The sequence below is a fragment of the Synchiropus splendidus genome, chromosome 1 (assembly GCF_027744825.2).
Source record: "Synchiropus splendidus isolate RoL2022-P1 chromosome 1, RoL_Sspl_1.0, whole genome shotgun sequence".
Classification (NCBI taxonomy): Eukaryota; Metazoa; Chordata; class Actinopteri; order Syngnathiformes; family Callionymidae; genus Synchiropus; species Synchiropus splendidus.
This window is the reverse complement of record NC_071334.1, coordinates 62,096,932-62,162,459: the sequence shown is the minus strand read 5'-3', so window position 1 is coordinate 62,162,459 and position 65,528 is coordinate 62,096,932. Positions and strand designations below refer to the sequence as shown.

General features: G+C 43.1%; 6 protein-coding genes across 6 annotated transcripts in view; 3 read left to right on the top strand and 3 right to left on the bottom strand.

The window, feature by feature from the left end:
* The first annotated feature begins 7,316 nt into the window (after positions 1-7,316).
* Positions 7,317-30,740, top strand: onecut2 (one cut homeobox 2). Its single transcript, XM_053887978.1, has 2 exons — positions 7,317-8,886; positions 23,027-30,740. The coding sequence occupies exons 1-2, from the start codon at positions 7,698-7,700 to the stop codon at positions 23,314-23,316; spliced, it is 1,479 nt and encodes a 492-aa protein (XP_053743953.1). The 5' UTR covers positions 7,317-7,697; the 3' UTR covers positions 23,317-30,740.
* A 5,638-nt stretch (positions 30,741-36,378) lies between these two features.
* fech (ferrochelatase) lies at positions 36,379-45,534 on the bottom strand. Its single transcript, XM_053877365.1, has 11 exons — positions 45,353-45,534; positions 44,106-44,196; positions 43,668-43,787; positions 42,792-42,940; positions 40,560-40,694; positions 40,352-40,458; positions 40,157-40,255; positions 39,530-39,637; positions 38,824-38,988; positions 38,690-38,749; positions 36,379-37,891 (listed from the first exon to the last, which is right to left on the bottom strand). Exons 1-11 carry the CDS (start codon positions 45,387-45,389, stop codon positions 37,757-37,759), a joined length of 1,206 nt encoding a protein of 401 aa, XP_053733340.1. The 5' UTR covers positions 45,390-45,534; the 3' UTR covers positions 36,379-37,756.
* Positions 45,535-46,259: 725 nt separating this feature from the next.
* Positions 46,260-54,708, bottom strand: nars1 (asparaginyl-tRNA synthetase 1). Its single transcript, XM_053874761.1, has 15 exons — positions 54,535-54,708; positions 53,621-53,703; positions 53,421-53,486; positions 52,467-52,559; positions 51,903-51,992; positions 51,168-51,246; positions 51,021-51,091; positions 50,827-50,913; positions 50,327-50,548; positions 50,038-50,237; positions 49,421-49,556; positions 49,127-49,240; positions 48,772-48,903; positions 48,480-48,611; positions 46,260-46,576 (listed from the first exon to the last, which is right to left on the bottom strand). Exons 1-15 carry the CDS (start codon positions 54,575-54,577, stop codon positions 46,445-46,447), a joined length of 1,680 nt encoding a protein of 559 aa, XP_053730736.1. The 5' UTR covers positions 54,578-54,708; the 3' UTR covers positions 46,260-46,444.
* An 814-nt stretch (positions 54,709-55,522) lies between these two features.
* Positions 55,523-57,854, top strand: LOC128766861 (dynein axonemal light chain 1-like). The gene is made up of 7 exons (XM_053878412.1): positions 55,523-55,547; positions 56,267-56,376; positions 56,463-56,518; positions 56,590-56,645; positions 56,717-56,843; positions 57,101-57,241; positions 57,820-57,854. The coding sequence occupies exons 2-7, from the start codon at positions 56,342-56,344 to the stop codon at positions 57,852-57,854; spliced, it is 450 nt and encodes a 149-aa protein (XP_053734387.1). The 5' UTR covers positions 55,523-55,547; positions 56,267-56,341.
* Positions 57,855-61,001: 3,147 nt separating this feature from the next.
* Positions 61,002-63,613, bottom strand: txnl1 (thioredoxin-like 1). The gene is made up of 8 exons (XM_053886848.1): positions 63,356-63,613; positions 62,669-62,765; positions 62,282-62,455; positions 62,009-62,131; positions 61,712-61,781; positions 61,449-61,621; positions 61,273-61,377; positions 61,002-61,207 (listed from the first exon to the last, which is right to left on the bottom strand). Exons 1-8 carry the CDS (start codon positions 63,451-63,453, stop codon positions 61,178-61,180), a joined length of 870 nt encoding a protein of 289 aa, XP_053742823.1. The 5' UTR covers positions 63,454-63,613; the 3' UTR covers positions 61,002-61,177.
* A 1,104-nt stretch (positions 63,614-64,717) lies between these two features.
* The window catches only part of atp8b1 (ATPase phospholipid transporting 8B1), an 18,613-nt gene continuing 17,802 nt past the window's right edge, over positions 64,718-65,528 (top strand). Inside the window, exon 1 of the mRNA XM_053874162.1 lies at positions 64,718-64,881. The gene's annotated coding sequence lies outside the window, so the exon portion shown is untranslated. The remainder of the gene's footprint in view (positions 64,882-65,528) is intronic.

Here is a 65,528-nt window from a genome sequence, read left to right as displayed (position 1 = left end):
TTTGGGTATTCTAGGTGTAGTTTAAAAAATAATCATCATCTTCATCTTTATTAAACGTAATTTTAATCTCTCTTATCCTGCTGTGTGTGTGCATGTGTGTGTGTTCATGTCTATTTAATATGAGCTGTTTTAGAAAAGACAAAGCAGATTTAAAAAAATACACACACATTTCTCTTGATAATAATAATCCTGATATATGACATTGACAGATGCCCAGAGTAATATTGGTCAGACTGAGAACAAGGAGGAGCAGCCATGTTTGAGGCCCAAGAGTCAATGAAGGTCTCTCATCTCTGATGTGAGACTGAAATATTCATGCTGCGCTCTTTGATCACTGACAGCTCAGCAGAGCTTCCACACACACACATGAAATGTTATCAAAAGAGAAACACATCTGACTGGATGAAACAGTCATGATGATGAGAGCAAGACCCCAATTAGTAAAGGTGTATTATTGCATTTTCTAATCAATCAAAACTCTCTCTCTCTCTCTCTCTCTCTCTCTCTCTCTCTCACACACACACACACACACACACACACACCTTTAGGCTCTAGGCCTTTGCACGCAAAGTCTGCCTCCTGAAATATTTGTTGTGCTGATTCTTAAAAACAAAAATAAATGAATACATAAATAATCAACTTTTTTTTTTGGTAAATATCCATTATGTCGTCATTTTTTTCTCAAAAAACTACTTCACAAAATGCCAAAAATGTTTAGATGAGGTTTGCTGACTAAATAAAACATTGGTAAAATGGAACAAAATGCAGGTGCTCTAGCATGATAATACAATTATTACCTTTGTGTGACGGCGGGGCACATGAGTGGCAAAGAGGAGGCAGCAAAGGAGGAGGAAGAAGAGGAGGAGGAGGAGCAGGGGGAGGAGGGGGGGAGGGAGTGCGGCGTGTGCTGCCATTTGAATACAGCAGCTCGACTCTGCACGTGTGTGTGTCGCTTTTGTGTTCACATTCACAGATGATTTCACGGCCAACAGAACCGCAACAATGGAGGCAGCAGGTCCATAAGTTTGAAAAGACCCGCAGAGAATAGAGAAGGAGGAGAGGGAGGTGGAGGAGCTGAAGAAGGAATGTGATTTAAACTTAAATCTATCCATCTATCTATCCTTCTATAGAATAGATAGATAGAGCAGCCTCCCCTGTTCAGGTGTGAAGACAAGTCCTCTTGCTCCCTCTGGGGAAGTTGTCTTCCATGTCAAAAAATAGTAGTAATGCAAAACACAAAATTCAGTCTGATAAAATTTCATTTTCTTAAGTATCATTGGTGTATATTGCAAGACACAAGAAGTGGAGTTTGTCAATATTATAAAAGCTGGGAGTCCTGCACCAGTTTAGCCCATGATTCAGAGCACCGTCAAAGAATGTAGTACAAGTGTACAAGTGTACAAGTGTACAGCGACACCCCCAACCACTTCCTCTATTTTCCCTCTCATTATATTTTTGGTTTATAATGTTGAGTTTTAAAATATTTTACAACCAACCACTCAGCTCTTCAACAGAAACGGGCAGAGGCCAATTTGATGCAGATGGTCGGATGACTGTTCCAGTTAATGTACATTTAAAAAAGGTTGTATTTGGTGTTATTCTCACACATTGTATTGCTATGTTCACTCATTGGCACCATTGGCAACAGTTGATTAGAAAGAAAGTTAACTGACTATCTATAATCTATTGATCTCCGTTAATATTTAATAATGATCATATTTATGTTTAATCTGAAGCTGAAATTTTCCTTCCATCAGAACATTCTCATTCATGGATGTTTTCTTTGTAGAAGAAGTTTATATGCTTTATATGAAAAGACAATAAATGTTGCATATTAGCATCTCAATCAGATATGCAGCTCTCTTGAGAATCATATTTATTTTCCTTCAGTTCTTCATAAGTCAACTGCATTTGCATTGCTATGATCATCACACCGGGGCAGGAAACCCAATATGTCTGCCACCAAACACCAAAGAACACGAAGCTGAGCTGACCAGTGCGGAGCGGAGAGACAGATGGACCCTCGGCCAAAAAACTGCTGGCTCATTCAGCAGGAGGAGGAGGCAGAAAATAAAAAGAGGATGACACTGGAATATGGAGGGAGAGACGGGTGGGGGACTGGAGAGGGAGACAGGGAGAGAGAGAGAGAGTCAGTGGGACAGATGCCAGTGTGTTTGTCTCTAACACTAAAGATTAGCATGTGGTCTCCTGCACAAAGCTGCAGATCAATACTGCTGCTCAGTGCACAGCAGATGGCCCAGGACACAGGAGACAGAGGACCTAGAGGACACTTGGGACCGGGGACCGAGAGGACATGTGAAGAGGGGGCCAAAAGTGCTGTGGGACATGAAGGACACAGGAAGACAAAAAAGATGAGCTGATAAATATCAAGGCGTCAGAGAGAGACATTTGTTTGAAACTGGTGGAAGACAAGTGAACAGAAAATCAGAAGGGCACACGGATGCCTTGCACGGGTGGCTGAGGGGGGTCTTTGATGGAGTTTAGGAACTTCTGCCGGCGCCAGATGCAGCTTTTCCCCGAGAGACAGTCAGGCTGCTCCCAGTGAGATCCATTCAGTGGCAGCATTTGTTTGTTTGGGCACATACATGCTCTGTCCTCAAGTCCCGAAGGGGTTCCAGACCTTTGGTTGGATTTCAATTACAGAAAATCTCAACCATTCCATTTGAAAATAAATCCTCCTCATGCATTCCTCTGAAAGTTTCTGAAATAAAGTACCATCATGATACTTTCTGTTCACTTTGAGCTCTGTTCATTTCCGCTTGTGTTCAACAACATTTTCATCGTGCAAAGGCGCATTGACACCATTGAACAATCATCGTCCACAAGGTATTTCCTCATGATAAGTGCATGGTATTCCAATAAAGCCTTTGCCTTTCACTCAGTATTGACTATTGGACACGTTTTAGGCCCCACCTGGCAAAAAAATTTTTCGTGTCCTTGTCCACTCTGGCCCATCTATAGAGAAAGATCAATATTCCAGCAGTGGACACTGTTCACTCCCTGAATGGGTGGGTCCTGGAGTGGGCTAACCCAGCACACCTGCACCTCAATGCAAAGTGATGGCAACGTTTAACTCTATAGTCCACTTCATTGATCCGACTGAAGTGTGAGCGGCATCCACATGTTCCGTCATTCTTCTCAAATCCCACCAAAGCACTCCACCAGCATGCCACCATGGTCACCTGATCTCTGTCGAGGCACTTTACTGAGCGGAGCCAGTCATCTTCTGCTCCTGGCGTCAGCATTTCTGTTTACGTGGCCACATTGACTCTAAACTCGAGCACTTCCTCCTGCACCTCTTCTTCCGCCCCCTCCAACTGCTCCAGCTGCTCCTTTACAGTCTCCCTCCCCCTGCTCCTGGATGTCCACCCCATCCTCCCCTTTTTTTTCCCCTTTATTGCCCAGATTTTAGCTCCCCTCCACCCCCACCCCGTCTTCTTTGTCCTCATCTGTCACTGCACCTTTACACCTTCTTGTCTTCCTTCTACCCTTCTGATTCGGTCATCATTAACCCTCTTCTCTGCCTCCTATCGCTGTGATATTGAGGGATTGGAGCTTCTCTCCAATCGGCTTCATCCTCAGCGAGACAGCTGAAAGTTTGGGAGATGGACAGACAGACAGGTCTTCCCTCACTGGACCCCCTGCTGCCCCTATGACAGCTGATCAAAAGAAGAAAATGGGTCAGGCTTCTGTTCCTCTCTTCTTAATTACACAACAGTCTTTAGACAAAGCAACATCTGTCCAACTAGCTGCCCTGCTCCTCCTCCATCCTCCTCATCCTCCTGCTTATGGCTCAGGCTTGGTGGACTTAGCAACACTTAATTACAGGAGCAGTTTCAGGGCAACTTTTTATCTGCTAGACTGAAAGACATCTATTATGGGATCAACGGATCAGTGGGAACTCAAACAATCAAAACATGACTTTTACTCTTTAAAAAAATCCAAATAAATAATAAAAACGTAATTAAAAAAAAGCAGAATTACGGTGCTGTGTTGTAGTTTGCATGACTGAATATCTTTTATTTAACTTGTGTGTGAAACACAGGTTAGGACCAGCCGAACGCTCGCCTGTTGTCAGCCCTCGGGCAGAGTCTTTGGATGGTACAGGAAGGCAGAAATGCCAGCTTATTGCCATCTGTTGGTGAGCTGGCACAGCAATGTGTGACGCGAGGTTTCAACGAGTCAAATGGACTCCGACCCAGCTGCTGCTGAGGCCCAGTGAATGGATGCCGGGAGAGCTTTTCTGAAACCATTGATGTTTGACAAAGCACAGTTTCTGTTGCGTCAGCTCCAAGTAGCAACTGAAGCCAGTTTGTAGCAGAAAAATCATCATCACATAATCTGGCTTCTTGTTTAGTCAAAAGGCTCGCAACATGCTCAATGTGTATCATACTGCGTGTCTGTTTTTAAATCTAGGCGGCAGGTGGAGAAATCAGATAACAACAAGCGATGAATTCATTTAACTGAAGTGATTTTGGATTTCTTCTTCCTGAAGTGTTTAGGCATTTAAAATTGCATATTTAAATGTGAGGAGATAATAACAAGTTTAGGTTCACCTTAGATTAGGGATCATATTTTACCATAAAAAGCTACTTATTCATGTGTTTATCTGCAGTATTTTAGTCAGTTATTAGTTATTAAAAATCACTAATAAGCATCTTGTTTAGCCTGGTATTATTACAACTAGAAATGATCACCAAACCCTCTGTCTAAACAACAACAAAATCACTGACAGTAAAATGAGTAAGTGTTCCCCAATAACAAGTCAATTTTTGAACATAAAATGTAATGTGAGGAAATGTTTGAGAACAATTTCATACTCTCACTTCCATAGCCACGTTGTATGTAGTCAATTTATTCTATTTAGAAGCTATATTTTTATATAGATCATTTATGAAGCTACTTAACAGGTCAAACTAATGACAGCAGCTACCATTGGGTTGACCTCAAAGCATATTTGAATTGCACACAATCCAATCATATTCAGTAAACATAGTACGGCTGAGCTCCAATGATATTCACGTAACCTTACTTCACAAACCTTGACATTGTCTCCATGTGTTTCTTTCACGTTTTGGGAGGATCATATTCACAGGGTAAACACGTGACCCATCCCTGGATGATGAAGCAGATTCAACTCTGCCACAACTTGCTCAGAATTGTTTCATGAATTCAACGTGCTGCACAGTAGCTGTCCAGGCACATATGGCTGTGTTTACGAGTGTTTGCCGGTCTGGGGGCGATGGTGAGGCGGAGGGTCATTTGCCCTTGGAAGTGTAATCAGTTGAAAAGTGAACAGGCTACAGGCCATGTTACCATTACAAAACACTCATCACTCCAGCCAGAGACTGTCAATAACATCCCAACAGGCTCGCACACACACACACACACACATATGCAGAGCCCATCCTGTTGACTACATCACGGCCGGCTGTAGTGATACACAAAAATGGAATGTGTCTTGCCACATTACATCATATCTCAGCGTGCTCAAGGGTCATAAAATCCTAATCAAACACTCTTGGTCCGACGCACAATGCAGCACGTGACGTATTTTATTTCCTCATGTTTAGTGAACACAGAGGTGCTTTATTTTCAACACTGAAACGGTTTCCCTCTTTGGAGGTTAAGCACCAGATAGAGTACGCGTCTTTATGTCATTATATTTTATGGCTACGGTAGAATTAATGACTGTTTGACGACTGCCACAACAGGAACACCAGTCTGCTGATGGCTATATATATATATATATACATACATATATGTGTGTATATATATAGATAGATAGATAGATAAATTCTCAATGTCGTTGTGCTGTTTTAAAAAAATAATATAATTATATATTTATAAATAAATAAATATATAAAAATATATTTATGAGATAAATTCTCACTGTTGTTGTGCTGGGGGAAAAATAATAAAATTATATATTTATAAATATATAAATAGATATATAAATAATAACATTATATATATAAATAGATATATACATATATAGACTGAAAGACATCTATCTATCTATCTATCTATCTATATATATATATATATATATATATATATATATATATATATATATATATATATATATATATATATATATATATATATATATATATATATATATATATATACAGATGACTCAAGAAAATGACACTACAGGTTGATATTCTAACAGTAAAACGTAATGTAGAAGGTGTTTGTACGGTTTTGGTGTTTGATTCTCTATTGCTGTTTATGAATTCAGTATCTGAATCATTAAATTCTTATCTGCACCCTTTATGTGTGCTAAAGTTATAACTTATATCCACATAAACATAGATTCCAATGTGGTCTAAATAATTCCCAGTAGTCTGAAGATGTTTTTTTTTTTTAATATTAATAGAATTCCAGTCACACATAGCAAATTGTTTGAGTAAAATAACAAAGTAGTTTGTGCAGTGATTTGTCATTGGAGGCGAATCGTGGCCCCTGTTTGCTCTGATTTATCCTGAGGTATTTCCTGTCACGTGACTTTATCTCAACAATCAGAGGCAGAAGGTGATGAGCTGGGATGACATCAAACTTTAATGACTCCTGAAGGCAAATAGCTCCGACGTCAGGCAGCTTCAGCATGTGCCAGTGTGCAAACCTTTGGTCATGAGAGGATTTCACCAACAGGCGAGAAGCGTGTGGTCGCAGCTTGATATTAATACTTTCACATGTGTATGTGCAGAGGTCAGGATGAGCACATCTTTTTCACCAATCACTGGTCTTTGTTTACACTTATTCGCCTCTTATTGATTCAGGTTTAAATAGTTGTCGGTGAAAGCAAAGTCTAACATGAACTGATTAACATGGGGATTTGCATATTATCCCAGTAGTATGTTTTCTTACAGAGCTCTTTGGAAAAGTTTGGTGTTTGTGTGTTGTCTCTAAAATAAATAAAAGCAGCAAATTCAGTAAATCGTTTCAGTTGATGCTACAGATGTGTAACACAAATCTTCATGAGTCAGAAACAGACTTAATTTCATATTTGCAGGTTGATCGGATTTATGCTCTTTTATGTTTTTACAGAACACTCAAGACGGTGGTGGAGGAACTGCAGGGCTACAGAGGAGATTGGTCAGAATTTGCATGCAGGAACGACTCGATCTTTGCGCCGGTTATATACAGCCACACGCTCTCTCGCAGCTCAAGAGTCAGTAGCGAGACACAATTGAACCAGGACAGCTCCGTGGACACAGACCCGTCTGCGCTGCGGACGTCGATTGGTCGTCAATGTTGCCGTCGTGGCCCGCCCTAGTCCTTTCCTACACTCTGACTGGACAAACGGATCGTCAGTCTGCAAGAGAAGGCCGGTGCGCGCGCCCTCTCCGCCCCGCCCTCCCCTCCAGCAGCAGGTTGGGTTGAGAGGTCGCGTAGGGGACCGCGGACAGCTCCAGTGTGGAGAGCAGAGCAGCAACAGAGGAGGAGAGGCTGGACATGGGGGCCCGCAGCATCACCATAAGAACACGCCGGGGACATTAAACACAAAGACGCCGCGCTGGAGAGGCCTGCGGAGGACCGGGAAACGACGGGAAAGTGAGGAAAAAAAGGGGGGGGAAGGCGGCTACTGACCCATCCCGGAGCATCCGAGGAAGGAGGAGGAGAGAGGAGATAGAATTCCGCGCACCTGATGGACTGAGACGGACAGATGAATGAAGACTGCCTACACTAACGCCTATCGATGCCTGGCCAAGGACCTGGACGCATACGCCATGAACACGGACATGACAATGGAGGGCATTGGCAGCCTGCATGGCGGGGTGGCGGTGAGCTCCATGGCCCCTGACGCGGAGCTGATGAGCGTCCACAGCCCGCACCCCGGCCGCGGGGGCTCCTCAGGGGCCATGGGGGGACACGGGGCGGCGGCGGCTCTGCGGATACACCAGGACCTGGCCGCCGCCGCCGCCGCCTCCTCCCGCTCGGCCATGGTGTCCGGCATCCTGGAGGGCAGCGGGGAGTACCGTCCAGAGCTGTCGCTGCCGCTGCACCACGCCATGAGCGTGCCGTGTGACACCTCCTCTCCCGGGATGGGCATGAGCGGCACCTACACCACCTTAACCCCGCTGCAGCCGCTCCCCCCCATCTCCACCGTGTCGGACAAGTTCCATCACCACCACCACCACCACCACCAGCGGCTGCCCGGCAACGTCAGCGGGAGCTTCACCCTGATGCGGGACGAGCGCGGGCTGCCGGGCATGAACAACCTGTACAGCCCGTATCACAAGGAGCACATGTCCGGGATGGGTCAGAGCTTGTCCCCGGTGCTGGGCTCCATCCACAACACCCAGCAAGCTCTCCACAACTACGGCGCCGCCGCGCACGGGGGCCACGAGAAGATGCTCAACTTCGACTCGAACCACGCCGCCTCCATGTTGGCCCGAGGGGAGCACCACCAGCACCGAGGCCTCGGCGGCCCGGCGGGCGGGATGATGCCGCACTTGAACGGGATGCATCATCCCGGACACCCCGCGTCCTCGGCGGGCCACCACCCCCACTCGCACCTCCAGTCTCCATCTCACGGCGGGCCGGTGTTAGCTTCCACCAGGGAAAGACCGCCCTCCTCCTCCTCGGGGTCGCAGGGGGGAAACGGTTCGGGGCAGCTGGAAGAGATCAACACCAAAGAGGTGGCGCAAAGAATCACGGCCGAGCTGAAGAGGTACAGCATCCCGCAGGCCATCTTCGCTCAGAGGGTGCTGTGCCGCTCTCAGGGGACCCTGTCGGACCTGCTGAGGAACCCCAAGCCCTGGAGTAAACTAAAGTCCGGCAGGGAGACCTTCAGGAGGATGTGGAAGTGGCTGCAGGAGCCCGAGTTTCAGAGGATGTCGACCCTCAGGCTGGCAGGTACAGGCTCCCTCTGTGTGTGTGTGAGTGTTTGTGTGAGTGAGGACAAAAGGATGATACGCTTTGATTCGAATTAAAAAAACACCACAAGGTTTTTCTTAATACATTATTCTTATTTTTACTCACGCTTATTTCCGATCACTCTTGTTATGATGACCGTGATCGATCCATAACAACAAGGGATCGATGAGGAATGATAAGGTCATGGGATTTCCCTGGCACTGAGTAGCAAACACAACTTTTAGAGGATTTTCTTCTCCGGCAAAAAGAAGGCGTGAAACATGAATAAATAGACAACAGTGCTTTACAAACGACAGACTCATAGATCGCGAAAATACTTCACAGAAATCCAAAGTGAGGAGAGTCAGTTGAGTTAATTCCAAGTGTTATTAAGTAGGTATTATGTCCGTATGTAGGGATTTTGAGGGTCATTAGAGGCGCAGATTAGCCCGGAGAGTGGGCTCAAGGCTGAGAGGGTCTGGCGGGACAGACATCGGTGGGTCTGCTGCCCCCTCTAGTGAGGACCCTCCTCATTTCCCAGCACAGTCTATTGTCTGCAGGGACAGCAGCAGCACAGGAGAAGAAGCCATCAAACATTGTTTGGATGGGTGATGTTGAAGTCTGCAGGTGGTGGGGAACAGAAATGTGATTTTTTTTTATATTTGTTGAGATGATCCCAATCTGGATGAGGCTTTTGTTGTGCCTGAGACCATGTCATGACTTAGATGACAGGGCTGTGGCTCGCTTCATATGTTCTGATACCAACATTATTTTGACTTAAAAAGAACAAATCCCATATAAATGTATCAGCATTCACACTCTAGTGCTTAGAATATGGCCTTTGTGTTTTGGGTTTTTATTGGGAGTGAAATTACAATTCAAAGTTGGAGTTTTACTTCTCACACACCGTCTTTAAAAGGGTGACTTTCATTTTTTTTTTTTTTTTTCACGAAACTGACTACACAAACTCCAGAGATAGATGTGTAAACTAGGAAAACATTCTTTAAGTCGTGGCTCAGTGGAGAAGGGACAGGAACAGGCCCAATGCTTATAACGTTTTTTATAAACGTGTCTTTCAGAAAAAGGGCCACAGATGGAAAGATATAAATATTAAAATAACAACCTAGCTGGACGTATGTATCAAATAAACAACTGGCGTATTATAAAACTGGCTATATTTCTTTCTAATTCTCATTAGATGATATATAATAATGTAATTGATCTTATTTACATTACAATGAACACTAGTTCCTTACACTTTTACAACTTCTAAAAAACATTTACATCAAATTGCAAAAACAAATGTGGAAAATAAAAATTCATCAATTTATTTTAGATAATGGAATTTGTTAAAACTGATTTTAAAATATTGGAATCAAAGTACTCCCAAAGTAAATAAAACAAAAGAATGTTTGCATGCAGACAGTCAATGTTTAAATGAAAACCTTTTAAAAGGAGGACTAAACATGTGAGAATAAATTAACAACAAAACAAAAATACTGTTAGATTTTTATATACTTGCTGATGCATTGATTAGTCAATTAAAACAAGGGAGTTAAAACACATTCCGATAATGAACTGTCAGGTAAAAAAAAAAAATGTAGACCAACTAATAATCTGGAGAAACGTATTAACTTTTTTAAAAAAAGGAATCTTCCATTGTTTTCAGTTGAATGGTTATGAAATCCATTTTTGTTTCACAGCAGGCAAAACAGACTTTTCTAAGTTAAGTAGCCTTATTTAAACACACCACTTGTATTTCCTTGACTTCAAGTGGATTTTGGGGCCTTTCTCCTGTGGCCTTCACATTACCTCGGCAACTGTGTGATTTACTCCTGGTACTTCAGCTTGTAGCAGCATTTATAAATGGGCTTTCATGCTGATGAGTTACAGAGCTGGCTGCTAAAATCATGTTTGTATTTGCTGTTCAACAATTGCGAGTTCCCATTTTCCTGTCGCTCACGTTGCCTTCAGGGCCTCTGGAGTAGTGATTCTGCTTTTCACCTGAGTGACACATGCTTGTTTTTAATACTGTTTGCTAGTTGGAGATATATTTTTATATTTATCATACATATTAAATAGAAGCTGCTTTAATATGCTGTTGGAATAAGTGACACCTTTAGCGTCCACTAAACTGCCACTGTGAAATTGTTCAGGAGACATTTCTGGAGTTTTAACAGAGTCAAAATGATCGAGTGGTTTTGTGTGTCCTCACCCCCATGTGTGTTGTGAAATGTCAGCATGTTGAAACTCACTATAAAACCGGCCTGATGGAACATACTCAGTGGCATTTCTCTCTCGCTCTCACACACACCAAACAACACCGAAAAATCAATGTTTTTGATGAAACAGTTTTGCGCCTTTATTGCATTGTAATTACACTTTTAACGTGTGATGTGGCTTGGTGATTTACTGTTGCGCAATGGTGTTTTAACGTAGATTTCATAGATTTTAACATAGATTTCATGGTCTTTTTTTGTGCATACAAACACTTTCTTCAAAGGCCTTCAATGTTTTAGGTTTTCCTTCAGACATTCTCAGATTCCAGTGGAAATATGATAGCATTGAAACAAATGTAACAAAAGACATCACAATTATTATAATACCAGAAAACCAAAGAATGTGAGAATGTTTGGTTTGATGTGTTTTCTAACTTTGTCATCAGGACGTAGAGAGGAATCCGTGTCGATTAAATTCACCTGCAGCAATCAGCTCAGATTTTCTAAATGGATGATGTCTGAAGTTGGGTGCTATTTGTGTATATTAACAACATTCTAATATCAAAATCAAAACATCCAGAAAAAAGAAAGAAAGAAGCTTTTCTAATAAGAAATTTCCCTTTAAAAAATAAATAAAATATTGTTTTCTTATTGAGGGAATATATGCTGACAAGCTTCTGGATTCATTTGTTTAAATCAGAATATTCTGCCCGGAGGCTTCTGTGGTCTGGGATTATTCAATTCCCAAATGTGGACCTCAAACTGTAATGTAGAAATGTATATGAATTAAACAGCAAAATGTGTAAATTAGGGATGGATCTACTGCAGACGTCCTCCGGCATTCTGCTCTTTAAAAATAACCCAATGAACTGACATAGTCATGCTGTAAACATTACATATATCAGAGATGTAATAAAAACTAGACAATTATTTCGATGAGTTTAATACCTGAGGAAGTGAAGAGTGCCGTTGTCTGATGAAATAATTGGTAGAGAAACCACCCAGTTGTTCTCATATTTTCTTTGTGACGTTAATTCGACTGAGGAACAAGCGGCAGCTCGGGTTCTGCTTCACCGAAGCTACAAGCATCTAATAGAGGATGGGTCAAAGGTCAGAGCTGCAACACTCAGACAATAGATGGAGCAAACATTCCCCCTGCTGACCAACTGCACCTCCCCCACTGAGAGATAGTCAGGGAGGAGGAGGGGGGCGTGTGCAGTCATAATTAATAATTAGTTCATGAATCAGGAAGATTCTTTGTGCTGTTATCTTCAGCTACGTGGCTTTGATCCCCCAGTGTCTCAGCAGTATTGATCATCCACACCTTAATGCATGTTTTCAAATCATCAACCATACGCTGGTATTTGCTGACTCACTGTGGAGTTTTAGCTCACATTTCGGCAAAATTATTTTCTGTTTTCTGTGTGAAATTTTGCTCCTGGGAAGAAAAAAATGCATCTTTCATAATGCTGCTTTTCTTGTAATATATTATATATATTATATATTATAATATATCAGCCATTTGCTGATGCCTCTCTGAGTTTGTGAACTTGGAGGCCTCCTTCACTTGTGCATGTGCAAGGGATGGCTGTGAACCCTGGGAAGAAGCGAGGCCGAGTCTGTGGATTTGATTTGTGGATGAAAGACTGGAAGCCTTCCTCGTCATTTTTAGCTGTTGAGTCTGCAGTGCTAAATGGCTTGATGTTTTTAAGTGAAATGTGATTAGCAGCTGGGCTGCTGATGCGTTCGGATTGGAAAGAAAATGATATTGAATAAATTAATTATAAGGTTTGACGTTTCAGGCTCTTAGCTGTTTAAGCCTTCTGCTCGGCCGGCAACACTCTGTCTCTCTCTTTAACCTCTTCCGTCCAACCAATCGGTGGCAATGAAACTTCCGGTCTCCTCCCTCAGGACAAAGCATTCACACTTTAATTGAGATTCAATTCTCAATAGAGTGTTTGTGTGAGAGCTTCCATGTGATGCGCTGGTGACCTGCTCCAGGTTCCCCTCGCCTCTACCCTCATGTGGACGGCCAAAGCCCCTCTGCACTTCACACAAAGAGCAAGAAAATAAATGAATAATCCTAATCTGGTAGCACAATTTTATGATTGGAAAAAAAATATAATATTTCTGAGAAACTATGAGACAATTAATAAAGACTTAAGAGTTTACGTTTAGGTTTGTTAAATTTTAAAATGTAAAAAAAAAATATTATGGGGAAATCTGGTATTGTTATGAAAAAGAAGGAAAAGTGACTGAAGGCCCCACATTCTTCACTGGACATTATGGCACCCTGAAAACAAACCCATCTATCTGTTTTGGCTGTGGACATTAAATCATAGTATGCTGTGCGTTAAAGCACAACTGTTGGTGTTGAATATAACAGTTGTCTTATCTCAGCAGCGTCATTTTGACTCGCCCTCCAAATTTCCTCATCTGTTTCTCGTTCTTTCTCTCTGTGCATCTTTTTGGGGAGAGGTATTATGTGATTGTCCAGGGAATTGAACACAAGAGCAGAGGCAGCAGCGGCCCGATGAATTATTGATGGGAATCTCGGCGTGACCCACCTCGGCCCGCTCACTTCACTACTTCACCTCACAGCCGGGTTAACCAAGCAAAATCCAGGGAAAGAGACACACACTGGGAGAGCGGAGAGAGAGAGAGAGAGAGAGAGAGAGAGGAGGAGTCCATTGTTTGGATGGAGGATGCTGGCTGACTGCGACTCACAGTGAATTATGGATGAAAAGAAAATGATCCTTAAACTGCTCCAGAATGGAGTTGCTGAGGTAAAAGCGGATGTGCGGATAGCCTCCGTCGGAGGAATCAACAAATGAAAGCTCGTTTTTAAAGAGGTGGAGTTTCCAAGGCGATTGAATTCAGCTTCATTTAACGGTGTAGCTCCTTTAAAAATGATAGCTTTAGTCAGCACATCATGTTAACATGGTCCTTTTTCACCACCCCAAACAAAAGATCCATTTTCTCCCCATGGCTTGTAGGATGGATGAATCCAGGTTGGCTATTTATTGTAGTCAGTAGTTTTCCAATTTGATCTGACCACTGAATTATAGAGATGTTTTGAGATGTTTCAAATGACCAACCCAAAACAAAATGCAAAAAACGTCTAAATAATAAATTCTAAATTATTGTAACATAATTATTATAGTATTATTACATATGTTGTGCATTATTATCATATTATATGAATGTATTTGTCATAATTTTATGTGTTTTGCTATGAAAGTCAACTGTACTAACTGCCTGGATTTGTTTCTATTTTCCTTTGGATAAACTAACTTTGGCCAATTTATTTATGTTTTCTTTTCCCAAGCAGTTTTGACCGCAAATTCACAATTATGCTTTAAAAGAACCGACAAGAGAAAAGCTGCTTAAATGTCCTATTTGTGTCCAATCATGTTTTGCCATGTTTGGCCGATGACAATAAGCAAGCTCATGATTTTTTGGTGGTTTTGTAAATTGCTTTCATTGCTTTTTACATATGGGCAAACAATGTAGAGTCCCATATAATATGTCATGATTGGAAAGGGTCCTAAACAATTGAAATAATAAGTGCAGCGGTTTTTGTTCAGAGCCTCTACAACCTTCACAGGAGCCCAATAAGAATATCACCACTATTGTCTAGTGATTTTTCGTTAAAACTGTCCACAGCAATTACCCCGCACTGAGGTGCCGGAGCTGTGGAAGCCTTGCCGGGGCCCGACCAAGTCGCTCTGGGTTCAGAGGAGAAAATGGCCCTGTCGCCGTTTTATTAGGGCGGTCAAATCAAACGTGACACGTGGACCCTGAGCTGAATGAGGCAAAGTGCTAGGAGAATTTTAAGGCACGCAGGCAGGCCCACAAGCAAGAGGCTGCAAAGGTCCAAGCTGAGCCTGAAAATGAGTCTTTACATGCGGGTGTGTTTGTTGAAAGCCATGTTAACAACTGGATCAGCTTTAATTGTGCTGCTCCGTGACAGCGAGCCAAAATTGTGTCAGCCGTTCTATCGATCAGCCTTTTCACCACTTTTCCACATAAGCTCTGTGAAATTCTTTTTTTTGTGCATTTAGAGTGTGATAAGGAGACGCACCCCCCAGAGCTCAGTGTCCAGTACCTCCAGAATATTCTACCATCCCCGGCACATGTACATCACCCTGCCTCGGTTTCTCCTCAAACTCCTCATTTCCCCCCTCAGCTTCATTAGTATTGCTGAGGAGCGCGGCTGAAATAACGGTGTCCCCAGGTGTAATGAATAAAGACGGACGACTGCACCTGTCAGTCGCTGAGCAGGGTTTGTGCTGACAGGATCACTAGGCTTAAAGTACATGGAAGACAAACAAGACGTCTTCTTCAACATCCTGTAGGGAAGGGAAAAAACCCAAACATCGTTGTAATTTTTTTATGCTGTACAAAATATCATTTGAGAAGGATTTTTATTTTATTTTATTTTATTTTATTTTTTTGTGATATGAATTTTTAAATAGTCCTGACTATGTTTTTTTTGTAACTGAAGTATGAAAATCAATATTGAATCAATAAATAATATAAGATAAGTATGAACATTTCTACAGTTTGTAGTGTTCCAGGAGCTCACAAGGGTTTGCTAGTTTAAATTCCCTGAAGAAGGACCTCTCCTCCCCCCTGATGTCGGACTGGCCCTCGCGCTCCAGCAGTCCTGCTATCTTATCACTCGTGCTGTTTGTGCTGGGGAGTCCAAACCAAACCAGGACAAATACTCCCAGCAGCTGCTGGTTTGCTGGTAAAAGCATTAAAAGCAGTTGCTGTTTGATCAGGAAGATGGATTTTTGAGGGGGACCGTACTTTATTTGATTGGTCCACTTAAGTGGATTCATCAGGTGGAATCTGTCTGTGATTGGATTATGTTTCATATTGGATGGACGAGATCCAATTGTAGATATTACAACCTTTAATGGAAACGGCTTTAGTGGGAGAGGAGAACAGTAACAACCACGTAGCTTAAAATTACGGTGGAGGAAAGGGTTTCAGCACACGATCATTGGAAAAGTGAATAAAATAGCTATGGTTATTCAAACATCCAGACATTAAATAAGCCTAGTTATTGACGCGTGAATTCTATAGTTGTATTGTTGTGAGCAAACATAGCAGCAGCTACATCAATGGCCTCACAAGCAGGTTTCTCAGATCCGTGTTGGGAGTGATCATCTTGCAGTTCAGATCTCTGTGTGCGTCCTGTGATTGACAGGAGATCCTTTCAGGATTTACTGGCAGGAGAAAAAAACATTATCAATATTTAAATCCTCCGGGGATTTTCTCCTCGCTGAGTGGGAAACCTTGATCACGTCACCTAATCTTTGGGAGACAAACAGCGCGCTGAGCAGTTTGCCAGGATGTCCAGATATAGCCGCTCTGATCAATCACTGACCACTGTGGACGCGACGAGCCAGTGTGTGTTGGCCGAGATGGCTTCAGGACACCCGAAAAAAATGTTGATAAGAAAATGTACAGAAGGTTAACTCGTCATCTATTAATGAGTGTCTTCTGTGTGTGGGTTGCTGTGTGCCTACATGCTTTTGTGTGTCCACAAGTCAAAGGTCGCTCAATGTTTCCATGAAATCTTGCAAAATGTCTCCAAAACTGATTTTGTAAGAGTTTTTTTTTCTACACAAATCACAAGCACTGTTTCATGGAGGAGTATTTTTAAATAGTCCGCTCTACTTTCACTTTTCTTTTTTATGGAAATATACAATTCACATCTTCGTTTCATGACCTTTTTTCATGTGTTTGTGACAAAATATTGGATTTTCTTCATTGTCATACCACATGTTGCCATTTGGAAAATTCCTCACAGAAGCATTTTATTTTATTTCTGTGTCTTATAAAACAGATCAGATTTTTTTCTTAACTATGAAGTTGAAGTCCTTAAACATTTCATCAACTTTAAGGGTCATTTAAATCCCCATAATAAATAAGCAAAGCTAACTATATAATAGATAACTATGAGTCTTCTTTATATCCTGGGTGGAGTTGCTGGGCTCCACCGGAATTATTTTTTTATCATTGAAAAATAAAAAAGCAATAAAGCTGACAACTTTGAGATCGCTTCCTTGTTGGATCACTGACATCATCGGGTCAGTGGTGAATGGTCAGTCCATGACTTTGTAAACAAGAGTGAGTGAGACTCTTACCATGGCTGCATGTGTACAGAAGGACTGGTCAGTACCTGGCTTTTAGGTCCACACAGTCTGAGATGAGTTCACTAGAAAAATTTGTTGATGACACAACACATGCACAAAGCCAAACACACACACACGGTCATGTGTTTTTATGTTTTGTGGGGACCTCTCATTGCCATAGTGCATTCCCCAGCCTCTCACCCTTAACACAACCCTCCAAAACACATGGCTAACCTCAACCAGGACTCTGAACCAAACTTGTGCCCAATTATAATAAACTACTTTTACTGAGGACAGGCCAAAATGTCCTCACAAGAAGGCGGCTTTTCAAGACTTGGTAGTCACAAGTATGACGAAACATGACAGCACAAACACACTGGTAAATGTCCGCTCCTGTAAAGCTTCATCAAGTGACAAGTAACAAAAGTAGAATGGCTGAAACATCAACACAATGGTTTGGGGGGGGAAGAGGGAGAAAGCCAGGAGGAGCACCCAAAGAAGGATGGATTAAACAACAATAAGGATAATGTTAAGAAACATGGTGGCTTAAACCGGTGGCTTTCCTCAGCTGTGTGTGAGTCCATGTGCGAGCGAGAGTGAGAGGGCACGGTCTGTTCATCCGCTTCCGGTTATTAAAGCAAGAAGCGGAAATCATCTCGATGCATTAAGCTGAAGCACACGTAAACATACATTCATGCACGTGCCAACACACACACATGCACACACACTAAGTGCTAAAATGCAATGGGTCTTTATTATCTATTTGTATCAGACAGATTTTAAGTGCTGTGAAGTATACAATACTCGTAGTGTGTCCTTGTGTGTGTGTGAGTATTGAGTCACTCATAGTCTTTAGGCTGTAATATAAACTGTACTCTTCCAGTTATGTTACTATATTGTGATGTATACAGCGTTTGCGAATTTATGTGGCCGAGTCAAGCTCATCATTTTAGTTGTCCTGGGAATCAGGACTCATATTTATCGCAGGTCAAACTGTTATTGTTTGGCCAACCTGTACTGTATGTTCAATGATAGCATCATTTTAACTTTTGACTTTTATGAGTTTATTTATGAGTATGTTTAGGGGATATTCCTGATATTCATCAGTAAAGTAATATTGAGAATTATTTGCAGAGAAAAAGATGAATACAATTATTCTCAGTGTTGCCTATTTTGACCCAGGACGCAACACTGTATGTTTGTGGTTGTCTTGTAAAGGAAAATGTTCTATCATGGTGGTGAGTTATTCAGGAGCTAGCCATGACAGACAATAGAGGCTTAAGAGAAAATCATTTCACTGGAGCTGTTTGAGGCTGGCAATGTTTGATAAGGAATGCAAATGCATTTGGCGGCCATCTTTGCCGGTTTCAGTCTCCACTCCTGTCTGGAGCCACTAGACAGAGAATGAAGCGTCTTAATCATTTGAAGAAAACAGAGTCCCCAGTGGCATCACAATGACATCACACACAGAGTCACAACTGACTAAAGATTCAACCAAAGCATGGCTCGGTCCTGTCGGCTCATGACGGAGTGTCCAAATGTGGCGCCACACACGAGCGTGCAGAGTGAAGGGCGACTTTACTACTTACCCTGCACTTACATGCCCTCTGTGTAATGGATACCAAGGCTTAAGTGGTAATGGTGCAATAAAAAAAAACAGCGCAAGACGAGGAGAGACATGCTGAAAGGAAAAGAAACAGGGAGACGGAGGAGGCCAAGAAAAGGAGGGGTGGAAGGATGCTGAGGGAGGAGAGATGGAGGAACCGGGGACAACAATGGAGGAGGAGAGACAATGGAGCAGAGAGATAATCGAGACAAAAGAGCTATCATGGAAGCAAAAATGAAGAAAAGGTGATTGATGGGAGACTAAAAAGCTGGCGACATGCTGAGGAATAGCAGGGGAAGCAAATGAAAGACCAAATAAATGGACCTGAGGCGTAAGTGATGGAGTTGAGAGCGTCGTGAAGCTCTGAGGCTGCATCCACACCATTTCATCCAGAGGCTGGTGAAAACCAGCCACTGATCCTGTTAGCTCACGACAATCACTAACTCATCTTATGAAGATTCATAACACTCGCCTCCAGTTTGTCTATGAAATCCAATTTTTATTTTTGTCTGTCTCAGTAGGTCTTGGACCAATGTCGGCATGTAACACTTCAATAGCACACAAATGTTACGTTGTTATATTTAGCTTAATTCCTATTGCCTTTCAGAGGCAGGAAACAAACCCAGACACTCTTCAGCTCATTCAAGCAAAGTGATGATCTCTCCGCCTGGGACCAGAACCCGAGCCCCCAATTTACTGCTGAAAGGCGTCTAAATTTAGGAACAACTGTTGATGCTCTTGCTGACAGTTCCCTCTCTTGGCAACTTCCGAAAGCAAAAGTGCTGGCTGTGTTTAAATGTGTCCTGCTGGCTGTACAGAAAAGTGTCAGCGGACCAAAGAACCAAACAAGTTGGTCCCCAGCCCAAACCAAGCCAGACCTCCTCGTCTTTGACTCCATTCCCAGGTCTAGATCTCTCACTCCACTTTAACATGTAGGACTCTCCTCCTCACCTCAAGCGTCTGCTTTGGTGAAACAGCCCCTCATTGTGTCCATTGACAAGCTCATTGATGGGCTGGCTGTGTGTTCGCGGCTCTTGACGCTGAGCACTCAACTTGACCCTCCATACGAGTGTGCAAATGGCAGCCTCTAAGTCGCCATAATGGCTCTCAATGCAGCGCGAGACTTGACCTTTAGAATTGCTCTGCGTATGGGAACACATTTCAATGACTTCCATGTTGGTTTTGGTTGATGATAACAAATGATGGTTTGGACTAAATCGCTCTTGGTATATACTCAAACATATCGCAGTTCAATTGCAGACAATGTGCATGAGGGGCAAAAGGGTCCTTTATGTGAGGAGTTTGCATTGTGTGGCTTTTATTCTGGGGGACTCCAGTTTTCCTCCCAAAAACATTCAGAGGTTAACTGAGAACCCTTAAATGATCTGTAGTTGCGTGTGTGTGGGAAGGGTTGGTTGTCACTCTGTGCCCTGTTCATAGCCTTCCGACCGGTTCCAGGTGTCCCAGGCCTAGTGCCCTCACTCGATGAATGAATGAATGAATGAATGAATATCCATAAGGATGCTGGATGAAGAAGGCCGCACCTGGTGTGGACTATATCATGGAGTGGTTCATGTTGAGCCAAGCAGTATTCCATTTTATGATTATGATCGCAGTACACAAAATTATTTATGCAGATCCCAGAAAGGAGCATGGCTTTTGGCAGGACTTGGACTGTGAAGACATTTCTTCTTTTTCTGGACCAGTTGGTGGTTTTTCCACAGCTGGTTGTCTTCTATTTTGAGGTCCAAAACCAATGCTAACATCGAATTTGCAGCATTAAAAATCAAGGAAACATCATTGATGTCCTTTTTGCAACCCTGCTTGGACACACACATTGCCTTGTTTGAGCCATTACGAAAAAAAAGGTCACGGAAAGGTCTAATTTCTCATTTCAATCATGCATGAACATTATTATACTCATTAGAATTACTTTATTCTCACCAGAAGTGAGTCGAACGCCTTTAGGAATTTGTTTTTTTTCCTCCCAGCTGCATCATTTGGGAGGAATCCACACCAAGGCAAAGTGCGATGATGTTGACTTCCCGCTGATCCTGTTTGTAGCTGTAGACACATTTAGCAACACTCTGATTCACCACAGAGAGCTGATGTAAGACAGAGGAACCCTGCCGTATTGATCCTATTGATCCACTCCGTACCTCTAAAGAATACAACCCCCCTCCCGCTCCCAATGTCCACTCTCACCCTTCCCCCACTCGCACGGCTCTTTTGAATAATAGAATTGCACGTGTGATCCTCACTGTAACCTGGACCTGCTGAAGAAAAACCTGATGGAAGCATCTGATGCTTGTGTGAGTGGGCGGCTGATTTAGATTGCCCTCCCCTTTTCACTTCCAGATGTGTTGGCACTTTTTTTAAGCGCTTGTCTGAAGGGAAAACGCTGCTGAGATTTTACTCACAGCTCAGATTGGTGTTTGTGTTTGAAGTGTAGCAATCGAAGGTTGTTTTGTGGTTGGCTTGTCTGTTACATTATATATATAGGTTACATTTATCAAACACACATAAAATTATGACCATCTACAACAAGGTAAAGTTCTCCATCTGATGCTACACTGCTACTGAGTCATCTGTGTTTGTCTACTTCTACATTTACAATAGATCCAAGGAGAAAAGAGAAGCACGAACATGACTGATGCAGAAGGCTGGCCAGTTTGGTTGGAGCCAAACTAGATGAGCTAACAGTGTTGACTATGTTCAGATTAAGTAGTGAGGAACCAGACCCCGGAGAATTCTGGGAGGCCCTTTATTATTATTATTATTATTATTATTATTATTATTATTATTATTATTATTATTATTATTATTATTATTGTTGTTGTTGTTATAAATAATAATAATAGTGATACTGATAATATCATCAACATCATCATATTCATAACAATAATCTTAATAATAATAAACTGCTGGTCAGTAAATCCGTAAGAGCGCAAAGTTAAATTGTATTCATTTTTGTTCATCAGAAAAAAAAGTTACTACTATAATTTATGTAATTATATTATTAGTAGTAGTATTATAATTTATATAAGTGATGGTTTTGAATGGATGATTTTCACACACAAATGATTCATATTTTGCGTCTGCTTCTTCTTTTCTTAATCATTGATTTGTCTCACTCGTAGAAAAGGGAAGGTAATGTTGGAGGAATCACGATGTTTATTCTTTACCAGACACCGTTCACTGACACCGACGCCATCAGCAGACCGCTAATGTGGACAGATCAATAGCGCCACCTCTCAGTGGCAGAGCGCAACTGTTCGGTGTTCTCAATCATCTGATGCTTCTTAGTTCCTGATCTCGCCTTAAATAAGTGTAAAGTTTGACTACAAACCACATTACACCCACCAGCATGTGTGTGTGCGCGCGGGCGCGCGCGTGTTACGCAATGGTTTTGTTACAGAATTGAGTCTTTAACGTGATTCTTATCGATCGACCGGGCGGTGACTCGTGCATACTTAATTCAGGGAGGTAATGAAATCAAACACACCCTCACCTCACACAGCCGCCCCTCCTGACCGGAGGAGACAAATAGATCTCGATCGTGTTATTCTATATTTACATCCGAGCCTCTGCCGGAAGATTTAAAACGGCAGTGAAGTCAATGTTGCAGTTTAACTCGCGTTCAAACAGCTGTGACAGGTGCATTTCCTTGAAGAATCCGCTACCAAACAGCCAATAAATATCTATTTCCCATCGTGAGAGTGGTAAAATAGTATTTATATGAAGACAGTTTACCTCTACTGCTGTTCATTTTTATATCCACAACTACATTTAGAGTAATGTAACAGTCAGGCCTGGGACTTCAGGAGATTCATTTTTATTAATGAATGAATCGACATATAAACTTTGTTTCACAAGAGACATTTTTGTGTCATCAAATCCAGGCAAACTACATTATACTCTATACGTCATAACCGCACAAAGAGGGGGACTGAATGAGAACGTGCTGATGGAGGGAAAATTAAACGTAATATAATCATTCTGGCGTCAAATATTAAAATCATAATTCATTATTTATCTTAAATTCGATTTTTTAAATCCCACCTCTTGTATCTCAGTTATTCATAAGGACAGATACTGTTCCAGCAACAAAACAACGACGTCAACGTGGTCTCATATGTCCTAATAAGGTGTGTCTGTCTCCACAGCGTGTAAGAGGAAGGAGCAGGACACGGGCAAAGATCGCAACAACACACCAAAGAAGTCGCGGCTGGTCTTCACCGACCTGCAGCGGCGCACCCTCTTGGCCATTTTCAAAGAGAACAAGCGGCCGTCCAAGGAGATGCAGCTCACCATCTCGCAGCAGCTGGGCTTGGAGCTGACCACGGTCAGCAACTTCTTCATGAACGCCCGCCGCCGAAGCCTGGACAAATGGACAGACGAAGGAGGGAGCCCCGGAGGCCAGTCGTCCTCGTCCAGCACTTGTACCAAAGCGTGATTTTAGACGGAGGGAAGCGAGAGGGAGGGTTCCTGGGAATACGGGGTGGGTGGACGGGTTTGAAGCAAGGAGGAAACTTTTTACTATTTTTTTGTCTGTTTAGCTTTGTCGATGTTGACAAACCGAGCGAGGGGCTGCTCACTGTGACGACTTATTTGTAGCCAAACCACCTGATTCCACCTCATCACACGCCAATTTCCATGCTGAACGCTAACCTCATGTTGAGAACACGGAAACCTCACCGCTAATGTTTCGCCGCTAGCCCAGATACCAAAGACTAGAGGACAGTATCTGTTTTCTAATATGCAACATAAGCTAGAAAACAGCCTATGAAAGCTTTATGACAGCGGAATGTGCTTGATGCTGACCAACCTGATGACTTTACTATCCACGACCCATATATAGGACAAATTGGAAAAGCTGACCAGAGTTACTTTTGACCGTTGGACCATCCACACGTTCCATTGAGTATTTCCCCAAATGAATCGGAAGAGTCACGGTGCAATATTTCCCTTGAAAAAGGTCTCCACTCTGTGGACCAGTCGTCTTATTCTTCTCACACTTGTACGCCGACCTGCCAATTTACCAAAGAGAGCGGACACATTCACGAGACGGGACACGCAAGCACAACACACGTAGACACAGTTTCTTCTGAGTTTTGGTGCATTCCACTGCTTTACAACGTACCTGAGCACAATCTTGAAGCACATTTTCTTTGCAATAGAACCGGGGGTCTCCGCAAAGCCGAGTGGTCTTCGCATTTTAGAAAACTCAGGATGCCATTTTTTCTAAACAGAGGCTGAATTCCACTCGGCTACCACACACACACACACACTCGCGACACGACTTAGTTTACGCACCGGCCAGAACTTCCAAGGCTCACCATGGCTTCTTCCACTCACCGTAGCTAACTCTCCCATCGGGACGGGCGTTTCTGCTAGCATCTTAGCATTAGCACAATCCTGGTTTATACCCAAAGATAGAAATCATTTCCAGTCTCAGCGTGGAAGCCCCAGACTGAGACTGCCAATCAGCCACAACCCCCTTGGAAACTTTGGTTAACGCTCATCCTGGACTGAGGATGACCTGGCTGACTCAGCATTATGACTGAGCTGAACCGAGGAGTGGACCCATCTGACCCTTGCGACGGACTGTCCAGGCGAATCAGGGCCTTTGTAATAGTTGAAGAGGACAATCTAAAGACGATGCCTGGCAGCTCCATCCCCAGCGTCAGTGGGAGCCAACAGCCGAGGTTCATTCTTTCAAACGCTAAAGGAGGGTCATAATTCGGCGATGCCAAACATCAGACGTCACCCCAATCACACACACACTCGCTGTACAGCTGATGTAAATACTCACCAAGCATCCAACCCGACAGTTTCCTCACCTCATCCTCCATCTCTCATGAGCTATCAAACCAAAAAAAAAAAGGAGCAAACCAAAGGACAAGCGTCAGTCAGCAGCCCCTCCTCCCTCAGGCTGAGCACCAGCCTGCGTAGGCGCGAGCCAAAGGCTTTAAGAACAATTTAAAATTTAAAAATGGACACTTGAGACTTTTTCTATTTATTGACAAATCGAAACCAAAGAAAACCTTTTTCTGCACCTAACTGTTCCACCAAATGGATAAAAACTGATGATGGAAGAGAATTATTACCAAAAAAATAGATTTAAAGAAAAGAAAAAAAAAAAAGAGCGGTGGCGACGATGTCAAGGGTGAAGGACGTCGGAAGAGAAGGAGGGAGGATAGCAGGAGGGATGACATCATGACAGCAGAGAAGTAGATTTGCTCTGCCTGATGTGGAGTCAGGCCATCTTTAAGGGGAAGCCAGCTGACAAAGGGTTTAAAACGAAAACCACACGGGAAGGAGGGAAGGCCAGAACGGAGGACATCGTCATCAATTTTCTTCCCTCCGGCCCCTAAAAAAAAGCAGAACATTAATGTGTCTCTCACGGTTGAAGAGTGTCTTTAACGTGTGCCTATGCAGTTTTTCAAAGTAAAAAAATGGTTAAAAGAACAACAGAAACCTCATCAGCTAACAAACCAAAGATTCACTGTTAACCGCAGCAGCAGTCCTCCTCACCTCCCAGTAGAAAAGGTCGGCTAAGCAGCTCCGGCTCCGCCCTCGCTGGATTAGGCATATTCCACTGTGCAGACAGAGGAGAATGTTCTTGTGTTTCTCAGCATTGACGGTCTGTTCCAGTCTTAGATCGCACTTCTCAATCGAGCTTCTGGAGTCCACCCACGCTGTTGTTTAAACCTGCTCATGTCCGTGCTGTGTGAGATGTACAGATTATACCAAAGATTTCCTGCTGTACTGACGGTAGCACATGGGCACTGATCACTTTTAAACTCGACGAATCAACAGAACATCAATGGTCAGCGTTAGTGTCTTCTAACTGTTTCCACGTGTCAAGCTTGACCTGTAAGGCTCAAACAATCACAGCTACAACCAAAACAGTGGGTTTCCTCATCTGCTACTGAGCTGACAAATGGTCTCTAGGAATGTCCCAAACACACGGAAGAATCGTTTCTTTCGCGTGTACACTTGAGACTTGCAACCAGAGGAAGCTGTGACGGCACGTGAGGAGAGGAGGAACTTCGCTGCTGCTGCGACATGTTCACCAAAAACAGAGATACCAAACAAAAGAACACCCACCGAGAGAAAATGCTAAAATATCGGTCAAATAGCTTTATCCTTAGTTTTCTCTCTCTCTTTCTGTATGTGAAGCTGTAAGTCCAAAGAAGAGCCTGTTGTTTATGGTGCAGGGGGGTGGGGGGCGGGTGCGGGGCGGCGGCAGCCATCAGCCACGCCCACCACTGTCAGGATGGAACACAAACTTCAACGTCCCAAAGATGTTTCACCTCAGTGCGTCGTGGAGCACTAACATTCCGAACTCGATGTTTTGCAATATGTTGTTATTATTGTTATTTAATGTAATTTATGTTTCTTGATAATGGTGGGTTAATTTAAGCGAACAAATTGTGTTGCCAAATCTCCCTTGTTCCCTGATGCTCATTAGCTTTGCCAAAGTTTACACTGTTCCCTTTTCTTTCTGTCCCATGCTGTATTTATTTATGAGCTGTTTAGAACACGCTAGTTTTGTACGTCAGAATAATTTAATGGTATTTAATTAGATGTCATCTTCTTGATTCCTATTTATGCCTATTTAAGAATGTTAGTGGCATCAAAGATGCAGTGCTTGTGCCAGACCCCTTAATTTATTCTTAGTTAGCTTTACTCTAAAAAGCAAAGGCAATGTTGTTTTCAGAATGTTTAGCTCGACAACCTAGGAATGTCGCGGTAGATTCGTCTTCTCCTGAATGTCAACAATCTAGCCAGTCTAGTCTTTGGTTTTTTTTTGTTTTTTTTTGTCTTTGTTTGACCGAACAATCGCGACTGAATGATGAGCACTGCATCTGCTTTCCTTTGACCGCCTGTGATTTACTGTGGCTAATTTATTGTCGTTTTCATTTGTTTGTGTCCTGCTGACTTTGAGTTTATGACTGATGTTATAGTTCCACTTGATCAGGTGATGTAAAAGGCCACACGTGGTCATGTGACTGACCCACCAAAGATAACTGGAATCCTTGAGAGGCCAATAAACCGTGTGTTTACATCCACGCAGCCCCATTCCTGGTTAAGATCTTATTCATCCAGTCTGTCACAAAATCGGACCCTCCAGACTGTGTTCTTTGATGACACTTCTGGACAAGTACTCGCTTTTTTTTGCCACAAACAAAACCAAAGAAACATCAAAGATCAAACTGTCGATCCACTAGTTTCAGCCTGGTAAAGTGAGTCCACAGCCTCCTTTACGTTTCACAACATAAGATCTTATCCAGGTTCCTGACGCCGCCGTCGCTCCGCGCGCGTGTGTGTGTGTGTGTGTGTGAGACTGCCTGCATGCAAACACACACAGACTTGTTTCATTGGTTAGGAAGAAAAACTGAGACGTCCCATAAAGCAAGCTGCTTCCAAGACTGACTGTAAAAATAAGAAAAAAGAAAAAAATCTGTGTGAGGAGTGAGAAGCAGAGCGGCTACCTCACTGGTGTTAACATTTGTCCTCTTAATCGTGTTGATGAAACCAAAGAAACCAAAGATTCTTTTCTCTCCAGTGCGATCTGCACTCAGCCTCAACACTCTGGTGGTATTTCTCCTCAGCGATGACACCCCTTCATTGTCCTCTTCATTTCCTCCCTGATCTCCTCTGTCCTTACTCTCTGCTCCTGCACTCTCTTAGCCTCGATTCCCGCCACACTGTTCGGTGGATGTCAGGACAACTCAAATATGCTCAATGGATTTTCCTTTCTCTTCTCCTCCCATTAAGTTATGGCTATGGAAGTGTGAATGGGAGGATGTCAGACGAAGAAAGGGAGCAATGTCTTGCACTGAAATATTCCGTAGCTTTGACCCACACACCATTGGGCCGACTTACAACTTTCAATGAGCGGAATGTTTTCCTTGTTTTAAACACTATTCCGCAGCATCGGCGTGTTTCTGGTTTTGTCAACCTTTTTCAGTCCAACACAATCTAAACCTACCTTTTCAGAACCGGACTAGCACTTACAGTAATACACTCACTCACCATGAGGCCAAGCCTGTTCAGTTGTCGACATGCTGTTTCCAAATCCCCTGACCTCCTGAGCATCTTAACTGACCTTTTCACCAGAACCCTAGCCTCCGCTCCAAGCCTCTCAGCGACCACGAACGCTTATGGCCCCATGGTGTCATGTTCTAACTGACCAACTCCAATCCACCCTTCAAGCTTGCTTTCCTAACCCAGGCCCTTTCACAGTTCCAGGCCTAAAACCCTACATTCTAGTTAGAGACCTCAGTGAACCAACTGAATGAAAGTAAATAGACAATAGCCCATTTATTTGTCAGCACTTGTTGCCACTCAATCACGTGCATTCATTAGCTTCAAGCCATTTACACTCAAGTGAAAAATGGTGTGCAGTGTGTCACTGTCAAAGTACGGCAAAGATGGACTGGGCAGACCCACACGCCGCCCGTAGACCTAACTGTGAAAGTATTTCTGAGGCCTGTTTCTTAGTTCTAAATGCCTGGACCATTGCCCCTCAGTGCTCACTTCTAAACAACACAGTTTAACAAAAGCAAATGACACAGGAGTGTTATTCCCATCCCAATGGCCCTGCTTGACACTGACCCTCGGACCCTACACCTGGAAGAGAGAGAGAACTGGCATTACTTGCTGAGCTAAACACATCAACGACATCCACATCAACACAGTAATACTGGTTGAGATGGCCTCTAGTGTGATGTTACACAACCTGGTTTTCACTGGGTAAAAACTGTTTGATGAAACAATAAAGCAGCACCACTGTCCTAAAAGGTAACTCCCCTTGAACTGGAAAGGAAAGGTTTTCTTCTTCCGTCAAGTCGAACGCCTATTTTGCAAAGGTATTTCAGTGCAAAACATAAATGACTCTCATGTTAAACTTCATGATTAACAATGTTTCATGTGCTAAGTGGTTCAGAAAAGAGCAGGTGAGACATAAAGCTTCCAACCAGACAGGATTCTGTTGCAAAGTATAACCTTGGACGTCTCGACCTCCGTCTCATGCTACTATTCCTGGCTGGTGCAGGAGTCTTCCCTGCTCTCTGGTGCTTTGCAATGGCAAAGAAAAGCAGAGGGAGTGAAAAACAGACCTGCCACTATAGTGACGTATTCTTCCTGTCACTGTGTTACGTTTCAGTGGGAATGTTTTAAGCTCTTCCGCTTCTTCAGTCCTCCGTCATTAATGTCGACATTCTGAAAACCTAAGATTCATCCACTCTTGAACGGTTGCAAAGCTTTACAGGAGGAGAAACCCGGACAGAGAGTTGAGTGCAGAGCGTTCTGTTTGTACCAAACTGTTGCAGATATACCTCATAGACCCTAGTGTTAGGATGATGACCATGATGTTATTATTATGATGATGATGATAGCGTATGTCATGGATTATTCACGTCTTCATTTTTTGGTAACTGTAACTTTAAACAAATGTTGGGGAAAGCTTTATACAAATTTTGTTTTTGTTTTTTTCTTTTTGTAATAGTTAAAAAGGTGTGCTGAAACCAAAAATGAGAAATGCTTGTCTTCTTCCATTCCTGTTGATGCTCAACTGGTTTTCCACAACCAGGAGAGTCAGCGCTTTGTCTGCATTTTCGCGCCAGTCAGGGGTTTTGTTCTTCATTCACAGCAATGTAGATTCATGCATGGGCTTATTTACATTTAGCTGGCCATGTGACACATTGTGAGTTTTCTTATGAGCCTTTTCATCATCATCATCATCTCACTTCATTTCATCAGCTGCAACCTCAAAGACGTCTATTTATTTTTATTATGATTATTTTTTACTTTAGAGGACGTATAAAAAAACGCCAATGTAAGAAGACTGCTGCCGCCTACAGTCACCCCAATAACAACAAAGAATTAAAAACGGATTGATTCAGTGGATCAAAAGTCATTCATGATCTGGAGTTTGCTTTTCATTGCAGTGTCTGGTTCCAGGCAAAATGTGTTGAAATGGAATGTATCCACTGCCTTTTGAAACGATGCTGCCCCCTGTAGGTTTCATTTATTACTTACTGGATTTGAGTGCTAAACTGAATGGTTAGTGTTTATTTATTCTGATGTTTGACTGCTGAGAGAGCTTCAGTTGTCGTGTTATGTAACAAGCAGCATCTTCATACTGGAGCAGGGATCAAGCTGATCTCCACTATTATTGTACATTTACTTCCCTATTGCGATGATGATAGACATTTTTTTGTTCACGCAGTCCAAGAACAAACAACAAACCAAAGCAATCCTGTTGAAAGAAAGCCGGGAAAAGAGGAAGCTATTTTCATGAGTTGACTAGTCTTTGTTGTTGTTGCTGTCTGTGATGTATCAATGCACTCTGAAGGGCTTGAAGCCACCGTGTTGAATTGATTTGGTAACCTTTAGTCAGTATTCCTGCTGGAAAATAGAAGTGACAACAGATTTGTAAAAAAAAATAATTCAGTCAACAGCATTGTCTGAATTGAAGGGACACTTGTTTCATGAACTCTGTGTTAAACGCAGCATAGGAGTGGTGAGTTTGTCAGCATTAGTGCGTCCGTCTTCCATGGCAAACCCTGAACATTAAATCACAACACAGCAAAAACATTGCAGCGTCATCACAGGTCGATCACAAGCCGTCCTCCATCACATTGAGGGTCTCTCATTTTTAACCAGTGTCCTTTTCTTTTTCATTCTGGTGGACAGTTCTCATCCATTGAAAGATGCGTTCTTGTTTTCTGGTGGCAACAGAAAGTGATTGAAAACTGGTGTGGAATCAAACGATGATCGAACATGAAGCAGGATCAATGTTGGTCCACCCTCTGTATAAACAACGGAAGAAAAGAATAAAGAAATCACAACGTTCTTTTCCATCAATATTGTCTGAGCGTGTGTTTGTGTGTGTTCGCATTAGATCATGAACAATTGGAACAACAACCATCTACCAACGTGAGCTGGTTACATGGTTTAGGCCCCATTCTGTCTATACACTATAGAGCTATGCTGATGCGCTGACTCACTCGAGGAGTTGGTGCTGCTCTCCCTACACTCAGGGCGAAGAGGCACATCACACAGGTGCAACACACGACTGTCACACTCTGACACCGACCGTTGCACTGGGAAGTGGACTACAAATGAAAATCAGAATCTTTCCCGACACTTGTGAGTCGCTCCTCCAAAGCTGCCATAGCATCCTTTGACAAAGGTCAAAGCTGGGTCATTACCGTTATTATGGCGATTTGTTTAACAAAAAAATGAAAAGGAAGCAGTGGTGAACTGTTTTTTTTTTCATTTTTCATCCAAGAAACTGCAGGTGATGGGTCCAATGTTGCTCCGGCAGCAGAAGACGGAGGTCCAGGATTCAGGCACGTCTTCAACTAAACTGTTATGGAGAGAAATGTATCTGTTTTATTCAGATATGTTGAGACTATTGACTGGTTGTTAAAAACACAGTAAATGCCTTTGTTGTTTAGTTTGATATTTCGCACTGGACCACGGTAGAATGCATCAATTGTAAAAATAAGTGCACAAGAGACATACGCCGGACACTAACTGGCAACCAGGTGACTACACTTGACATTACACCTATGGTGTCGCTCAAAAAAGGCGAGGTAATGCAGCCAAGGACCGCCACTCTGCACCGCAGAGCCAACTGACGTCTCCCTTCAAAACAGAGAATCGTAGACTATCAAAGTGGTTCCTCTGTGCTTTAAAAGTTAGCAAAAACTAACCTAAATGCTGAACCAAATAAATTCTCTCCACAATGTCAAGAGACAAAGAATCGTTGTAGCAAGTTGAGGCAGAGGACGTGAAAAAATTGTCTGGAAATTCTCCACATTAGATGGTCTTTGGCCTAAATTGTCAGAAACTTGCTGGTTAGTCTCTGAAATACATGTTAAATTGAAAGGGTTAAATAAATAAATCTTGATATATTTTGCCTTACTGCCGACCTCTTTCTGGAGACATTTTTAAACAAATACATTTTCCACTATTTGTTTCTGCAAATTACACGCCAAAACAGCAGAGAGTCAGTTGCTCAATATTTTCACAAATCAAAAGGGATTTTCTCCAAAAACGTGTAACTAAGCACAATTGCCTTTTGACCTTTTAATTTTTTTCAATGAACCAATTGAGACGTGGCTTAAAACAGGTTAAAAACATTGAATTAAATGCACCAAAAGAAACCAAAAATGGGTGCGTCCCCCTCATACGGTGGGTTTTCTGGTTGCAAATGAAGTTACTGCTATTTGGACAAGACACTCGTGAGAATAGCTTTTGCGGATGTCACTATCTTGTTTTCCGACCTTGACACTGGATCACAGTGTTGGATTGTGGCAACAGTCCTTGTTGCTGTGACATCAGAACGTCAGTAACCCAGGTGTCAATGGGCTTCAGCTGAATGTAATGTGCCAATGTTGTGGGGTTTTTTTTTATTAGAAGGTGTCTGTATGGTAATGTACAAAGACTGTTTTCTGGACGCACCTGTGACAACATATATATTACAATATATAATTTCACAGGTTATTTCATGTCACGTGTGACCAGGTGTCACAACAACAACAGCAAAACACCACACACTGGGAGCGATGAATACAACTGATGCATTGATGCAACACATTTTGTGAAACTTAGACTCCACTATATTATCAACTGAACGCCTTGAATGCTCAGTTTTGAATGGAAGGAGCAGCTTTTGGTTTCAACGGCATCAAGTGCAGCAGGTCCACCTCCTCCAAATCATGAATGATCACGTGGAACTGTTTCGAGCCAGCACTCTTCACGTTAGCACCAAGTCTGTTCATTGTTTTCTGCTCATCTGTCCCTCCTCCTCCTCCTCCTCTCCGTCCATCCATCCATCATGGCTTCTCTCTGCCCTTTAATGACTCTATCAGCGCTTCTGTCTCTCTCTCTGATCCCTTCATTCTTCTCCTTTGTGTGTAATCATCTCAGCATCCATCACTTCTTATCAATCTACCTCACCGCTCCTCACCTTTAAACTCCCTCCTCTGCCTCTCCCCTTTTAATCACTCCATCCCATCATCTTGCTCCCAGGGTTGCCAGGGAAACGGCGCTGCGCTGTGTTGCAGTTAATCTAGTGGCATTGTCCTTCCATTACGCTGAGGGTCAGACGGCTGATAAGGACGACACAGCGTGGGAAACAAGCCTCTTTGAAGGTAAAATTCTGCCCAGCACGAGCGAGTGTTGCGGTGACGGAGCACCGGGGGCCACAAATGTCGACAAAATAAATCGGCCTCACATAAACAAGCTGCCCAACAGTGCCGCGGCCGACACTAATGCTTCCTGTTCGGCTGACAGTGGGTGATTGAGTCTCGTAGGTTGTCCTGGAACATCAGGGATGGTCTTGGTGCATCAGATATCGCTGCCCCACGGGGCCTCACTGGGCTCCCTTGTTTCAAAGTGACAGGCCACTGTGAGTGATAGGTCTGAGGGATGACCAGGTCGGTGTGGACAAAAAAAAAAGGATTGGAGAACAAGGAAAGATGGAGTCAGAATCTAGAGCAGGGGTCTCAAACCGGTCCTCAAAGGTCTGCAGGGGGTGCAGAGGTTTGTTCCGACCAGTCACCTTCTCACCAGTCAGGTGTTTGGAGACGGTAATCCGTCGATAGTGAGTCTGGTGCAGCTTGTTCCAGCTGACACCTGACTGGTTAAGATGTATGTGTTTGTTTGGTTGGAAAAAAAAACACACCTTTTATGGATCCGTTTGAGGCCACTGATGTAGAGCTCCTGTGCTAGTCACCCACTATATATATATATATATATATATATATATATATATATATATATATATTTCATCCTTCCTTACTTGAGGTACTGACTTTTGAGAAGGAGTAGGGGAATCCCAGCGCCTTTTCCCTAGTACTGCCAGGTCACAGATGAGTAGTATAATGCACTTGCACTTGCAGGTAGGTGGAAGCAGAGCTACAAAATGTTTTCTTTGTATTGACCCCGTTCAGCAGGTCAGTTGAAGATCCGGCTTGTGTTGCCAACGACCTCTCCTCGGTAACTTCTGGATGGCTAGATGCTTCTCATCCTTTCTCTTTTGACATTTTATTTTTTCTTCAAATACGATCTCCCCCACCCCCCGTGCACCAAGGTGCGCGCACGCACGCTGGCGCTCTCTCACTCCCTAGGAATCAATGGTCTTTCTCTCAATAGGAGGTCACAGGGTTGACGTCCCAGCTTTTCAATTACAACCAGCCTGGAGTCACAAAGCACACTCTTGCTCGCACGCACACACACACACACACACACACACACTCCATCAACACAGAAGGAGGAGAGATTTGAGCATTAATAGCATCAGAATCATGTTCACCGTCAGACTGAAGCCGCTAAGCTTTTCTCCACCAAACATTCTCTCCCTCACCACAGACCTGAGTCCCATACACTGTCACAGTGTTTGACTTACAATGGCTCCTGTGATGTAATGACAGCCTCCCTGAATGTATCTCTCATGCTGCATCGCAACCATTAAAGCTCTTATTATGGAGTCAAATGCAATTTCTATTGCTGATTGTTTTCATCAAAGGTGGCAGGGACAGCTCTGCAGCCAGAGTGCTTGAGTTCCGGTGACTCAAAGACGCACTGAGACGCTTTAAATCCTTGGATGAAGAGCGTCACTCGACTGTTGTGTCCTCCAACTGAGGCCACAGTGTCGGGGAGGCTGACTGTGGAACCTGGTCCCAAAGTGAGTTTTACAGTTGGATTTTGCATGGTTGTCTGGGCGAGCAGAATGGCTTTCCTCCCAGCTATATCAGAGAGGCTCACACACAGCTACCGCCCCAAGTGGTGCTCAAGCACCAGCCCTGTTTGTCCTGCATGAGAATACAGTAGTGGCCCTTTCCTAAATCACTCTGGTTCCTTCCACCCGACAAACGTGATTCCAAGTAAAGAAACACATCCCAGGATCCAGAGTGTTTCGATGACAGACTGGAGCCCAGAATGTGACCCAACCTGACTCTTTATGTCTTAAATCTGTGTACATGTTTGGTGTCAAGAATGCTGCCTTTTGCCTCTAAAAGACTTTTTCATTCAAGAATTTTCATACTGATGTTTGGAAGGAGGCGGCGGAGGCAAGGCGACGGAAGTGAAGAGGAGGGCAGCAGGAGGAGGAACAGCAAGAGGGAGACGTGAGAGGATAAGAGAAAGTGGTTGTTGAGGAGCTAAATGGAATGAAAGCAGAGACTGTAGCTGAGATGTTGGGCGGTTGGACAACACGAGGGGCGGAGGGGGAGCACCCTCAGGGGTTATTGGGTCGTGGACAGCCAATCTCTCTCAGCTTAATCAACAGCAGCAGAGGTGATTGCTGCACCGCAGGGGGACTGCTGGGGAAAAAAAAAAAAGAGAGAGAGGACGGGAGGAGGAGGGAACGTTACAGGAATGAATGGAAAGGTGTGGAGGGAAGGTGGGGGAGGTGGGAAAATAAGGAAAATATTGGAAAAGAAGGGAACACAAGGGAGAGGGCGGAGGAGATTGGAAGGGAGAGAAGAATGGTCAGATATGGGACCGTCAGTGCCATGTATATAGTGGAGCGTATCGTGGGAGTGCAACATCACAACCGACTGCAAGTGTTACCATTCAAATCTAGATACAAAACCTAGAAATGACTGTGACAGCAAGTCATTGTTCAACATGTTGTGCATGTGACATGACGTGAGCTGCTTCAAGTGAGTTGAGGTTTGATATGGAGGTAAATAATGTACTTCCAAAACAAAAGGTATCAGGGCAGCTGGGGTGTGGTGGGGTGGGGTGGGGTGTTACCCTCTTCCCACGATGCCACATTAGATACTGGAACTATGGTTTGGTGGGTGGACGGTGGCTTTTTTTATGATCATAACACCAACTTCAAAAGCAAGTAACTCTGTGAAAGACAGTTTCAAAAATGGAACCACCTGGCTTTGATGAGCATTTGATACCAATATAATATATTTTATATATATAGAATAATTAGTTTTTAATGAGTTAATTACGATTAATTAATTACAAGATTATTATGATTCATTATTTACAACAAAAAATTAATGTAATTTAACAGTTTGCTCTCCAGATAACACAGAATCTTTGTAAGTGCAACAATAGCAACAGTGGAACAACAACAAACATGGAGGAATCCCTGAACAAAAGCAAACAAAAGCATCTGTTTGCTTTTGTTCAGGGATGTTTTTCACTACACAGTGACCAGGGTTTCCACTAATCTGAATGGACTTGAAATTCTTATAAAATTGAAATTCTTATACAAATATTTTCAAGACATTAAAAGAGCTTTAGTTTAAACAAGGTGATATAAAAACTTGAATATAGCCACCATCCTGATTTATAGTCAAACTGATGCAAAATAAACAATATTCTGTTGTTTAAATGTATGTATGGGTTTTTTAATCAAATCCCACCCTAATATAATATAATATAATACAATATATATTCTGGAAAGAAATAGTGTAGTTCAGAAAAATAAATTATTAGGAAGGAAATAGTCCACAAAGACAGCATCACATACAGTTTAATTTTTTCCTTTTTAAGTTTTATTCAACAGGAAGACTTTTTAGCACACCATAGCATCTTTCAACATTTTTTATGAGTTATAAAAATAAATGTACGAGACAAGCGCTTCATGTGCTCTTTGACACATAAACAAAAATAAATTAGTCGAAACCAAAGCACTAAAGAACATCACACAGCCATGAAAAGAAGCAGTAAGAATGAGAGAAAAGAACCATTCGTCATCCTGCTGTGACCTGAAGTGAATTTGGATTCCAGAGAACCCGGTGGAAGAAGTCAAGAACTCAGCGAAGTCAGACGGTTTGCATGACGTTGGAAGACACAGTCAGGATTATGAGAGTTGGCAGGGGGAGATGAAGCCCCTCACCAGCACCATGGCCGCACCAACGACATCTCACAACTCTGACGGATGTGAATAGCCAGCTTTAAACACGGCTGTGTTCACAAGTGCTTCCTGTCGTGGATGAACAATCGGCGTTTCAGATCACAGCAGGAACGAAGCAGCTGTGACTGTGGTGGAATCTGACAGGTGAGCGCTGGACTCCATCACCATCACAGCACGCAGGAAGTGACCACTGCACGTATACATGTTCACATGTATCCATTACTTGTAAGCCGGTGTGAAAGGCACATTGTCAAGGTAACGCTAACATTTATAGAAACCCAGCCTTTGTCTGCCAAACAGACACACAAAAGAAAAGTCTCTTTCACTCCAACATCATTCTGATGTCTGGTTTTTAGTTATCAGACAGATGATGAGACTCTAACTACTGGTTCGCATTTAGTGGGCAAATACAATTGTTTGTTGCTTTGAGGAGCTGTGAAGGTAAAGAGAAGCGGCTGGAAAAAACAAACCAGTGTGACGCTAACACAGGTGGAGGGTTGAACAAGGGGCCCGAGGTGGAATGTAAACAAGCTTGGACTGGATGCAGCTCTCGCAGGCTTGTTCCCTGAAGGAACCTCACCACAGAGATTCTTCTCCTACAGCCTTCAAGGACAAGAAAGTTCCTGGCTGACAGAAGGGTCCTAAAACAGCCGAGTGAGCGTGATGCTTCGGTTGCTTGAGCAGATGTTGAGGGAAGAGAACAAATATCTGAAGCAGGAAGTCCAGGGTCTGTTACCACTGTCACAGCAACACTGACCGCTCTCTTCCCACGTTTACCCCAATTCATTCTGGGCTGTTGATTGACAAGCAGGACTCTAACAGATGTGCGTTTGTCCTGGGCTGCAGGAGCAGAAGGCTTGTTTCCACAGCCGCAACGCAGCTTTACGGAGCTGCATTTTTTTGATGCTGTCATTTGTTGCGAGCCGTTTCCTTGCATGTAGTTTACACTAAAGGAAGAGCTGTGTGTGTGTGTGTGTGTGTGTGTGTGTTAGAGCTTCTGGTTGGCAAAAAAGGCCTTGGTCTCTCCACAGGTGGGGTTGGTGCAGAGCGGGCAGCGCAGGGTCAGCTGACGGGAACAAGGCATGTTGGACTTGAGGTGAGACTGAACCAGTTCAGCGAGTGCCTGCAAACACAGCAGAAAGTTCGGTTTAGGTTTATCCTCAGCAGACAACAGAGAGCTCCGAGCAGGAGCGTCCAGTCTGGTCCTCAAGGGCCACAGTAGGTGCAGGCCTAGGCTCCCACCCAACACAGCTCCACCACTCAAGTGTCTGCAGACTTGTTTTTGGATAAGAGTGGTTAAGCTGTGTGTGTTTGTCCAGTTTGAACAGTGACCTGCACCCACTGCTGCCCTTTCTGGAACGGTGTGGTGACTCCTGGCTCAGAGGATTTACAAGGTGGTGCTCTAATAATTAGTTTTAATAAGGAGTAAGTATATTTCGCACAGAAGTCACTCAACTGCGTGCATGAAAGCCCAGCATGAAAAGCCAAGTTTGTGGTGTTGCAGCTTGCAGCAGAGAGATTCAGCTGAGTGAGAAACTAAAACCAAGGAAGAAATCCTCCAGTAACCAGCAACTAATCACCCACTGGATATTGATTCCCAGACACACACAGACTCGTGCGCGCAGGCTCTTGGTCTGGGGTCTGGGGTCTGGGACTGTGGCGGGTTTGCCCAGCCAGTCGGGCGGGTCAGTTCTACTGTAGTCAGCTGGAAAGGTTCCCATTGATCCGCCCTCGCTTAATAACACACACTCACACGGCAAGCGCTGAGAGCTGGGGGATTTGTGAGAAAGATTGCTTGGGAGAAGACAGACCTGAAGCAGGTGAAATGGGAGAGAGGTGAGGCGAAGAGACGCGGTCAGCAGAAAGGCAGGAGTGAAGGCAAGTGAGTGAGAGACAGGATTTCAGTTTGTTGTGTGCTCACCTTCATGAAGAGTGGGTTTCCATTCAGAGACTCCGCCCTCCTGATGTTCTCCACTCCACACTGATGATACAGAAGAGAGAACGTCTTCAACCCATCTGTGGGTACAGACATCAAGCGTGGTGGGATCTGCTTACCTCTTCGCCCAGCACTTGGCTGTACTCAATGTCCAGCTCGTGCAGCGTCTCTATGTGGTCTGAGGTAAAGGCAATTGGCACCAGCAAGAGGTTCTTTTTCCCTCGTTCACACAGACCTTTGATCACTTCATCAGTCTGTGGTCCGAGCCACGGCATGGGTCCTACCTGTGGGGTCGACGACACACAGTTACTCTGATCCGCTCAGCGCAGCAGCAGTGCATTCTGGAGCAGCGAAGTTCAGACATGAGAGATGGCAGCGCCCCCTAGTGGTATGATGGGAGCTAAAACTTGAAACACAGCTAACCAAACATGTTTCTGGCAGTAAGCAAATGGCACTCATTTTAAACGTAATCTAATAACTGAATTCATGCGTGGGCTGCTGTGGTTAGCTTCAAAACCATTAAAGAGTCCTCCTTCACCACTGACACACAAGACAGGAGACAGTCTGGTTTACCCTTCACCCTTACCATCATTTATCAAATTCATGGAATTGGAGTTTTCCAGATGAATTCTAGACATTTATAATCTCTAGCCTGATGAAACGCAAAGCTTTGTACACTAATATTACTAACATCCTTTATTGCAAGCCTACTTTTGCTGGTGCTGTTACGTGTCGTGAATTTGATTTAAACTGTACACTACATATGAATAGCAGTTGGAGGCCACATAACAAGGTTGGACGTGTGAGTGTCAGTGGCCCACTCACCCTGGACTGCCACACCAGTCTGTAGGGGTTACAGTGTCCGAGTCGCTCCATGACTCTCTGGACAGTCGCCCCGACTTCCTGAGGATATGGGTCACCTCTATTTACAACCTGTCAGAGGACACAAAAAGCTTTGTGAACAGGCTCGACCCGACGCATTATACACTGTTGTTCTAACTGCAGGGACAAAATGACAAGCGTATTACCAGTTAAACTGACTCAACATTGTCAATGAGTTTGGAACCCAGATCTCAGGCATGACGTCACACATGTACAGGCCAACTTGTGCGTGTAAAACATTAGAAATCTTTCTACACAATTGTAACAAACTGCAAACGCACAAGACATCAACATGACATCCTTTAACTCCACATCCCTGGAACAACACATTGTCCCTGAGGATGGGGAGTATATTTATGAATAAAAATTTCCAATATTTGTCTCTGTACAGCCAAGTATTATTGGCTAAAATCGACCTGAGTCCGCCTCGATTTGGCCTCATGGTAAGTAACAGCCGTGCCAGTTTGTGGTCGTTCAACTCAGAGACGCTAGATGGCGCCATTGCAGCATTCATCTCACAATAGACTGCAGCGTCTACCAAGTAAGGTAAAGTAATATTCGAACACGTACAGCCATCGGCAGGGAATGCGCAGAGAAGAGAATTACAACGTCGTCCCGCTTCTCTTCTGGAAACTTCAGCAGCTCGTTGCGGACATGTTCTGCAAAACACTACAACAGAAAGAGCCTTGAATGATCCGGGACTTGACAAGCTGATGGTTCAGTTTGCATCCTGTTGTCAGGCTGAACTGTGCAGTTGGGCCTCACCTCCACTAACAACGGATGTGTCGGCCAACGATCGATGACACTCCAGCGCATCTTGGGCCGGTCGCCTCTGTCGCTATAGTAACGGTAGATGGCGTTCAGACTGCTGCCTGAAAACAGCACAAATATACCAGAAGCTTCAAAATAAATCGGTCCCGTGTGCTGGCGAATGCACTTCACCCAAAACTCTTCAGTGTCGACAGTCGGTCACCTGTGGTGGAGCAGCTGTACTGAGGATACTGTGTGAAGGCCACCGCTCTCTCCACTCCGTCCTTCTCCATTTCCCCGATGGCCTCCTCCGTCAGTGGCTGGACGTACCGGAAACCAATGTAGAATTTGTGAGGTGCTGCAAAGAAGCCATTTTAAAAAGTCAAATTTACGGGTGACATGGAGCAGAAAACATACTTATGTTCACAATGAAACAAGTAGTCACACTGACAGACCACTACTCACTCCTCTATGCAACCAACGATTATTTTCGTTGTGGACTAATCTATTCATTATTTTTTCTATTAGTCGACTAATCAGGATTACCTTTGTTTGTACCTATTTTGAATTTCTGTTTAACCTAAAGTTGCTTAAATCATCTCACTGTGACACTCAGACTACGGACACAATACATTGTTAAACAAGTATATTAAAATAATGACATATAATTCAGGAACAAGTACTAACCCTGTGAAGCATAAAACAGTTATTATTAGGAGGAGAGACACTGTGGACACTTGTAAAAAATAAATAAATAAATATATTTAAAAAAATTCACTCTAGTAGCGCAGACGTGACGTGTGTGACATCACTAAGTTACAGGTTGAAGTGCTAACCAAAGCACGGAACACTCTTTCATCATTCTACCATGGCGTCGAAGGAGTTTGCTCATCCTTAAGACACGTTGTCTTCGCAAACAAAACGAAGCCAGACATTTGAACACTACGACCCGTCGCTCGAACTCCTCCATGACTGTGACTGAGGCGGTCAGTCGGAGGTGGTGAAGCAGAGCCTGGGGCGCGCAGCGACGGTGGCCAGTTGGAGTTGGACCTCAGTCAGGAACCAATTGAAGGAACAAAAATTAACATATACAGTATTAATGATTCCAGAGAATATGATAATCTCTCACTGCTTCTCAATAAGTTCTTGTTGTTCATCCTGCGGCCCGTGTGTGTTTAAACCAACAGAACATGGTGCATCGATGCACAGATTTTGTTGTCGACGTCATCGATGACATCAACTAATCGTTGCAGCCCTACTATAAAGCAAATACAGACGCGACTAAGTGAGCAAAGGAGAAGAATGCGGCATGCAAGACGAGGAATTTGGGCTGAGCAATTGTATGCTCATGATCAATAATAGTGGAAAATTTCAGATCCTCAGACTGATGCAGTCTCTCGATTAAACACGGACTTGTAGCGTCACAGGAGTGATCTCCCATTGAAAGTCTGAAACCAAAATGGAGTAACACACAACAGTCAACCTGTCGGCCGCTGGTGAAGTCTTTCACTGACAGTTTCGTCTCAGTGCCCATCCCTACGTGGACACCACAGTATTTCAACTGTTGAAGATCCAGTCTTGAGATATCAGTGAGGTGCGGCTCAGGCGTGTTTGCAGCCACGCCTTCACACAGTCACTATCTCCCACTCACACACGCATCTCTAGCCACCGTCACTGACCATTGTGAGGGACCTACCTTTCTCTGACGGAGGAGTGTCTTTCTGAGACTCGGCGCTACATGACTCATTGAACAGAGCAGTGGCCTGGGACTTGCTACGTGAGGTGTGTAACTCACGTGTTTTCGCCTTTATTAGACTGACAAACATTTCATATTATTGACCCGCAAATTCACGTAAATGAATCATGCTGTGCTCTGTTTTCACTGCTGTGATCTCACAGCTGCTCAGCTGTCTGCATGAGGTGAACAGCGAGGAGGAAAGACGCTGGCTTGTCTGAAGTTACTGAAGATTACCAGACTATCCATCCAAATGTTCTCGATCGTCAGTACTCTGTCACTTTGTTCAACGTGTTGTGAGAGCGACGTGGATATACGGTTATTATTTTTTGTAAAATAAAGATGATAACACTGGTTTACTTTTGGCTGTGAAACACCACATTCTGTTACAGCCATGGTGGAGCTCAGTGACCAGTTAATATCTGAGGTGACCATGACTCAGAGTTAAGAAGGTGGTGGTCAGGCCGATAGTCATAAATAGGTTCGGGACTCAAGACCCTAGTGTCGAGTGGCAGATGACGACTTCCTTGAAACGTGCTTCATCGTGGGTCACAAACCAGCTATTTTGCGCAGAGCACGGCCAGCTGAGATGGAACAAGGACATCGCCTGAACTGGACTCAGGGCACCCGAGACAACCTCCGCAGTGTGAAAAGCCCCTAGATCTTACGATGTAATGTACAAACAACCGCTCTTGAAGAGCATGGTCTTCAGTGCCTCACCTGTCTCTGGGCTCATCTTGTCTAGCAGCTTCACCATTCCTTCACCCTGCATGGATGTCCAGTGTTTGATAGGCGATCCTCCTCCGATCCTGCTGTACTGCTCCTGGATTTTTGGTGTGCGGCGCTTGGCGATAAACGGACCAAGTTTGCTGTGCAGAGCAGAGACCGACGATCAGATCAGGGAAACGTTTGGATTAAAGATAGTGTCTTCTCCCTGGGCAGACTTGGCGTGCCCTAAGAAACTCTGGTTTCCTCCCACAGAGCAAAAACATATTATTAACGACTGAATTAAACCGTTTGTAGGGAGAGGTGCTGCTTGTCAATAAAAACCCTGCACCAGACTAGTGACTGCGACAGTGCCCCATACTTCACCTAGCTGAGAAGAGTCACCACCAGCTGCAAGCACCAACAAGACAGAACAGCAGCACATGCTCTAGCTTTGCAAACGCACAAGTTACTGGAACATAAGCGCAGATTAAACTCTCAGCAGCTCTAGCTGACAAATACTGTCTCTATGTTTCAGTTTTCAAAGATGCCAGTGGTGCCCATAGTACTACACGCAGGTCCACACCACCGTAGAGGAAAGACTCAAGAGTGTCGGACCTAATGGTGGAAAATTCAACTGGGCCAGCCACACTTCCACTTCATTAGGGAGGAGTGCAAGGCAGCAACAACACCTAGCGTTGGCATGGTGGCAGACGAATGCGTCGGTGTTTCACACAACATTCAGTGTAGTAACCAGACAAATATTCAAACAATTTTGAGAGGAGAAAAGATACGCTTGACTGATGTTTGAGGAAGGAGGATGTTGTTCCGAAACAAGGAACTGACAGTGGTTTGTTTTAAGCTGTGTGCGCGTGTGTCTTGAAATCGTACTTCTGCACAGGCAGTTTCATCAGGTCCGTATCCATGAAGAGCCGCAGCAGGAAGTCATGAACGTCTTCCAGTTTCTCGGGTCCTCCCATGTTCAGCATCAGGATACCTGTCTTTGGCTTCCTGATCAAGTGAAAAACATCACACAGTTAGGTCGACTTTCTCTGTGGCAGCACTCAAAGTTACATAAAAAAGATAAAAAGAAGATCCACTTCATTTTTATTTCTTCATTATGTATTAAATAGAAAATACTATAGTTTAAAGGAGGACATACTGTACTTTTAAACTTTTAAATGTCAATTGGTTTTTGTATACTTATTTGTTCTCCGTAATTTTTGAAACATATAACACTATCTGTGGATTATATGCACCACGGCATTTAATTTTACACCAAGTTATAAATCATACATCTGCAAACTGCCCTCACCCTCAGATGTTTACCTGTTATCCTGTGTTTCTGCAGCCACATTCTGGGCCACTGCTGCAGCCGTGGATTGTCTCCTCACACTCCAGCTGATGCTGCTTCTGGCAACTGGGGAAGGACGAAAAACAACGAAGACTAAAGCACAATCATTGATATATATGTGACAGAGTGAGACAGATACTAAGACAGTTGAAGATACTGAGAAAGTCGTAGGGAGAGAGTCAGAAGAACTATGAAGAGAAAGTTAGGGAGGCGAGACGCAGAAGGTTTGGCAGAAGACAAGAGCAGAGGCAGGGAGCATGTTGGACGATGAATGCTGACGGTTCCAGGTGGTAGGAGAAGCAGAACGAGTGAAGTTCAATGATGTGGCAAAAGAGGACAAGGAGAGGTGGGACTCGGGAGGACCTTTGAAGGATAGGTAGAACTGCTATGGTGACCCACGAGAGGTCAGGACGAAAACCATAGAAAAACTTTGATCGCTAGAGAATGCACTTACAGAATTACAGTATCGTTGTGAAAACACTAACGCAGCTGTCATTTTATTATTACTTACCCATTGCAATATATTTCGTCGGTAATACATATAACAGCCACAGGGGGCGCTGGCAAATTACGCAAGTTGACAACATGGGAATTGTGTAACGGGTAAAAATGTGGTCCTTTTCGCCGCTCGTGCAGTATAAACCGTAGCGAGAATTTGCTTGAGATCGTCTAAATACAGTTCCTCAACGCAGCACTAGGACGGCTTAAGTCTATTATATAACATAATGTTGAAGTGTAACCTAAAGTAAAGGTGGAGGCGTGTCAGAACGACAGGGGTCGCCGGCGGATGTAAGCGGTGCATCACGAAAACAAGAGCACAGTTAAGAAATAAAACGCTTATTAAACAGTGTTCAAATATGGAAGTACCAGGGCAACGCATACGTGGTTCCTGATCGCCTACTTCGAGGATTAATTAAAACACAGGCGCTTTAAATACATCGATGCAACATATGTCCAAGTCCGAGGCGAAATTCTATTGTGGAAAACTGAGGCCGGATGTTGTATTGCTACAGTGTTAGCTAACACTTTGTGTACGAATCGGTGCTTCCAATGTCACCGGCTTGCAGCAGGGGCGACTGCTCATTTGAACACATCACACAACACATGAAAACATTCGCTCAAATGCAGCAGCGGTTAAGCAGGACACGTGTCGTCCTATACACACAGTTACAGGCTGTAGACAGAGGGCTACACATGCACGTCTGCCCGAGTTGACACTCACATTGAACCAAGCGTCCGGCGCTCCCGAGCCCTGCCATCGTCCTAGTGTTCTGTTTCCAAGCCGAATAAGCCTCTGTCTGATGGGGGGCGATGATTGGACCCCCGCTCCGGACCCCACAACTGTATCAGCCGCGTGCGTGTCCTGAAACGCATTCAACCAGATTCCTCCAGCTCTGTCAGTTGGCCGTGACACTTTCACCAAGTCAAGTGACACCATTTGCATTTCCGGTGCAGTCTTTCAAAATAAAATATTTCTATCAAGACATTATGCCAAAATAGGCAATATAGTCCGTAATTTTAATGATCTCACGATGCGTGTTAGTATGAAAAGGCAAACCCGGCCATTTATCTGAACTTGAGCAAATATACGCGTTTAGCGGACAGCGTCATTGGCTTTTATTGTTATAAAGTCTACTGTGTATTTTGTTTCCTATTACGGACTTGACAAAGATCCTTATCGTTTCCTGACGTCACACTAGGTGCACGCCCCCCGCTCTTGACGCCCATCGAAATGTTTTGCTTTAAATAACATGATTTTTAAAAAATGATTCATGAAAACACAAAAGACCACCATTTAACGTCACTGACTCACACGATGTGGCTGTCGATTATATTTGTTTTGCCACACTTGAGAAGTCATATCTTCCTTCCGACTCCATTAACACACACACCCACACAGCGTTGGAAAGATTTTACACCAGGACATGCCTGTATGTCGTGAAGAACTAATCCAAGAGTTCTCTTTGATCAGTCCATCGGTCTTAATTTACCAACAACTAATAAATCAGGTGTGTGTCTGTGACAGACGATTCAGTTGTTGTTGAGTTTTGGACAAAAAAACCCCGCTAAATCTGATCAGACATTCCAATAAAAGCATTCAAATAGGAGGAGGAAAAGCAAAGCAGACGTTGTGTGTACGTGTCCAGGTTTATTTGAGTGCAGCGCTTTTAGACAGCAGCAGACACAAGAAACACGAGATACAAGTTAAGCTCTTGTGGTCGATTTCCCGCCTCATACTTAGATAACATGATGAAACAACAGTGACACTGGGCCAGAGAATGTGGTTGTTCAGGACAAGAATATTAAGCCTTGCTTATGGCCGGCAACGCTGGATGAACCGTGGGTACAGGCAGACATCTCTAATGTGATGTCTGTTCAGCAGCCAGGTGAGGAAACGCTCCAGTCCCAAGCCATAACCACCATGGGGACATGAACCATACTTCCTCTGAAACACACACGCACATTAACACGTCAGCATCCATGCAAAACAGGGGCGTATACAACAATCAAACTTCAATGCAGTTTCAATGTGACTTATTATCTCATGGAAATCTTGAAAGTTTAAAAAGAAGCAGGGCTGGTCAGTTAATCAAATATTTATCAGGATTACGAGTATGTCTTTCTACGATTATGAAAACGTCATAATCGTCATGAACAAATATCTAGTCAAACGCCCCAGCTGTTGTCATTTTGTCCCGATGTACCCAAATGCCGCACCATGCCTCATCCCTGTGAAAATTGACCGGAGGGAAGCTACTCTGGAAGGCACGGTGAGCCTGCTACACAGAGTGAGACCCTCAGCTCAGCCTGTCAGTGAAAGGGCTTAAATATGGAAGGTTTATAATCAAAGGAGTGATTTCTTTTCTCTCATGATCGCATGAAAAATGACTAAAAAAAACTTGGATTGTGACACCACAGCTTACAACATCATAGCAGAAAAATCTTTGCATCACAACCAAATATTGTTTCCTGTCTCCACAGTTCTCTAAAGGCAAACTATTGGTGTTACGAGAGAGAAACCTTTAACCAACATGATGGCTAAATATAACTGTTAAATATTAATATTTTACGCATTGTTTTAGCGTAGTTCATTGTTCAATTAAGTTTGAATGTTAAACAAAAGCAAAATATTAAATCGTTGAATAATCATTTGAATAATGGTGATTACGATATGAATAAAACATAATCTCGACTGTCATTTTTTCCATAGTCGTCAAGTCCTAAAATGAAGTACAGTGGTACCTCGGTTTTCGAACGTCCCAGAATTCGAACAAATCAGAGTTTGAACAAAAATTTAGAGATTTTTTTGCTTCAGATTCCGAACGAAAATCCAGAACTCGAACGGCCCCGAAAAAAGCTGGAAAAACCATAACATGCACGGACCGATCAGCTGACCCACAACGCGCTTTGTTATTGTGTATAACACAGCCTCTGTATGCAGACGTGTCCCGTTAGCTACATTTACTGACTGTTTTTTCTTCATATTGAGGTGTAAAACCTTTCCTGTCTCCACACTGGACCGTGGTAGAGTGTCACAGGGGAGGTGCTGGAGCGCTCACTCCAGGGTTTGATGTCCTGTTGTGGGCTGGAGCTGGGACAGGGATGAGGCGAGTCTGGGACAGAGCGTTACTTGGTTTATGACTGTGTCACAGCCAAACTGCACAGAAGCGCACATTCAGAGCTGGATACGCACCGGGCACCTCTTCACTTCTGGAGAGACGTCACTACATTCACTCCTACAAAAGCCTATTTTAAGGCTTGGAATGCATTATTTCTTTTTCCATTAATTGTAATGGGAAAAATTGATTCAGATTTCGAACAAATCGCTTCTCAAAGGCCGTCTGGAACGGATTGTGGTCGAGAACCGAGGTTCCACTGTATGTAAAAATAGCCCTCAGCAAAGACTGTCAAAAGCCAGGCAAAGGTAAGCTAATTTAAACCTTTGTCCTTCGACAGTGCTGAAATCTTTCATGCTCAGTGAGCGAATATTTGTGCTTCCAGCCACAGTTGTTGCAAAACACAACCACACGCTCTAAATGCCATGGCACCTTCTGAGTGGTTCCGAAAAGTGGGCTTCATGCATCCTCACAGTGACCAAGGTTCTGACATTAATGTTTTCATTCCTAACACACATATAAAGTTGGCTTGGTTAGTCTGGTCCACATAAGGTCCTTGGCTGTCCCCATATATAGCAAGTCTGGCAGCAAACAAGGGAGGTAAGAAGGTTTTGAAAGAACCGCTGGTTGCAATTTTTTTCGTTTAAATAGCTGTAGGTCAAGGTCTTTGTTCTGCTACAACAGATAAAGGTTGGTATGAATACACAGTTGGACATCAATGACGGTCTTTACCTGGTCTGTATACCAGTAGTAGGGGGTTGGGTCAATACCCTCCCTCTTGTATCCCTCCAGCAGCTCCTCAGGATCCCAGATACGCATTGATCCTCCGACAATTTCTCCAACATTTGGCATCAACACATCCACCTTGACGAACACACAATGACAAAGTGAGTTAGAGCCCGACACCTGTGTGCTGCTAAGCTCAGAAAACGCTCCATTCGGATCCTTCAACAAAGACTGGTCTTTCAAGTCTAAAAATGCAAACAGGTGCTTCTCAGCTACAGATATTTCTGGCGAGACATACCGACTCTGTGAGGCGTCGATCTTCAGGGCAGCGCTGCATGTAGAACGACTTGATCTCAGCTGGGAAGCGACAAAGCAGGATTGTCTCGTTGATGGAGTCTGTCATCAATCGCTCTGGAGCCTCTGGGATGTCCTAAACATGGACAGACACCTGTTCACATCCTATTTCCAGATGTTCTCCGCGAACCGCTTTTTTTTTAATCCAAGGAAAACGGATTCCATGAAGTTCAGACAACACTGACCCCTAGTGGTTAAGGCTTATATTGCACTTCACACTAAACAATTGCAGCTTTCCTCATCGCTTCATCACCAGTGGTCATTGCTGGTGTTTTTAAGAGTAGAAAAAAGATGTTTACCTCTCCAAACTCATAGTAGGTGCCATCTTCCTTCTTGATGTCGTGTTCTCTGAGCCACTCGATGGCTTCAGTGTAGTTCATCCTCTTGAAAGGTCTCTTGGGAGGTTTGAAGTCCTGATAACAAAGATGGTGCAAGAGTGAGTGAGACGCTGCATAATGATGTCTACAATCACTGTCTCATACTCGTACGTATATTTCCTTCATATAAATCTAATGGCTTCTTAAATAGTATTCAGTGGATCTGACATTAATTTTCAAAGCCACAGATGCTTGCAGACAGCTAATGTGACGTACAGGGTTGATGTCGTAGAGCAGTTGAGCAGCTGGTGATTTCAAGACTCGGTCCACCACGTCACAAACAAGGTCCTCCAGGCGGTTGAGGAGATCCTCGAAGGTGATGAAAGGACACTCAGCCTCGATGTGAGTGTACCTGCAAGCAGAGTGGAGATAAAGCAGGCACTGCTTGAACCAAAACCTTTGGCCATAAATACATTGTGTCTGTTCAGAGGTTACGACTCTGTGATGTTTCCATGGTTTGTTAGGTTTGTCAAATGTTTTTAGCGCAAATACTGATGTTATTTGGTTGTTAAATATATTTTGTAACCTGGGTCAGTATGACATATATCTAAATACACCTGTCAAACATTTCATGTGGTGAATTGGAGCATGATCCTAAAACACAGTTATAATACACTGAAGTTGGTAACAACAAGAAAGACAAGATTGTAAAATGAAATTGGAAAGAGCTGTGGTGTTGGAACGCTGACAAGAAAACAAGTCGTGTCAGTTCTGCCTGAAATAAGCAACTGCCATTTTATTGGTTGAAAAGCTCTTTACTACTAGGTGAGTTTAGAAATGCAAATTGTGCCAGACAAAGCTACTTGTGAAGGCGTGGAGAGTGTCACACTCACTCAGCCAGGTGTCTGCGAGTGCGAGACTGCTCAGCCCGGTAGGACTGGGCGATGCAGAAGCTGTCGCCCAGCGCAGGTATGCATGTCTCCAGGTAGAGCTGGGACGACTGCGTCAGGTATGCGTCTTCGCCAAAATAGTTGAAACTAAAGAGTGTGGAGCCACCCTCCACCTGAGTCTGCACCATCGTGGGGGGAGTGATCTGCACAAACAAGAAGTCATTGTTAAAAAAAAACTGCTTTCAGGTTAAACGGAATAACAATCCAGAGTGAACTGAAACGTGCGGCTCACCTCGTAGTAGGCGCGGCTGAAGAAGTGGTCTCTGAAGCACTGAGTGACAGTAGATCGGACTCGGAGGATCTTGGAGACGTTCTCCCCTCTGATCATCATGTGTCGGTTGTTCAGCTGGACGTCAACATCGGACTCTTCGTTCAGAAGGTTGTCAGCGCCGCCAGCAGGGGCCAAACCAATCAGTTCCCAGAAGTCACAGTGGAGCTCATGACCTCCCGGCGCCTGGAGAAGAAGACAAACAGGGCTGTCTGTCACCACTGCATTTTAATAACACGACTTATTGGTGTCTAAAAAGATGACGGTTTATTAACAGACACTGCAGGAGCATCTAAATTTGGAAAAATATTTGACGTTAAAATAATCTAGGCTCTAGAAACACAGCCACATAGGGATCTTATGACTTATAAAGTAAAACATTTTGTTTTTCCATTAGTCAAATGCAAGAGGCACATATTCCACTGCTTTATAAAGAACTCTCATACATGGGGGGGTTCACTTACCGATTTTCCTTCAGGGACTGGAGTCACAGTCCCATACAGAGCAACTGTACTTTCAGTGGACAGAATCACGCCATTGTAGCACTGGCACTGAAGAGAAAGTCAGTCAACAGCTGATTGATAAATGTTCTTCTGCTGGACGTAAATGTTCCCTAGTCTAAAGTGCGACCGTGTTTGTATATAAGAAGTGTTAATACCAGCTTATCAGACAGGACACACTGGAGGAAACCAGTTCCATCTCTCAGCACGATGAACATCAGGTTTTTCCCTGTGTAATTGATATAAACAGGAGGGACCTCAGTTGAAGAAAAGAAAACACAGAACACAAGTAAACTGTCACTCACCCTGCCTCCTCAATCGGTGGACCCAACCAAACACCTTCACTCTCTGACCTCTCTTTGCCTCCAGAAGATGGATTTTCACCTGGAAACATTCAAGGATTTGAGGGGTTTCAAAATATAAAAGGGCAGCGTCATGTAAAGTGCAAACTAAAATAGATACCGTACATACAGAGCCTTTTATAAAGCCACACCTACTGCTACATGTTAACATTCTTGGCACGCCACCACGGCTTGAATGAGATCTATTTTGTGCAGAGGAAATCTCATGTGATCAAAGGTATTAAAACAAAGTGGAAACATCGAAAAATGCGAAAGACACAACACAGGTCATCGCAGTGGTCTTGGAAAGCTACCAAGGAATGCTTCCTTGTTTCTCTGATGGATCTCTTCTAGATTAGCTGCATTCTGATTGATTTACGGGGAGTAACCAAAGTTACAAAAAATTCTGGCAGACACTCTGACCTTCACAATTTTCAATTTGCTTGAAAACTGACCTTGTTCACAGCAGCACTACAGTTACGTTCTTGACTTTGTGTGAAAAGTCTAACTCATCTTATACAACAAACACAGAGAGCCATGCTTGTCTCCAGAACAGATTCTCAAGGCAGCTTTCTTGTGCTGAACTCAAATATCTCAAGCAGGCAGTTGATTCTTAACTGCCACCTGTTGATGGGCCAAATTCAACCTCCTCAAGTTAAAATTTTTAATAAAGCAGTTGAGAAGACTGCTAAGACTCACCGTCTCAGGATCAGGCAGGCTAGGATCCATCTCAATCATTATTTTCTTGGCTTCCTCCAGGTTTTTTTCCCTCCTTTCATTGTCTTCAGCCTGCGCAGAATGATTTAAACATACAGACATAATGCTTGTTTAAAATAGCAAGTATAGAGGGGGACATAATATTCTTAGATTGCCATTATTGTTCTCAATAATAATAAAAAGTGCAGTGATTTTTTTTTTGACAGAACGGTGGAATCGCTCCTTCATGCAGCGAGGGTGGATCAGTCTTTGTGCTGCCCAGTGCCCTCAGTCAAGAGTGGAGCTGAGGACACAGTTGGCCCTCTTTCAAGGTATAGTTTGTGCAGCTTTTTCCTGTCACCGTTTAGTCTGCTAGTATCTAGACCTCAGTCAAGAAAATCATTCAGTAAAAACCGATATGAAACATTTTCACATTGTGAAAATTTCACAGTGGATGGCAATCTTTTGAGCAGCAGAAGTATTTTGTAAGGCTGGTATACACCATTTAACTACACACATGCATTAAGAACCAGACAAGATCAATTAAAAAGACTGTTGGAAATGAACCTCTTTCTTGTCCTTGGCATCGTTCTTCATCTGCTCTCGGTTAAAGGCCTTCTTCACGTTCTTCATCTGAGTCTTGGAGATTACAGCCCAACGCTGAGAGGACACAGTATAGGGGACACGATTACAAAATAATTTAATACACAGGTAGTGTGTAAGTGGACCGGGATATGGAAGCACATCTGAAAACACTGTTGAGACATTTTTATTCAACGTGAACTTTAATGCCATGAATTTACAGTCTAAAAATTTTGACTTTCTTATACTTTCTTATTTCTTCAGGTTTTCAGATTTCCAGAACACATTTGTCTTTTTACCCCCCACAAAGTTCCATCGGTTCCTGTTCCACCACATGCTATTACAATAGAGTAAACAATAAATTATTTCTTCATCAATTTCTTTATTCCCTTTAAGTCACAGATATCATATACAAATAACCCAAAACTACACAAAAAGAAAGAAAAAAAACTAATTCTGCATAGAAAAAAATATGCTTAAAAAATAAATTTAAAAAAACATCTGACAATAAAATCAGCTAGTGATGGAAAACTCCTATTAATGACAAAGTTGGACGCGATAGTAACATTGTGCTTGTTTTCCAGGTTACCCAATAGGAATACGTAGAAGAAAATGAATTGGCGCCATTAGGTGACGAATTGTTAGACATTGTTAGATAAAAGCAATTTATCTTTTATTGTGATATGGAGAACCATCATTTACGGCCTGGCGATTAGATATTAACACAAACACAACAGTAAGTCTTTGTTGGGCCCTAACCTGTACACTATTATAAAGTCAGTCATCAGGTCAAATATTATACACAAGGATCATCCATTCTTTCAAAAACATATTCACGCAGTGCGAAATAAAACACTTCAATCCAAATTGATTTTCAAGCACATTGACAGGAACTACACTGAACTAGAAAGCTTATTGAACAATACGCTTTTCACCCACCTCGCCCTCTTTCTGGGAGTCCACATAGATGGTTGGGAAAGGCTCTTTTCCAAAAAACAGCAGGGCCTGTTGGTGGTCAATCAAAAACAACCCATAAGAGGCATAACGGAATTGAATGTGGCACCTTTTGAACGATCTATAACAACCACTAAAATACGCATAAATAAAATATGATTGTAAGAAGCATCAGTGACAGTCACCTTAAGAGCAGTTTTGAAGGGTTTTTGTTCCGAGCCATCTCCATCCTGGTCGTTGCCACATTTGTCCGAAACATAGAGCTCACCTGAGAAGCAGAACAATTGGTCATTATTGAGACTGGAACTTAATTTTTTTTGTGCTGACATAAACTTTTTAAACAAAAGGAGGAAATATGCTGCCATGCATGCTTCAGATCATTTTAAATCACAGTTAGGACACAGCTCAAGATAAGGAAGTGAACCGTTTATGGTTAAAACAATAGGGTATTGACCACACGGAAAAACTGTTACTACGCTTGTCCTTTATGCCAAGTTTCATTATTGCAACTTTGTAGGAAGATCGAAAATGAAACAGAACATAGTGAGAGAAGGACAATACATTTTCTGAAGATTAGCATCACGTTGCTGGATCTCAGAAAAATACTCAACTGTCTTGAACCCAGATTCTGCTTTCGATTTCGGTACATGTCGTCGCACTTCCCATTAAACCCCCACAAAACCAGAAAGCTGTATGACTATCATGATAACCCACAAACATGACATACTTTTGTACTTCTTTTCTGAAAATACTAATATATATCCGATGAAAGCAGTTATATGCGGTTAATTCCATTTTACTGGCGAAGTGTTGACTTGAAAATCTACACGGACAAGCGAGACCCAGTTGGGCTCATGGACTGAATGACAGCTGTCATGACATACTGAACAACGTGTTTCAATTCGCAGGCGTTTTCTTTAAACAACCCCCGCGCTGAAAATGAAATGCCATGGCCGAATGTGAATTAAAACGTCTACAGGAACTCCAATGATCGCGCAAGAGCAGAACCCGGCATTAGCTAGCATGCTATTACACGCATGTCACAATGGGAATGCTGTTTAGCAAGCTAGCTAACGCGAGCGCAGAGCATTTAGCTTACCCATAGAGACTTGTTTCACACCTGTCCCTAGCTCTTCCGCCATTTCAACAGAGCTGACCGCCGGAGATGTCAAACGCAGAAGTGCGAGGCGATGAAGACGCGTGTCAGACACACACCGATGGGCAAGTTTGCATCAGCCGTGCCGCAGCTCGTTGTCGTAGACAGGAATGAACCACCCCCGAAGACGCATTCCTGACAGGCAATCTGATTGGCCGAAATCAACGTCCGTCAATGTGGTGAAGCAATCGCGAGGAAATCCCGATATGATGCAACGATTCAGAAATTTCCGACAAACTAACGACAAATAATGTTTGAACGTGTGAGATAAAGTCTCTGATTGTTTATTAATTGCCGTAAGATAAAGGCATGTTTTTCATTAGCTACAGGTTGAAGATGTGCTTTAAAATAAAACCAATGTCATATTTAAATAATAACATGTATATATGAACAAAAATCCTATTTTCAAATAATATAATGCTTTCAACCAATGTAGCGTACCACATCGCGTCAAAGCGCGCATGCGCACACGTTTCCTGTTATTGTCATGGCAACCGATACACAGCATCGACATGGTCAGTAAAGTTTTCTGCTTTCTTTTCTGCAACTAGTCCAATACACCACATTCGTTTCAAGACGGTACACATTTTAATGGCTACTTTTGTTGCAATTTTTCAAGTAGTAAGAGTAGTATCTTTCCTGCATATTTTGCGTTCTAACAAAAAAAATGGAATGATGTCAGCTACACCAAAATGTATCTCTTATTAGACCCCGTCGTTTATAGAAAACACAAGCTTGTCATGATGAACATTGAAAATGCATTTCCTACATTTTAACATTTTCTTATCGAATGGAACTCAGATATGGGTTTTATCCGCGTCAGGTTGTTTCACATTGTTTTTATTTATTTAAAAGTTCTTCCGAAGTTCATTACACACAATTTTAACTGTTTGATGGTGTCTAACTCCATTACATGATGTTTGCAGGCAACAGTCAAGGACGCTCTGATCAAATGGGTGAGTCAAATTAGTTTAGAGCCAGAAGTGGACTGCTAACCATAAGCTCGAGCCACACTGAGACATATGCACACCGTGCACACTCACTGACAAGGGAAATGAAAACCCGTCATTTCAAGAAAATGGATGTGACACAGACATTTCAAGATTACGCCAGAGAAAAGACTTCAAAGTTTAGAAGAACAGACTTGCTGCAACACCAAACTGACAGTATTAATCTTAGATTGGAATATATTGCCTTTTATTAGTACAAGAAATTGTATTATTTCTGGTGTTCCCTGCTATTATAGATTAGATTAGATGGCCTTTATTAGAGTGTTATTCTGAAACAATGTATTTCGTTATCTGTCTCTCTATTATTATTCTGTTGTCCATCAATGTGTTAGAGTGAGTGAGAGTGTTGTGTGTGGCCGTGTTTTACTGCCTTCCGGGGACCAGTTCTTGACAAAACACTATCCTGGTGGGGACCTTATGTCTTTGTGGGGACCTTTTGACGGTCCCCACTGGTCAATTTGAGGATGAAGACTTCAACAATAACAAGGTGATTGTAATTGGGTTTCAGTTTGGTTAAGAGTCCTGGTTAATGTTTGTCGTGTGTTTTGGAGGATTAAGTTAAGGGTGAGAGGCTGGGGGATGGGTTATGTCAATGAGCAACCTCACAATGTCCCCACAGGGATAGCAATACAAACATATGTGTGTGTGTGTGTGTGTGTATGCAGGAGGAGAAGTCAGGAGAGAAGGCGAGCAACCAGACTCATGTCAAGCTTTATGGTCAAATCCCTCCCATAGAAAGGATGGACGCCTCACTCTCCACACTCATCAACTGCGAGTGAGAGTTCTTGTCTTCAGAGTAAACACCAAATCAAGTACAAATCAGTGTGAACTAAGTGAGGTTTTTTTTGTATTCCCGAACAGGACGTTGTCCCTGTCCACCAATAGTATTAAGAAAATTAGTAATCTCCACGGCCTCAGTAAGTGTTGATGACTTCAAGCAGAATCTACAGGAAACGTTTTTCACTGAAGTCATGTTCTGCCTCATCAGAGAACCTGAAGGTTTTATCTCTGGGTAGGAACTGCATCACAGAGCTGAGTGGCCTGGTGAGTGAAATGCATTCATTTTGTTTGTCTGCTACAGACATATTACTCTAACTCCTGTCTATGTGTCGCAGGAGGCAGTGCGGGACACACTGGAGGAGTTGTGGATTTCGTACAACTCTATAGAGAAGCTGGACGGAATACAGAATATGAAGAAATTAAGGGTTCTGTTCATGTCCAACAACCTGGTCAAAGACTGGGGTGAGCATGAAGCTTGCAATTCGGATGTATTATGATAATTAATCTGTATTGCTGTTTCTGTATTTTATAGGAAGCTATTGAACTCATTCTGTAGTTTAATGTATGTAGAAAGCGAAACATAAAGCAGATTCTGAAAGAGAAAAAGTGGACTCGCTGCAGAAAGGAGAACAAACATATTTGTTGTGGCTCATGTTAGAGTGAAGTGCAGTTACCGATGTTGTAGATTGGCCTAATGAGCCAGTGTTCCTCACTTGCAGGAGAGTTCTCCAAGATGGCTGACCTGCCCAGCCTCTCTGACCTGGTCTTTGTTGGGAATCCTCTGGAGGAGAAGCACACAGCTGAAGGAACATGGAGGGAGGAGGTCTCAAAGAGGCTCCCCAATTTAACCAAGCTCGATGGTAAAATTTCATGTGGATGATGTCGCTTTGATGCTGCACTCATGAACAGTCTGATATTTATTTATTTAATTATATTTTCTGTATTTATTCATTTTTGTTAGTATTTATCTGATATTTATTTATTTTGGACATAAAGGTTTTGTTTTTGGAAACTCAGACCGAAATTTCATTGCCATAATACAGTGATATGTTTTTGTGCAATGACCATAAAGAAAGTCTAAGTCTAATATTAAATAAATATTCCCCAGATCCACTTATCTTAAACATATCAGCATCTTAAATGAGTGATCCGATCCATAAGTGGATTGATAGTTGTCAGAATTGCCATACATTTTAATGAAAATGAAGTGATTATACATTTGTTATATATATAAACACAAATATTTGCGTATATTTGAGTAATTATGCTCACATAATTATTGATAATGTTATTAATATTCTCATTATTTAAACCAATGTTCTGAGTTCACGTACCACCTTTTTAATGAGAAGTCATGGCATAATGGCATTTGGCCATTCTGTGTAGAGGCAAGTAAACCTTCTCTGATACCATAATCGTTGCTCTTTTCTGTTTTCAGGAATGTACTACTGTCTCCAAAAATCGCCAACCTAGATAAGAAGAAGAAGACAACATCACTGATGAGCAATTTGTCATGATGACAAAGGTTTTCAGTCTCAATTTGGATTCATTGTATGATCTGCTTTTCTAATTACTAATGATACGATTCTATAAATTTTACTTTATTGTTTTACTTTTATTGTTTACACTGAACAGGTGAAGAGATGGGGATTCATTCATGTCTCTGAATATTTTGCCAATATCCAGACAATGCGTTGCTCTGACCCACATAATCCTGTCCATTTACATCAGCCTGACGGAAGTGAAGAAAAATGTCACAAGTGCTTCAGCCCAACGATAAATGAGACTAACCTGTGTATCCGGTGATGCTTGTGTTCCCACCTGACACTGCCAGGATTGGTTTGTGAGTGGAACAAGTGACCTCACTGTGACGGCCAGGCTGGCTCGTGCTGCTGGTGTTTTATGTCAACAACCAAAACACAATACATCAAAAGCAACTCTATAGCAGATGACTTGCATGTGCGCTATGTTGGTGCTGAATAACCCCTTTGCTGGGCATTTGCGTCCTGTTCGACATGTGTGCTCTAGTTTGTTTTAGCGAGCTGGAGACAATCACATTTCTTTTACATTTAAATTCATGCTTATACCTCCGTCTAGTAGCTAAAATATTCTTCTTATTTTTTGCTAATCACAGTGCGACACAACAATATTGAGTACCTGAATGGGTTTCACACCGTATTTGCTTTATATTTCTTCCTATACCTCTCCAACTTTGACGCTGCAGTCATGAACAGTGTGATCGGTTCTTAATATTTAACTCAGCTCTCTCTTCACTGTGACAGACTGAGTCCTCATAATTGAAGATGCGGCACCGCTGCATTTATCCTCCAGTTGTGGCTCCTAAATTCTAGAACTTGCCATCCAAACTGGGCCTGTAGGAAACGATGGATTCATGGGAGTTCTTCATCCTGGCCCTTTTAATATTCGATTTAATATTGCAAAATTGTGTCGCACCACAACTTTCCATGTGGAAATTAAAGGAGGTATTTAGTGTAAAATTAGTTTATCTAAAACAACAAACTTTAAGTCAATGTATAGTGATGACTGTGTGGTCTGCTAGTGCACCTCTTGCTTGGTTGGGGTGTGCAATGTCAGCTCCAGCAGACAAGACTGAATAGTGTAACTGGACCAGAATCAGAATTTGAAACTTCTCTGATTGTGTGTCTCTAAGACTTTCAGGCGTGCCGCCAGCGTACTGAGGCTACTGTTACAGATCAAGTGACCGCTCCAGCGAAGTGTGCGAGCGTAGGAGGCGGTGTCTTGCTGGACTGGAAGTATAAAATAGAAAGCAGACCAATCAGTATAGCATGGACCCGGGCGACAGGTCAAACTCGGACCATGAGAGGACTGCAGGGAAAGAAGGTGGTCATGAACAACCCGAGGACGGGGTTCATCAGATCAAAGAGACCAGCCTTGAATCTGCAGGTAACGTTAGGTTGTCGCAATATTGCGTACAACTTGAACAAAAACAAGTCTTCTACAGGGGAAACTCTGGCAGCAACACACACCGACGTCCTCCTGCCACCAATTAAAGGCAACTCAAGGAAGGTAGCTGTGGACCCAACTTCTAAAAGAAAGGAGAAAAGAGGAGTGAAGACATGCGTTCCTTCAGCTAAGATGGCGAAGCAAAATGCAGAGTTACATGTCTTGACCTCAGAATCGATTCATTGTTGGGATAAAATCAGAGTGGAAGGAAACAAAAGACAGCACCCAAGTGATGCCTGGTTGACTCTGGCAGCACCAGACAGTCTGGACCAACAAAGAAGCTTTCCTGGCACCAGTCTGTGCGACGCAAGACAGCAGAAAGATTCCTGCTCGGATGACTCGGCTGCTGAAACCGAATCAAAGGGCTCAGACGACAAAGACTGTCAGGAGAGTCAGAGGGGGAAGACTGGTGAGGATGAGGACGATGGGTACTACACAGACCAGCGCATCACTGCATGGATCCTTCATGTGAACTCAACATTTTTCTCAGCACAGACTGATGGAACGAGAATAACAGATGAGCAAGATGTTGCAACCATTAAAATCATTTACATGGGAGACTGAAATGAACGAGTTATAATGCTAATCTAATTCTGAGCTGAAAATCTGAAGTCTGAAGAGCAAGATGCCTGTGTATAAAAATAATGTTTTATATCTTGAGTCTTAATTCAGTGGTAAAATCATTTGTAACACCAGATTTTCTTCTTTGAAAACAAGACTGAAGTGCCTGTGCAATGAGGGGTGTCCTTCTTGAGCACAACGGATTATTTATGTAAATTCTCAAATGACTATGACAACACTGGTCGTGTTAAATGAAATAAGTGTAAATGCTTGTGTCTTTATCGATAAATATGTGGAGCAATTTCTCTTCAAGTCATGAGTTTGTACATTGTAGAAAGTAACTCAAAAAAAGCTCCTGGCAGAAGCTGCAACAACACACACAGTATAGCAATGGATATTAAAGCAGCAGAACTCGGCCATGAGGCAGTGATGGAGAGTCACTAATTTTGCGATATTCCTGAGGATATGAAGTCACACAGGTGATCAAGATTAACTGAGCCCATGCAACTGCTGTCACCTCTGTTAAACACGTTTACTTATCAAATTCAGAACCCCACCTTTGTCACTAAGAGTTGGTCACCAGTGAAAGTTGTTTGATTCTTGGACCTTTTAAACCCTTGTCGCGAGAATTTTGCATGAGCTGCTTCAATCTTACAAAGTCAGAGAGCAATGGAGAATACGGAAAAAGCCAATACAGTCATTACTGTAGAATACATTTGTATTATGTTTGATAACGTAGAGAAACAACTGGATGCTCATCGTGCACATTAGGCGAAATAGGGTTAACAGCTCTGGTTCTCCACTGACGAGACCATCAAGGAGGGCATCGAAGACAAAACGGACTGGCACAGCAACATAACGGTAAGGAGTGTTACCAACGTAAATTTGACAATGACGCAGGTTCAGTTTCGTCGTGGCGAAATGCCACCATCTAGTGGCCACATGTACCTGTGCGGCTCAACGCTACATAGCGGCATTCGACACCTGATACCGGAACTCACACGCATCTTGTAGGATAACCACTGTGGCAGGTTCGGGCTCACTTTCAGGTGACTTCAAGTTCACACACATGCCTTTGAAAAAAGAGGGCTTTATTTACAGTGATTTAAATCACAATTACAATACAAATGAATTATATATCATCAGTGGTGGACAATTCAGTTTTGGGAGGACATCAGAAGATGAGTGACAAGTTGGCAGCCTCTGCAGCTTCCACCTGTTGGATTCTTGTCTCTTCCACTCGGAGCTGCTCAGTGGCTCTCCCCTCTTTTCCCTACAACCTGCCGCAAAGAATGCTACATAAGTAAGCATATCACACAACCCTGACACAAACAGAGCAGCGTACCCTTTTGAAGTCGTTCATGTTGGTGGCCTGCACTGGCGTTCCGATGAAGGTCAGGTAATTGATCCGTGTCGTCTCCTCATCGCCCTGATTTGACTTGACAAAGAGCTGAAAAGAAAAAAAAAGTTAAAGGAGTTTTTCAAAGTGAAGGATGACATTCCCATCAGCATTCTTCTTACAGTGACACTCTGCACATTCTGGAACTTCACATAGCGCAGCGGAATCAGACCGTCCTCCTTGTATTCCTCTTCTGTCAGATCCAGAGTTTGAGTGGCTTCATTGCGTTCGGCATCATCAAAACCCATTGATCGGGGGAGATTGATGAACACCTTCATCACTTTGGGGGCCTGAGCTGAGAGCAGAAAGAAATCAGCCAGGGGTATTAATAGCGACCACAACAGGGATCTGAGTCACCACACTGAAGATTATGTTGGGAACTCACCGAACTCTGAGGACTGGAGTTTCATGGAAAAAAGTTTCACAGGCTGGTTGAAAGCCATGGTTATCAGCAACTGGAGCAAGCGCACATTGTCACACAGTTAGATTCTGTCACTTCTGGATGTGGAAAACAAAGCTGAGCAAAAGCAATTCATTGACTCTCTTGCTCGTGTAACCAAGACAGCCCTCATTTTGTGTGGTATTATGTTGTATATTTCTTGCATGGGTTAAGGATGGCCATATGAGAGGGCATATGGATGTGACGGCAAAGAAACGGCTACGTTTATAACAATAAACACACCTGTTCATCACAGTCGGACTCAAGGTAAGACGTGTCTTTCGTTAAGCAGTTTTCAAAGCCGCAGTCGTCGCTCTCGTTGAGGCACTCGCAGCCGGCTTTATTGACAAAAGGCATGAGGTCCATCTAGAACAGCAAAATAAAAAAAGAGCTTCACAACTCAAATAATCCAGTTTAAGCAATGGATTTGTACTGTCTTTTCTAAACTCCACGAACCGACAAACCAAACACCTCAATTCACAAAATGTTTCAACAGAAAAATGCTGGTCTACTAACATATCCCCTTGGAATATCCGAGTCTTCGTTGTTTCCTGGGTCATTCTCTGTGTGCTGTTTGATCTTCTCTTCCAGATCTGCAGGTTCAGACCCTTGATATGAATCAATTCTGACTCTGTTCCTGAAGAACAAGAAGGTTGGGGTGCCTGTGATGCTGTTGACTGCTGCAGTTGCCTGAGTGAGACATAACAAAAATAAATCCACTTTTAATACATTTAAGCTAGTAGTTTAACCAACATGTTTGGGAAGATAATAAATAAATAATGATAACCTTTACCAGTCATTATACACAGTTTAGTTATTTTCATTAGTATCACAATAAACATGTACATAACACTGATGGCACGTGAACAATGATGTATGTGTCAGGAAAAAAATGCCACTTACTACACACACATTAACATCGACTTCCAAGAAGACGACCTGTGGGTATTTGTTACTTAACATGTTGAAAGCTGGAGCAATTCTGATACAAGGCCCGCACCTGCCAATGAAACGAAAAAATATATTAATTCAAGAGCAATATTGTTTATAGTGAGAAATATTGTTTATAGTGAGATTAACAATCACCGATTACTCTTCAACACAAGCAAATAGCACAAGATTGTCAGGTTTTCACAAAGGAAACTCAGATGGAAGAGAAATGGCAGAGAGCATAAAAACGAAAATCGTACAGTAGATCTCAATAGTTCAGTAAACGCTTGACGAACAAGAAAACGATATCGCAATTACATTTTACAGTGAACAAATAATAGTGAAAAACATCGGTTGCTACACTCATTATGTAGTAAGAAAACTGCTTGACTATAATTGACGACGGGCTCACACAGATGTTATTGTAATAACTGCTATGTCATTGCAAGAGCCACTGCTAGGCGGCTAAAGCTAGCCTCCACACTGTTACAGTTTTAAGTCAGCAAAACAGTCACAAAAGCCAATCATAAAAAATAAAAAAATAAACAACAATGAACACAATTGTGTAATAAGTACGATAGCCCTCGATTTGCTGGATTTCATATTGAAACCATGGCTCGTTTAAGCGTTTCCATTGCCCGATCGGTGCGCTGGTCTTACCCGGCCATTGTGAACTTCACCACGGCAAGCCTTGAGCCGGCGGCCGCTAACTCTGGCTGGAAGTCAGGATCGCTCCCAATCACTTTTACTCCAACCATGGTACCGGCAGTCCGATGTGTCACGGTGGTTGTTAATTAAATTGGAATCCCACCGGAGTCTAAATAATCGGTGTTTTGGCGTTAGCTTTGTGTCAGTCCGAATGCTACCAAGCTATCCGTAAACCACAGGTCCCAGAGCGAGCTCTTCAGAATCCGGACTTCTGATTGGTGAACAGAGAAGAGCGAGGGCGCAGCCTTGAAATTACGTCTTCTTCTACTGTTTTAATTCAGTCATGCATAGACCACATCAGTATGCCACTGCCTCTAACTGGCCGCATTGTTTGTCTGCCATGTTTCAGAACTCGTCGCGTTTCAACTAAAGCTGGTATAAATAAATAAAAGCAAAAATAAAAGCACTTTAATTTTGAGCCCTTCCACTAAAGTGGCTTCTTATTGCATTACGTCAAAACATGTTGAAGCAAACTTGTCAAACAGGCCAAGTTCCTGTTGCTCCTGCTCCAAACCCAGACGTCATTCTTAGTTGCATTCAGCTCGGTCCAACCACCCGAAACAGCTATGAGAGTAGCTCCATCGCCATCTTCTGGAGTGAAGCTTCAACTCCCATTATCTCTCAGCTGTAAGAAAGAATGGAAACTCATGCTAGCGCAATGATTATGACCCTGTTAAATGAGTAACGCGTGCTGAAGCGAGGACTCAGGGCACGACTTCACTCGCTGATCGTCCATTTGAATGAAAGTATGGTATTTCAGCTCAGCAACGACTGACTTTACTAGTGATGGGCACAAGGGGGCGATCAAGACAACGATTGTGATCGAACTCACCGCATTAAAAGGTATTGTGGTGCACTTGTACGTTTAAACAATGTAATGGCAGATGACCAAAATGTGTTTTAATGGGAATATCTGAGACTCATTTCACAGTGTAGTGTCGCAGTGTATGTGTGAGTAGTTGTCTTTCTTCAGGTACAATACAGGTACAATCTGTTGAGTTGTCATGTATGATGTAAGTTACTTACTTACATACCACACATATGTATATCAATGTTTTATCTGAAATTCTTATTTTATGTAAGGCTTTTTAAAACATTTTCGGGAGTGCAAACGTCACTGTGACGTCATGCCATCTTCGTTTTAATTAAGAAATCAATTACAGGCCTTAACCCGTGGGTCACGTGACCTGGGCATCAGCACCCACTCCTGGAGTTGCTGGCCCCGAAATATAGTTCTCCCGACCCCCCCGAAAAATCTTTTGCTCTGTCTTCCTTTGGAAAAGTCAAACTGGTCGGACCGGTCGGGCAGGTGAGTGCGGGCCGAGCAGGTGAAGCTGGAGGGGAAACAGGGCGGGGAGCCGCGCCGAGAAGCAGGAAGAACACAACAACATGGTGCGGTGACACCGCGGACGCGCCGACCGAGAAATACACTGGCTACTGACTGCTTCAAGTCGCCGCTAACTTGGAGAGGACACGCGGTAAGTTGAGTTTGAAGTTCTGTTTAGTCTTGTCTGAGGTCAGGAGCGCAGGAGCGTTTCACCTGGACGGCCGCATCTCTCTCGTCAGAGACGTTACCTGCGGTGTTGCTAAAGGTCACACAGCACTCGACTCATCACCGAAGTCACTGTTTGGCAAAATGCATTTCCTTCACTTATTTTCTGTTAGTATTACTATGAAGAGCGAACGTATTCGTGATAGAAAGGCGACTCATACACTTATTAAATTACTCTTAAGGATCAATTATGTCCCTTTCATTGAAGCACAGGTCCAACGATGTCTCTTCCCTCTGTTGACTGTCCCTTTGACACACGTGACGTCTGTTACATGTACTTTGCTGAAGTTTATTTTTAAGGATGCTCACTCACATTTTAAAACTCATTCCTCCTCAGGAAAAGTAGCACAATTAAGAGCTCTGTGGGCTGAAGGGGAAAGAAATGTACCCCGAAATAATCTGAATTCAAATATGTAAAGTCATGCAACTCACTGATGTGTAGCTGTATCTCATTAAAATGCCTTAAACAGCCAGAAAACTATGTAGGAAGTCAGGATTTAAGTACGAAACATGGTCTGTTTTCTTAGGTTTTAAAGACGTCTCTAAATGAACAATGTCTAGTAGATTATGTGT

Coding starts and splice junctions, on each gene's coding strand:
- onecut2 (XM_053887978.1), top strand. CDS start 7,698: ATGAAGACTGCCTACACTAACGCCTATCGATGCCTGGCCAAGGACCTG. Junction 8,887..23,026: donor GTCGACCCTCAGGCTGGCAG/GTACAGGCTCCC, acceptor CTGTCTCCACAG/CGTGTAAGAGGAAGGAGCAG.
- fech (XM_053877365.1), bottom strand. CDS start 45,389: ATGGCAGGGCTCGGGAGCGCCGGACGCTTGGTTCAAT. Junction 40,459..40,559: donor GTACAGCTGCTCCACCACAG/GTGACCGACTGT, acceptor TGCTGTTTTCAG/GCAGCAGTCTGAACGCCATC. Junction 37,892..38,689: donor GAAACCCACTCTTCATGAAG/GTGAGCACACAA, acceptor CTGTGTTTGCAG/GCACTCGCTGAACTGGTTCA.
- nars1 (XM_053874761.1), bottom strand. CDS start 54,577: ATGGCGGAAGAGCTAGGGACAGGTGTGAAACAAGTCTCTATGG. Junction 50,549..50,826: donor CAGTCCCTGAAGGAAAATCG/GTAAGTGAACCC, acceptor CTTCTTCTCCAG/GCGCCGGGAGGTCATGAGCT. Junction 49,557..50,037: donor ACTCGCAGACACCTGGCTGA/GTGAGTGTGACA, acceptor CTCTGCTTGCAG/GTACACTCACATCGAGGCTG.
- LOC128766861 (XM_053878412.1), top strand. CDS start 56,342: ATGGACGCCTCACTCTCCACACTCATCAACTGCGA. Junction 56,377..56,462: donor TCCACACTCATCAACTGCGA/GTGAGAGTTCTT, acceptor ATTCCCGAACAG/GACGTTGTCCCTGTCCACCA. Junction 56,844..57,100: donor CAACCTGGTCAAAGACTGGG/GTGAGCATGAAG, acceptor CCTCACTTGCAG/GAGAGTTCTCCAAGATGGCT.
- txnl1 (XM_053886848.1), bottom strand. CDS start 63,453: ATGGTTGGAGTAAAAGTGATTGGGAGCGATCCTGACTTCCAGCCAGAG. Junction 62,766..63,355: donor GTGAAGTTCACAATGGCCGG/GTAAGACCAGCG, acceptor TTTCATTGGCAG/GTGCGGGCCTTGTATCAGAA. Junction 62,132..62,281: donor CGGATATTCCAAGGGGATAT/GTTAGTAGACCA, acceptor TTGCTGTTCTAG/ATGGACCTCATGCCTTTTGT.